Source organism: Leptosomus discolor, chromosome 19 (assembly GCF_034619465.1).
Source record: "Leptosomus discolor isolate bLepDis1 chromosome 19, bLepDis1.hap2, whole genome shotgun sequence".
Lineage (NCBI taxonomy): Eukaryota > Metazoa > Chordata > Aves > Leptosomiformes > Leptosomidae > Leptosomus > Leptosomus discolor.
In genome coordinates, this window is record NC_141409.1 from 14,284,634 (window position 1) to 14,356,327 (window position 71,694).

The 71,694-nt window shown below is 43.4% G+C and overlaps 2 protein-coding genes across 3 annotated transcripts; both read left to right on the forward strand.

The window, feature by feature from the left end:
- Positions 1–32,074: 32,074 nt before the first annotated feature.
- On the forward strand, positions 32,075–38,836 carry ZBTB43 (zinc finger and BTB domain containing 43). Its single transcript, XM_086475718.1, has one exon. The coding sequence runs from the start codon at positions 32,108–32,110 to the stop codon at positions 33,500–33,502; it is 1,395 nt and encodes a 464-aa protein (XP_086331844.1). The 5' UTR covers positions 32,075–32,107; the 3' UTR covers positions 33,503–38,836.
- Positions 38,837–40,507: 1,671 nt separating this feature from the next.
- Positions 40,508–53,283, forward strand: ZBTB34 (zinc finger and BTB domain containing 34). Of its 2 annotated transcripts, none has more exons than XM_086475721.1 (2): positions 40,508–40,576; positions 50,851–53,283. In XM_086475721.1, the coding sequence occupies exon 2, from the start codon at positions 50,873–50,875 to the stop codon at positions 52,370–52,372; it is 1,500 nt and encodes a 499-aa protein (XP_086331847.1). In that variant the 5' UTR covers positions 40,508–40,576; positions 50,851–50,872; the 3' UTR covers positions 52,373–53,283. The 2 variants fall into 2 exon arrangements, with proteins under 2 accessions (XP_086331847.1, XP_009944296.1); XM_009945994.2 differs by lacking the exon at positions 40,508–40,576 and adding an exon at positions 49,503–49,547.
- The last annotated feature ends 18,411 nt before the right edge of the window (positions 53,284–71,694 follow it).

Consider the following 71,694-nt stretch of genomic DNA (forward strand, 5'->3'; position numbering starts at 1 on the left):
CAGGGCCGGGAGGGTCTGCGTGCCCATGGCGCTAGGAGATGGTTGTTACAAAATTAAGCTAAGCTGGCTCCTCATAAAATCCCTTCAGTGGAAAAGGACCCTTTACACACCTAAGACTGTGAGAAGACATAAATAATTCCCTGTCCTGTATCTTTCTTACTGCAGAAAAGATTTCAGGTAATACTGATGTTATAAGAAGATAAACCCAGAGATATACATCCACCATCCACATTTTTCTCCTCATAAGGATGAAGAGTATGTTAAGTGACCTTCCTTTCCAATGGGATAAGAAATCTAATGCCAGCTTAAGAAACTTAAAAGTTGTTAGCAGTTATATATTACTGGCAACATATTTTACACTAGGCAGCTATGAAAAAAAGTCATAAAAAATGCGATTAAATGTCTGAACTGTTGCTATTTTGGAAATTAAAACAACACAGGGTATTCTTGCTGCAGCTTGTATTACTTACTTATGACTTGTGCACAGTTATTTTCACCAGTTTAACCATGCTTCTTTTCCATAAAATTCTGCTGTTAACAGGTCCTTTGGGAACCCAGAAAATAACAAGATCTATAATAAAAAAATTAATAACACTGAGAGAAAACTCAAGTTAGAAAGGCTTTTTAGAGCACATTAAAAGTTCTATTTAAAAAAAAAAAAAAAGAAAGAAATATTTGCAGAGAAACCCACCCAGTGCTCTGTAGCAGGTAAATCTGAGCTACCATTGCTGAGAAGTAAAAGAAGGGAAGTCCAGTCTTCAAGAGAACGTCGTGACTTCACTATGCGCATGTGGTTTCAAAAGATGATGCTTTGCTCTTCCCTGTTGGTCAGAACTTGTCACCTATTTGTCTAATTGGGACACTTGGGGGGGGGGGGGCAGGCAGGCAGTGTGTATTGCAGGACTACAAAGAGTTCTGAAGAGTTTACTATTTCCAACTGAAATGGTAAACTGTCTGATAAGTCAGAAAAGCAGTGTTCAGCATATATTTCTATCCCAAGTGGGAGAAAAATTCACCAAAAATGGTTACATTGGTGGAAGGTGATGAAACAAATTTCATCAGATTGAGTCTGAAGGTTAGTAAAGAGCAATAAATAAAGTCAGAAAGTTTTAAATCAGCAAATCCAAATCATTTGCATCCAAGCATTCAAGAAGAAATAAGTAAAGATTGACTTGAATTTTCAGTGCTAACTCTTTTAAGAGGCCTTTGAACATTTGGCAGTCTGAAAGAAAATTATTTTTTATTTAGAAAGAGTATATGAAGTGGTCCAAGGGTTTGTAAGCCAGTAAAACCAGTCTTCAGTTTCACCATTATTTTGACAACGGTTGAAAGGTTCTAGATTCTAGGTTCCAGACCTAGAATCAGTGCCAGGGAAGTTAAATTTATGGAGAATAATTCTGAGACTAAATCCATCTTGTTTCCACACAAATTGCTAAGATTGATATACATTACTGAAAGAGGCTTCGCTACAATAACTGACTTGTTGTAAGAGAAAATTTTAATTTAGAAACAAAAAAACCCTTGAAACAAAAGAGCACACAACATGCAAAGTGGATTGAAAATGTCAAAGGAGCCCAAAACATTCACACAATGGTGGTGTCAAAATACCAGCTTCTGAGAACAAACCTGCACATTGCAGCTTCCCCACCATGGAGTGTGCCTGAGAGGATTTTCACATGCTCTCACTCACGGTCCACCTTTGCTGTGTCCTCACTTGTACCAGTATAATTGTCTGTGAGACTGCACTGCAACTGACTCTTCAGAGTGACCTGGGTTAAAAATAACCCTCTTCAAAAAACATGTATTAAACAAATTCATTATCAGTAAATAGAGCTAAATTAAGATTGCAATTGAATTGGGTAATTCCAACTTGGGTAACTCTCAGGGGCTACCCAAAAGCTGCAGTGTTACTTCCACCCCTTTCATGCTGACACAAACCTCTCCCAGCACCAGGGTTAGCTAAGGAGCAGCAACCTAACAATCGCTGCGTTTGGGAAGACAGAGGTGAACAGTTTTCTGTTTCACACCACTAACTGTCTTGGCTGGCATTTCTCTGGGAGACTGTGGTAGCTCTGTGATATTAACAATGACTTTCCCACATACCATCAATTGCTGGATCACAAATCCTTATCTGCATAGTGTATGCAGGAGAAAATAGAGCAATCCCTGGTGGGTCTTCTAGTGGTGGACTTCATGGCTATTCCTGCTGCAGGTACTGTTGCTGCTTTCTCAGGGTAGAAAACGTGAGCAGGATATGAGACAGGAGCGAAGCTGGGAAGTATCAGTCAGTAGGTCTCTCAGTATGCCCAGAGGAACCAGGAAGGGAATAAGATGCACTTAGAGAAGTGCTGGAAGCAAAATTCACCTCAGGAATAAATCAGTGGCCATTACAAAATGAATAATAGTCTAACTGCTTTCCCATCTCTCAACTGTTGTGGGAAACATGAGGCAGCTGTGGATGCATTACATGTATTTCTTGTATTTGAAGATTATGATGATTTGTTACCACATCCTCCATTAGCCACTGAAGCTAACAGCGCTGAAAGGGTGCAGGGAAACCCATGCTTGTGGTGGACTGATGAAGGTGCAGAGCTGTAAAAACACTCCTGTCTCACACAGGGGTGTGTGAGCCCTCTTTGTCCAGCCATCCTGGGGGAAAGGATCCCTCAGACCCTTGAAAAACATGAAAAACCCACTGTAGAAAGGATGGTGTAACCTGTTTGGAAGCAGGTGACCTTCAGTGGCTGGGTGGTGAGAGGAACTCTGCAGGGCATGTGCCTCCTCCGCTTCCCCAAAACGCCAAGTGCCCATCCTGTCTCTTTTTTGAAGCCAGAAGCATGCCGAGGGAAAAATCACATTTTTGCTGGATTGTTTGGCTGCAGCCTGTGGCCAGGGTTTTGAAGCCTAGACAGACTCGTATGTTTTATCATTCCTTTTTTTTCTTTTTTTTTTTTTTTCAGTCCTAGCCATTCTTTTTAATCCAACATAACTACTCAAGTGATTAAAAATAATTACGTGAACTGATCTCACCCAAAAGAGGTCACCATCAGAAGCTAGTTTTGTTTATTCTTGTTTCATACAGACTTTGTAATGTAAAACAATAATAGAAGAGCATTTTCATAAAAGCACATGCAAACTCCTTGATGTGATGGAAACAACTCTGAAGACAAGTTGTAAAAGCCCAGATGTGCAAGAAGTCTTACTCTGCAGCCTTTTAAACTGCAGACTTTGGTGTGAGATGTATTTTAATAACTAAAACATCCTCTGCAAAGATGAACAAGGACTAAGAGACTACGGCATACTATATTGCCATTGCAGCTGCTGTTTTTACTGTTCATTATCCCAGCACCCAAAATGTGTCAGGCAACAAACAAATACGAAAGAAAATATTAACATACAGGTTACCCGAGGGAGAAAGTTTAAGGATTGCTGTACTAATCCTGTTAAGCAAGAAACTTTATATGATTTGAACTTTAAGACAGTAGGTGATCAGAAGTGCTTACTAAATACTGATTGCACAGGAGGTGGCCAAACATGTAGGTTCGTAGCTTTATAACCAAACTTTCCTAGCAACATTTATACAGTTCCATAGCAATGGCATCCAAGACCTAAATCTTTGACAGCTGGCGTCAGCTTCTACAGACTCAGAGCAAAACGCTGGTACCGACAAAATTAAAAGATGAAATGATAATGTGTTATTGAAGCTTTCTCTTGCTTTCTGTCTCTAAAGAACACTTTGTGTAGCTGAGAACTGCCTTGCTACACAGAGAAGCAAAATGGTTAACTAGTGAACTGACACCTGGTGCTCCAAAAGAGCCAAGAATGTTACTGCAGAGGTCACAAGGTGAGTTGTGTAGTCCCCGAATAAAATGAACCAGGAGGTTTCATGTACGGAGTATCATGTTTCTGAGCATATTCTTGACATCTTGTCATATACACATCACCACTGTTATAAATGGATCATAATAGCCGTTCCCTTTGAATGCAATGCTTAAACATACAGTATTCTTCCAAGAAATTCCCTGGTTTTGAACAGATTTGAAAGCCATACATTTTTAAAGCAATATGCTCAATATGAATGCAAAACTAGTCCCTGCAAGGTGTAGACAACGACTAGCCAACGGAGACAAAGACATTTGTACAATTTCTCCCACCTTCTTATTTAATTCTTCTATTCTTCTACACGTCTACCTGGCAAAACTGGCAGCAAGAGAGAAGCATTATCTATGGAAACTTTTTGAAATTATGAGGATGTAAATCGCTCTTTGAGCTCTTAATGCTGTTTAAATGGGAGAAATACACTCCATGTGCTGCAGAGCAAAACCATCACGTTGCAGCAAGCCAAGAGAGAACAGACATGGCTTGGTGTGAAGGCCTTGGCTGGGAAGCACAGCTGGCAGCGATGGTCACCCACCGTCTGCCACCCCTTTGCCCGCCTTGCGCCGCCCAGTGCTCCACAGGTGTCTCAGTCTGTCCAACAGCAACGGCTGTGCCCCCATTAATGCCCCAGGTACTGAAGCGAAACCAGCAGTAACACCACAAACACAAGGTGAAACACATTAGTTTTTTGTCGGGGGAAAATTTAAAGTCATATATTTGTGTTTGCATTTGCGATGTGCTGACTGCAGAGAGTTAGATGTGCTAGTTCTGCTGATATACAGCAATTACCTAAACTGTGATAATGTAATCATGTGACTGAGCAGTATGTCTTACTTAAAACGGGTGTATAAATACTAGGCTGTTTATAACCTAGCTGCTGGAGACAGCCCTCAAGTATCATCTGATTTCACCTTCCCTTTTCTGACTAATTGCTGTGCAGTCACAGCTGGCATTCATGAAGAAATGCCAAGAGTGTAAAAGCCCCTTTCTACCCTGCTGATGAGGTGGCTGAAAAAACTTTCCTTGGGTGGTAAGGAGGATGAGAAGAGAGCACACTTCCCTGGACAGAATAGCGAAAGCAAAGCCAAAACTTGCAGTGCAAGATTGTATTTTTTTTTATATCAGCTGATACAACAGGATCAGACAAGCTCTGGGTGCACAGGCCTGCTTCATGTCTGAAATAGCAGCATCTGAGAGACAACAGAAGAAATAAATTCAAATTGGAGAGGCAAGGGGAGGTGAAACCTCCTCCATATGATTCTGACAGTAGGGTGCTCCTTGTGTCTCATCTGACTTTCCTTTGCAATGCCACTTTCTTCCTCAACACACTGCTTAGTGCTTGTCCTACCAGAAGCAACAGTTTTTATATCTCCAAAGACCCAAAAGAAACCATGGATGTTATTATTTCTTTCACAGTTTAAAATCTGCTAAGCACCTGCTAAGCATCCTGTGAATTCCACAGGATGACCACGGAGAAAAGCCACTCCTGTCCTCAGCTGCATTTGTTCTTACATTATGAAAAAGGATAAATGTGAGAGCACGATTTTCTGTGGACTTTTTTGACTTCTCATTTTTACATTCTCTCTTTTTCACCTTTTCTCTCAACAAAACTGTTATTGTAAGTAAAATTGAACCCTTTTTGTTGCCTGCCTCTGGACGCACTGAGCTTTGTATTGTATCATTTTAAGAATGAGGAGAGAAGTGGACAGAGTAGCCCTAAAGCTTGGATCTGAGTAAGGTGATTATAACAGTTTTTAGTTTGTTTGCCTAATTTTTATTTACCACTTTTCTTTGACCAAGGCCTGCTCTTTCTCTCCCTCCCAAACCATCTGCTCTCCCTCTTACCAGCAGCCAAAACATGTTCTCACTCCTCTGTAAGTCTGTGGGCACCCGGGCATCCTACATCCTCGCTACCTGCACTTCCAGAGATTTTACTTTGCGCTGACTCTGAAGACTAACTTGAATGTCACTAGGACCTGGTGAGCACTCCAAGAGTGCCATCCTGGTCTAAACAACAGCATCTCTCTGTTGTGCTTTTGCATCTATTTCCTTCGCTGCAAGCCTTCTGTCACCAGCAGCAACAGCGCCAAAGGCACCTTATCACCAAAGTAAAGTTAGATTTTCTTAAAAATGTATATCTGTAGAATACTTGAAAGCCACATTTATTATAAAACTCATACTTGATCCCAGATATTGTCCCTTAGGAAGTTCATGTGTATTTGTTCCACATTGTCTCTTTAGCTCAGTTGCTTTGTAACGTTTTCTCTGGCAATCTGACAACATCTACTGACCAGCAGTGACACTACAAATCCAACAAGTTATTGATGGGTTTATGAGTTGTAGCTAAGAGGCATCAATTCAGCTGAGGTGCAAATAGCCTTCATGGGCCTCATAAAGTCACCTCTAACATCTGCTCTGCTTAATGCAAAAGGCTAAGGAGAAGCATCGCAGTTCCAAGCCTCTGTCACAGAAACAGGACGGGGTACTAGCTGGTGATGACTGCAATATGATAGATACCCATTTGCCTATGCCAACAACTACCCTGAGTGCTGAATAAATGCTGGAAGACATGACAGGGCCATTCCAGCAGAATGCCAGGGATCAGCTATAAATGTAACATGACTACTTTCCAGGCTTATGATAAGGGAGACCAGCTAGAATTTTACTCTGCTAAACATGCCTTTCTTCCCCATGATACCAACAATGAACCACTGAAGTTCAACTGCCCAGGGCCATCTCCTTAAAACAGGTCTGAGGCAAGAGTGACCAAGACCCCACATTTTGTGAGCAAGCAATGAGGATTACAGATTGGACTCTTTCACAGTGCATCCATCCACCATCCATAACCAACGTTTAGCAAAGCCACTTTTTTTCAAGCTTACTAGCTGTTTCATTCTTGCAAAGATATTTCCAACTCAGTAACAGTCTACACAGAGAAAAATCTGCTATACGGTTAAAACAAGAGCCATGTGGGAAAAGCTGTTTTTCTAGCTGCAGTGTGGCAGAAGTCCTGTTGGTCATGTCTGTAGTTTTACCCAAGGTGAAATGATTGGTTAAGGAGGTTGTGTGCCTGTTTTTTCCACCACAGTACAGTCCATTTCCAATTCACGCTGTGCTAAGATCTGAGGGTGCAGATCCCTCCCAGTGTTTTGGGTTCATACTGGGAGCTGGTTCTTCATCACCACTGATTTTTGGATATCTATTGTCAAGGCTGACAAATGTGCAAGTCTGCCTTCAAACAAGAACTGGAAATATTACCGGGATTATCTTGCATGTCAATGTCACTATCCAGTCACTTAACAATCACTCAAAGAAATGATATAAAATATCACTTTTTTACATAGATGAATAATAGAGTGTTTGTCAGTCACTTCTAGGCTGACTGAGCCCCTTTAACTCTCTGAAACTAGAGTCCTTTTTTTTTCCTAAACCTCCCGAGAAAATGTTGACAAAACAGGCAATTTTCTGTAATTTCTCTGCGAGCTTCTGTCAGCACGAGAAGCAGTCAGAGCCCACTCATTTCAGATAACACCACGGGGTAACCTTTGACATCCACCCCCTCACTGCTTTCGGAGGCTCCTCTAAGTGCAACAGTTGTGTCTTTCAGGTTGCGGGATGCAGGCCCACAATTTGGGCTCTTGTTCGCTGAAGGCAGCCTTTGTTTCCCAGCTGACTAAGAAGCTCTTATAAAAGGGATAAGAAATGTAGTTAATAGCTTGAGAGTGGCCTAATCATCGGCTGCTATTACCCCTCCAATATTAGGGAGGATGACAGACCTATCAATAACAGAGCCCCAGGTGAGGTACGGGAGCTGATAATGTGAACTTTGGCTTGATCTTTGCTCTGCAGAGCACAGCACTTATTTGAAAGGGAAGCCAGCATCTACTTTTTTCTTCATATTGTGCCAAAAATCATTCAGCTGAGCAGCTTTTGTTGTGTTTTTCTACCTTAAACAACAGTGATTTGATCAATTTCATTTGTAAGCAGAGATGAAAACTTAAGAACTCTCCTATCGGACCACGTAAGCTGGAGATACACACCTGTGTGCCTGTGTTCACTTAGGCGATAGTAAAATGAGGTGAAATGAGAAAGCAGTGTGCTACTAGTCTTTATCTACATGTGAGTGCAGTCACATATGTACACAGATTTGCACACGCATGCATCACACACATACTGTTTTCCAAGCAGCTAGTGCTTCCTTGTGCGAGCAACATACAAAAGCCAAACGTACAGCAAATGCATCATAATACCATCTTAGGGTCATGACAAACTAAAACACAAGCAAAAGCTACAGACTAGTGCAACTGGATATACTCTCGCTTGAAAACAAGGCTCGGACACACTGTATGAGGATCTCTTTTAGTGCCACACAATCTCAGAAGTTATTAGCCTGGATCCCATCTCCATACATCCCCGTGGCCAGCACCACCTGTTTTGGAGGAAGTGCAGAAGCTCTGCATTGAGAGACGGGAGAGACATCATATCTTTCTCAATCCTTATTAAATCACATGCTACCCACTATTTAAAGTGTTCTGGTTTCGCTGGTCCAGAATCGCAGCCTAGCCACGCTGGGCAGGCAGTTAGCAGTTTCGAGTCAGCCAGGGCAGCTGCCCTGAGTTAGCTACAGGGGTAGCTCATACCATAATGTCATGCTCATTATAAAGGGGGAAGGTTTGCTGAGGAAGAGGAGTTCCTGTGGGGTTCTTGCTGGACTTCTGGCTGGGGTCACACTGGGCTTCTCCTTCCTCTTGGCTTCTCCCTGCTCCTGAGGACTGCTTTCCTGTTGATTGTGACTGCTGCATGTTCATCTGGCTGAGTATAACTTTGTGTACCTTTGTTGGTACTACTGCTGTTTCATTAAATCTGTTTTCACTTCAACCCACAGGTCTCCTCTCCTTTTCCTGATTCCCCTCCCTGGCTGGTGAGGTGTCACAGGGTGACAGAGCAACTGTTATAGTTTAGCCCTGGATATGGGCTAAAGATAGACATAAAGGTGTGTCTTCATTAACAATATACATACAGCTCTTGTTAAAACCTGGATATGAAAGGCTTCCCATGTTGCTGAGCTCCACACCCCTGTGTGTGTTCAGTCACAATGAAAGTCTTCCTGGTCTGGTGATACAAGACAAGAAAGCCATGTCCCCATCCAGATCTTTGTCTCAGCTCCATGTTCTCATCTCATTCTTGGAAAGCATAGACCACAGTGCTGGACTATCAGTAAATAACCCTCAAAAATAACTCTTTCTAGTGCTCAGGATACACTACTCCAAGGCTGGAAACAGGACCTCTACCCTAGCATCAGTGGGGAAGGTACCTTTCAGAGTACCCTTTCTGTGCTGCCTGGAGAAAGCACCTTTATTGTACTGTTCTTCCACTGACTGTTTTTCATATAAAGGAGATTATGAAGAGCTGTCACCTCTGGGAACTCCACTTCCTTTGTGGCTGAAAAAGGAAGAACACCTTTGTTTCTGTGACCCCAGGCTAGGAAAAGAGAGAGGGAATCTGATTTTAGCCCTGGCTGGGGCACCTCCCTAAGAGAGAGGGGACTGGGAGCAGTGGGAGGGGGGAGCTGAAGGTCTGGGCTGATCAGAGGATACGTGAGCCAGGGCAGAATGGTGGACGTGGTGATTTACTGACTGCTTTCCTGTGTATGTTCTCTGCCTCTAGTCTAGAGGGGAAATTAGGATAGGGTCTTATCACCACAGGCTTAGTTCCAGCCCTGCGGAAATCAGCGGGAGATCTTCCACTGGCTGCAGTGTGCCCGGGGTCAGGGGCTGTAAGCAACTGTTGCTCAAGTAGCTCGTTCTAGGACTAATTCACCTTTCGTCATGACACTGAGCAACCCAGAATGCAAACCACAGAGTCCTTAGCAGGCAGCTGCATCCTCCCATTACGTTGCACTGAACGAAGCTTAGTATTTAGAAGGGATCATAGCTAAGTAGGTTTTCTTCATTGTCAAACTATGTTTAGTTTGGTTTGCCTTTTTTTTTGAAAAAAAAAAAAATCTGTTTAATTTTCTTTTTCTTTTCTTTTGAAATAAGGGAACTTTTAGTATAGCCAAAGTGGATCCTGTTTTTAAACAGATCCAGTCTTTTCACTGTTTTCATCAGGTATTTAACTGGAGTTTTGTTACTAATGCTGGACTTAGGGTAGCTAAAGCCAATATAATACTTTCCCGAAATATTGCTCAGAACTGCTTAGGCTAATATTTCCAAAGCCAGAATTCTTCAAAAAGCTGAAGGCACAATCTCAAATGGCTCAGAGCCACATACCACAAAGTCTGATGCTAAAACTTTTTTTCAGTCTAGGCAAGTTCTGTGTTCTTAAACTGTTGTGGCAATTCTTGCATCAACTTCTGCTACAGCAGCCTTTTCCTAAGCATTGGCCATGGCAGTCTGAAAAGCATAAGAATTTATAATCCTAACGCTCATGAGAGGATGCAGTGAACAGATTGGGATCTAAACCCACGGAAATGTGAGCCCAGGAAGGAATAATCCCTTTGAACACCAGCAGCAAGCAAAGGTGAAGGAACCACCCCAGCTGCACTCTGGGGCCCTCTGTGCCTTCCTGGCTCCACGGATTAAGCAGCTCTCTGCAGGGGCTGCTTCACCCAGCTATGGCTGCCTTGCTCGAGGAGCACGGAGGAGAGCGATTTCGATTCGAAAGGTGCGGCGGTTCTGGAGGTGAAGCCTTGCCAGCAGTCAGGCCTGGGCATGGCGGCCCTGCCTCAGGCCGCTGCACCCGGCCTCAGCAGCTGCTGAAGGTGTGTGCCTGCAGCGGCGCCCACTGCACCGGCAGCCTGGGCGTCCCAGTCCTTGATGTGCTTGAGGACGATGGCAGGCCTGCAGCCTTGCCATGTATACAGCACAGCAATATGCAAACACGGTCTGGAGAAAGGCGCTGGTTCTCCAGAACCAAGGGCGAGCAAGATGGTGACTGATTTGGCTGTGCTTTTCACGTGCCGTTCAATCAACACGTGTCCTGGCAGCTGCCGCATCTTGTCCAGCCTAGGATGTGCATTTGGAACACCCTCCTTTGTCTGCTAAACTCAGCCTGTTTTCTGTGAGTGAGGCAGGATTGATGTTTCCATCGTGCTGCAGCAATGCCATTAGTTATATTAACTACCCTCCACCCAGAAATGACAACCCAGCATATCTCCAAATTAGCCTTTTTATTGAAATCAATAAAGGAGAAAACACATGACACTAAACTATTTGGTGGCAGCTTTGTTATAAACTCATTACTGGAAAAACAACAATTGGACAGACCTTTAACCACTGTCATTGATTCCAGCACAGCAAGAGTGATCTATTGAGTTAATCAGTGAAGTTACTGCAGTTAGCAGTGTCTGTATAGCTACCCTGCTTAGGACTCAGCCAGATGTCTACACAACCTCCCTATATGCAGGATGGTTGTAGGCCAGGTATAAGTCTCACAAAAGCAAAAATTCACTCCCCAAACAGACTGGTTTTAAAGGCAGTATTTCACATTCTAGAAAAACTAAAAAAATTAAAATTGCAATTCCAGTGCCTGGATGGCTGGCAACACTCACTGTGGCTTCTGTAGCTGTTCAGCCTCGCAGATGACCTGCTTGTGTGTTTCCTCAACACTACGTCTGCGATGTTGCAGGAGTCAGCCCCACTCACCCTCGTGCTCAGGCGTTCAGCCGATGCCTTTGTACAGCCCATCGGGTCCGGGAAAACACAGATATGAAGAGCAGGTCCTGCATAAGCAGCCCCCAGCATACTCCACAGTTTATGCAATTCAGCAGAGAAGTGCTTCTAAGAATCGAGCAGAAGTTTCAACGGATACATTCATAAAGGTGACTTTTGCAGGACTGACCCTTTCTGACCCTCGCGGCCTGTGCCATGCCAAAAGTTCCAGCCCCTTGAACATCGGTATCTCTCAGGGCTGTGTATCTACGGAAAGGTTAACATAGCTGCTTTTTTCTCCAGTGACTAGTTCCATTTGTATCCCCCGGAATTCCTTTTTCATAGCGGTTGCTGAAAGAAAAGAGACGGCATCAGCATTAATACAATGCTCTGTGTCTCGCTCCTGGCCTGATGATGGAATTTAGACAGTGAAACACTTAAAATAAGTTTTGTTTGACAAGAAAGAATTAATTGAATTTTTGCAGGTATCCAGTATCTAAGAGCTTTAAAGAGCCAGCATTTGATATCAAATTATTCTTTCAGGACACTACTATCAGTTTATTCCTAAATACTATTTGCTTGCAGGCATTTGGCATCAAGCTACTTCTTGAAAATACCAGGAAACAGCATGTGATGCCAAATAATTTTTCAACGTTCCTTTTGTCCATGGTGCCCCCAGATAAGTATCTTCTCGCAAGGGCCTGTGCACTTAAAAGAAAACAACAAAAGAAATGCAGACAGAAAGCAAACCCGTTCTGTAAAGAACAAACATCTCAGAATAAGGCACATTTTTTGAGACATGTTGACAGGGAATTTTCTCTTTCTCCCTCAGAAAATTTCTGTGGTTAATAACCACAATTTGGAAGTGAATTTCAAAGTGCTTGCAGTCACATTTGCAGTTTACATGCAGCTGCCTTTTGCTTGCTGCTGCAACAGGGTGGGAGAGGAGAGCCTGTGTCCCCTCAGCTCCTCAGCATGCCCTTTGGCAACCCACAGGCTTGCACAGTGGTTGCAGCTGCTGCCTGCCCAAGATAGGAGTTCTGTCCATCACCAGTGACAGGCAGGGCAATGATTTATTTGCCAAAGACCCCATCTCAACAACAAAGATGCACGCTCCCCGCCCCAACTGCTGCATTAACATGAGCCAAAATGTTTTTCTGCTTTATAGGATTTTTTTATGGATTTCTCCACACAGACACTAACTTCTTTTTACAGAATTTTGTGAAGATACTCAAATTCACCCTAGGGAGAATTTATTTTATTTATTCAAATTAAAAACAACTATTTCCCTTGAGAACCTTCTGTAGGTTTTTCCCTAGGACAAAATTAACTATTTTATATTAAAACATATTTAACTGTTGCCAAAGTTGTGAGGTTTGTTTGTGTTTTACAAAATAACTATTTTACGTGACAGTAATAAATAGCATTTTTTTCCAAGAAAAACAGCAAGCAAATCAAAGCAAATGTGAGAACATATACTTGTAAAATTTTCTAGAGACCAAAAGCACTTCAACTTTCTTAGACAGGAATAAATGCATATAACCTCAGAACACTCCTCTCAGAATGCCAGAGATATGGAAACTAAAACAAGACAATCAGACCAAAATTTTCCAGGAAGATTTAATGTATTTCATGGACTAACAAGGCACAACCCAGCACCAATCATAACAATACCATTTTTTTCTCCCTGTAAAGAAAAAAATAAGTGCAAATAGCCTCCTGGGCAAGACTAAAGGTTTTTCACAGAATTCTAATCACTGCCATACAGTTGAAATTTCTCACCCATTTGAAAACACACTAAACTACATCAGTTGCTTTAGCAAGCCAACACACAAAGTTACAGGTATTCATGCAGCCACACAAAATTGCATCCAAAAAGAGACTAAAATTGATGCTGGTAGAATAGGAAAACATGCAAATCCAGAAGCAACAGCGCAGGGATTTTCAACTTCAATTATTTGAGCTAGTAGAAGTGCATGTGCAAGAGCCCGGCTGTTGAACATAATGAGCATCCTCAGCTCATCAAGCTGCACTGCCACGCTCAGGGAAACCTGATCAGTGCCACAACCAGATGTGCACCTGTGGAAGGTCAGCAGCAATTTCATTTCCACAAAGGCAATGGTCAACAGACTGGCGAGTTGTTCTAGGACCTGTTTCTGGATAGGTTTTGAAGAAGCTCTTTCAGAATAGCCACCATTTATGAGAGGACTTTGTAGGGTCATTCTGTGTGAGCATCTGAGCTGCCTCAGCTTCCCCATCGTAGAAGACTATGGCAGCAGGAGTCCATCATGAAAAATGAGCAATTTTTCAGCTTTCCAGGACTGTTCTTGGAGCCAAACTTTGAGCATTCATTTTAAGAATTCAGTCCAAGGGAGCGAGTGCCATATTCCAAGTGCTCCACTAAAAACCATTCACATATTTTTTCACACCTTTTAGTATAAAATCTATGTATGGACGATGACAGCTCTGCCACAAATTGAAAGAGAGCTGCTCCCTGTTAGCTGCATCTTAGCACTCTCATTCCTGTGCTCCGTGCTAAAAGCGTGCCTGCCAGTCACCAGGAGAGCACCTTAGGCACTGCGGGCGAGAAGTGCCCGGTGCTCCGGCCCCGGGCACTCCTCAGGGCTCTCACTGGGGCCCCAGTGAAGACACAAGCTCTACTGGATCCCATTCCAAAATGCCAAACAAGTCCTGACTTGGTAGTACCTTAAAATCCTGTTTCCCTGATTAAATTAATCTGATCTTTTTTTCATGTTTCAGATTGCAAACATTTGGATTTGCAAGGCTTCTGAGTCTTCTAATCAAACTGAGTAGCATCTTTCTGCCACATAAGATCTGTATGATATTTTTGCTCTACAAAATTCAAAATTTAATGGCCTTTACAAATGTAATTTGGATAAAAAGTTGTGTCAGGATTTTCAGCACTCTAGATAGCAACAAGGACTTTTCAGCTTATGGTACAAGAAAATCTTGCTCCCAGGCCATTCCATACTGTACTGCGACTGAGGCAGAGGTACCGCGGTTCTGGTAGCAACAGCAACAGGTAGACTCTTACTCATATGTCCTGTGCTAAGAAGGTCTTTTTTTTTTTTTTCTCTGCCATCTGTACATTATACTGCTCCTTCTTCAAATTTCCTCCTTTCATATCCCCTGGCATTCAAAACTTTCAGTGGGATTATTGTTTCTTTTCGATTCTCCATCCTGAAATGTTATTAATGTGACAGTTCGATTCTCTACATCCTCAGTTCCCAGTGATCAAAGTTGCAAGAACTTAGGTCCGATCTGCATCGGTCTTTTAAACTGCAAAGTGCTTTGGGATCCTCCAGAATCAGAGCAGATAGACCATATCTGACAGTATCAGCTCCTGAATATCCTTTCCTCATGCAAAGCTACAAAACTTACAATGGAAAAGCCCCTTTTCTTCCTACTTTTTCCTTGAACTGTTAAACTGACCTTGTGGCTGAACATGAGTCTTTAGCAAATAGGAGGTCAAATACTCTTTTCAGAGCTTCATTTCACTCTGATGGGATGTGACAAGCAACTAGTAACATATTGGTCCAGTATTCCCGTGGATATCTGGGAAATTTGGGAAAGACTCAGAGTTCCCAATGGTAGAAACACAGCCAACGGCAGCAGACTGTACATCTTGTTGAAAAGTTCCTATGCTATGCATTTTACTTCAAAATTATATGCCAGTTTTCAAGCTCCAGGATAGTGGCTTCTCTGGAGACAGTTTGGGGGTGTCATGCTTTGACCCCTCATTCAGTTCAGAGGAAAGGAAACAAAAGGCAAGGAAAGGATTTTGTTAAATGGCCAAGTCCCCCTTACTCCCACCATATTGCAGAGTCAACTACATCCCATTTCAAAGTGAAAGAAAGGAGACACTGCTGTAAAGTGCGGAGACTCAAACCCTGATTTAATATTGGAACAGGCTAATGTACTTATCGTGGGACATATATAAATACAAAGCTTAAAATAGTTCATCCAGTGCACTGTAATGTGAAATGTGTTCAGAAATGTTTTGAAAACACCAATGAGGAGAAACATACAGATACTGTGTATTCCAAAACTTCTAAATTTTGGTCATTGCAGGATTTTTTATCATCGATCCCATATCCAGCAAAATTAGATTTACTGTCCTTGCTTCTTATGAAATTACATAGAGGCTGCTGCTTTATTCCTTTCCAGGACAGTAAAAAGCAATAAAATTCTTGCAGATTTCGACAGCAGGCAATTCAATAAAAGGCTATGTATATTTTATAAGTACAATAAAGACAAGTCTATAGCTGAATCATAAATGGGGTTTTGTTGGGTTGGTTTGTTTTCTGTAAGCATCCTTGTCGGAGTCTGTTTTCAACACAGGTTGGTCTTCTCAACACACAGCTTTCCCTTTTTGGGGAAAAGCAGAATGAAATTTATATCTTTATAATGTATTATTTAAGTTTTGCTCAAGGGATTTTGCAATGTGCGTCTGTTTAAAATTTAAAGGTGTTGTGGAACTCAATACTTTCCTGTTCTTGATTAGTGCTATAAAATTTTACATATAATTTTTTGTTACGCTGTAAAGTGTATCTATCTTATCATTGTGGCATTCCCTTCTTTTATGAGCAAACAATAAATATTTGATACATACATAATTATTTTCTAGACTTGCATCAATGCTCAGATTTTTTTTTTTTTTTAATTCTGCAATAAGATAACATGGAGATTAATGGATTGGTGTATTTCTGAACAACAGTGCTACAACAGATTTAGTGACAGTGCCTGCCTGCTGAAATACAAAATTTTATACAAATGTAAAATACAAACTCAACAACGTGCAAATGAACTGTCCTACATAATTACAGATGTGTAAATCTTTTCTTCTCACTTGAAGAAAGAAATTTTAAAACTAAGAAGCTGGACTCACATTAAAGAAAAAATATGCCCCTTATTTCCAGTCTCTAGGACAAGTTCTCCAGCAGTGAAAATCAGTACAAGGTTTATCTGAGTGTGGCATCAAAACCCAGGTTCCCTGGAGAAGGAAACTTTTCTATGCACCTACATAGAATTCACAGGTACTGGAGGTTGCCCTTCTGAGTAGTTTGCTAGTTAAAGTCTGACTCATACATTGTCATCTTTTAGGTTAAATGAGGATACAAACTTTCAGAGTACATGAACACTATGGGATAGACCTAAATACATTTTTTCACCATCATTGTGCAGCTAAAGCCATTGTTGTGCTTACTGTAAGAATTATAAATAACAATGTTTTGTTTACCAACAGAAAGTGATGTGGAATATCTCTGTCTCCAAATCAAAATAAGTACACTCTGGAAAGACACCTATGTCAGCCCACCAAATGCCAAGGAAGAATTCCCTTTCAGCTGACTTATTAGAATATGATATTATCAGAATATAACAGAAAAAGTGTGAAACTCGCAAACTTAAAAATAAATTATTTAAATTAATCACAGCAGGGAGTATAGAAGAGGGAAAATCCACAATATTATAAAAAAAGCATTTAAGGGAGAAAAATTATGATCTCTAAGCTCAGAATTATCAAGATGTGAGTGGGGAAAAAAAAAGGAAAGAATGAGAGCTATGGACTCATCTCAGATTTCTGTTTCCAAATTGCTGGTGATTTGAAACCTGCTCCTAGCTACCATTCCTATCAGACCTAGTACTCAGAGCTTGGCATGTGAGCACTAAACCCTTCCTACAATAATTGCAGCCTTCTGCTTTCTGCCAAAATCTAACGATAAAATTCTCCTTTGGCATTGTCATTTTGCTATTTCAAGATGTGTAATCTGGTGACTCCGCATTTCTACACGTGTGACTTTGGTGGTTAAATGTTAGGGGTTTTTTTATCAGAAGCATTAGACCTAATTGCTTTTCTCCTTTCCAAATAATTTTTATCTATTCAAAGCCGACATACCTCTGAAAAAAACCTGTGTCAGTGGGTCTACCCATGTACTGGCCCTTACACACTGTGCAGGACAGCAGGGATTCAGGCCCAGATCTGGGAGTGCGGTCCTTGCCACACCACCTCACTAGCTTGCCTGAAGTAGCAAATAAAACAGAGCCAACAAACATACCCCTTCATAATGGGAAGACTTTTTACAACTTAATTAAATTTTGAAAGCATAATAACTGATAAAAAGCATTTCGGCCCACAGCTGATGCACCGAGGGAAGAAAAATAGGACCTGGTAAAATAACGGAGAGTGCTTTGGAATTGCTGTCTTAAACACAGCGCTGGGCACTGGAATGTATCACCCACCATCTCCCCAGGGCAGGGGGCTCGGCAGCTTGGTTTCCCCCCAAGGATGGTTCCTCCGCTCTCCTTCCAGAGAGAAGGGGCTGCCTGCGGCCCAGGGACGGGAACGCTACAGAGCAGGCCTGGCTACAGCCGTACACCGTACGCCCTCAAGCACCATTGCAGGCTGTCTTATACGAGATACAAAAGTCCTGCAGACATAAGAGCTCTGTCTTTTCAACTGTGCCAGTGCAAACTCACCTTTCTCAAAGACTTTTCCCACCAGAGGTGTCATGGTATACCAAATACAAGGTGCAGCTGCATGAGAGATAGCTCTTTCTACTCCCTTTTCAGCTACAATTTCCTCCAAAGAGCAAAACTTGATTTTTACTAGAAGACTGGTACAGAACCGTACTCAAAGCTCACAGCCCTTCCCTGAGACCGAGCAGTGGAACAAAGGAGCCTTGTGCAGCATCTGGGGAGCAGGGCATCCAGCTTCCCAAAGCCCTCTGCCCAACCCCTGAAACACTGCTGCCCCCATCAAAGCTCTTGTATGGTGTACAAAAGGTACAGTAAAACATTTCCTTAGCTGTAGTGTTTTCAGCAGAGGATTTTCAGGCCATAGAAACGCCCCATGTAATGCCCGAACCCTGACCTCTTGGAACTGCAACTCCACAAACCTTGCCCAGCCTGCTAGTAAGCACCCAGTAGAGGCATCCTCTGAGCTGGGGAGGGCTGCATGGATCTGCAGCAGTCCTAAAGTTACTCATTTTCACTGGACCAGCTCTTACAATGATTGGTTCAAACCTATTCAGGTTTTTTATAGTGCACATTTCTGATACTCAGACACAGATATGGAAACTCTTTGGTGCTGGCAGTGTTACACTGGATTTCTCCTCCTCATCAAATTTATCTTGGTTGCTGTAGAGTACTCCGCTGCATTAAACAACTTGTATTCAGTACAAACAAAAAGACAGACACAAGAGGAGCAGGTTCTTCCTAATAGCAAGAAAAGGAGGGGAAAATGGGGAAAAAGCAAATAAAAATTCCTTTTCTATTAGTGACCACCAGACCATCAGGAGGTACTGTGTATAAGCCATGAAATTATTTTCTTCAGCGCACTGATGACAATGTGGCAACATAGATCCAGTCTGCCAGCTCAATACACCTGCCCTGATACAAATGAAACCTTCCGTGCCTCTAACAAAGTGCAATAGTACATGCCCTTCCTCTTTGCATTTCATAATTGTACATGAATTGCTTGTCTCCGCTGGAGAAGCAATGGGTCCTACAAGATGAAGAACTGTCCATAAAGACTGACACCTCGCACCAACGGGTACAGCTTCACAGAAGCACATGATTTTTCCCTACCTGGAGTTCAGCCATGGGTCTAAATTCCACTAGTGAAAGATGGAGGTAACAGTGATTTTTAGCACCAGTATTCTCTCTCAGCAGTGCAACTGCATGCCAGGACACGAAGCCCTAACTCGTAACTCACAGAAAGTCCAACTTAGTCCAGCAATCTATGCCAAGCAATGAAGAGTTTCAAATCAGACTTCCCTTCTGAGAAAATTAATTGGGGGGGTGTGTCTCTTTTTCTTTTATTATTATTAGTTTTAAGACACACTTATAAAGTATTTGATTTTGCAATGAGAGAATTTAATGAGTATTTCCTTTAAAGAGTTAAGCAGTTGGCAGTGCTATTACAGAAAAGGAGCATTCCAAGTATTTGGCTTTGGAGATTGCAAGCATCACACTTAAATAATTCCTTTTGTACAGATATGGTGTTTCTATTCTCCAGTAGTAAAAGGAAATGCTTTACATTATTTTTGGACGGTTTAAAAGTAGGCAAAACCAAAAATTTCCAGCTGTTCAATTCAATGTCAAAAGTGGCCAGATGGTCCCATGTGGGAATAAAATAAGGGTCCCCTCAACAGCACAAGCTTCTGGGATGGCGCGACCAAAGCTCTGGGAATGACACCATCTGTGGTTTCCTGCTGACCTCAGTGGGCCCTAGAGACCTATGTGACCATCAGGACTCAGCACATGAGCAGCCACCAGGCAACATCCCCACAGGCTAACGGCGGGAAGAGCCAACAGGCAAACATTCTTTTAAATTAAGTTCATTCTTCTTAAAAAAACATGAAGAGAGAGAAGCTTACGAACCACCTGCAGCCTCCATGCAATTAGTGCCCAAGGAATAACCAGTCTGTAAGTCGGGCCAGTTATTTTATCTCTGCAGAAGATCTTTGGTAAGAGAAAGAGGTCAGCTGAGTTGCCAACCAGCTTTTTAGTCAGCGTTCTACTTCTTGCCTTCTCAGTGCATTCACCTAGTAAGCACCAGAGAAAACAAAACCAGCTACCAAAAACATCCACAACAAAACCAACCTGGGAATCTGACACACTTATCAAATACCCAACCTCTGAAAGATATGAACTGCATTAGCACCGCATCCGCCAAAATTAGGAGAAAGGAGGGAGACCAAATATATGCTGTCAAATATGCAAGCTCCAGTGCCCCTAGCTGTGAGCAAACCTCTTCAGCTGGACTTCTTAACACAAACACCTCACTAACTGAAGCTGCATTTTTGTGTAATACTTTACAATTCTATTATTTCCATTTTAATGCTGGTTATAACAACAACTGGTTATAACAACCACTGGTTATAACAACCACTAGCCTTAGAGCCCTTGTTTGTGCTGCAGTTAAAATGCAAAGTAAACTTGGACATGCTAGTAGTAGACAATAAAATTCCAGCATTTGGTTTGGTATCCACGAAACTTTTATGTTTTTGTGATGGCTGCAGATCCCAAACTGAAGCCTCACTCTTTACAGGTGTCTGGAAACACCAGAAAGTGCCAAAAATGGTAATATACTTGTTTATATTCATTAGTTCAATCCAAACTTTTATAACCTCAGGAAAAAGTGAAACATACAAAAAATAGTTAATGCTGTTTCCATTTGCTTCCTTTGTAAAACAGAAATTTTGATTTAATAAAATAGCCTTGACCCCGCAGCTCTGCTCCTGGAGCCAGCGTGATTACACGGTAACTGCAGAACCGGTCACACGAAGGAAATCCAAAATGCTTTTCAGGCCACGCTCCTGGTTAATCATCACTGGCATTGCAGGCAGATTTTACCTTTAAGAACACGATTTTTTGGTGAAGAAAATGCAGGAGCAGGAAATCAGAAGCAGCTAGCAAAAGTAGCTGTTAATTCTCGAAACCCTGCAAAGTAAATCATTACAGGAGTTCACAGCGCAACATTCTGCTACTAACACAAGAAGTGAGTGCTGTCTGTCTGTTAACTATACAGAATGATTTTGTCTGTATTTCAAATCATAATCATACATTCCTCATGCCACAATGCCCTTCTCCCACTTACTCCATCCACTGAGTGTCCTGCAGCCAGCTGCCATGTCTTGCATCCTTTTTTCAACAAATATTTGGGCAGGAACATCATTTGTTTCGTTACTCGGCACTATAGGATCCCGAATCTCGCAGGGACTGCCAATGCTAATTCAGTGCAAATGCTGAGCCAATATAACATTCCAGATCTTCTGTTGACAGCGTTACGCAAAAGAGCAATGTCATATACATTCCTCAAACTTGAAGAAAATGCAAGACTTCCTGACTGGCAACAAGTCATGTAGGACAGAGGATAATGCGGTTTTTTTGGTTTTAATCACGTTTAAGATTACGTATCACGTAAATGTAGAAATAGAGATTTAAAAAGTCTGTCTAAGGAGAAGTGTTTAGTAGCTTCCAAAATTATGGGGGAGAAAAAGAGGGTTTGATTTGATATTTTTCACCACGATCTCAGAATTCTACTCCTTAGTTCCGAGCTGTATCAGACATGTACCCCATTCCAGCTGGCTTCTATTACACAATGCAGAGCAGAGTCCTTTCCAAGGAAGAGGATGGGGAGGAGCCTGGCAGGTGAATAATCATCAGCACCTGACTAACTTAGCAGGGAAAGTAGCAGGAGCTTTTAAGAATCTCACCGAGGCCCTGGTTTGCAGTATGGACCTGCTGTTTGTCAGGAGATATTCTGACCTGTGAGATTTGCTGGTCTGGGCTTCCTGCTGGGGAACTGTGGTGCTGTTGTAACCAGAGGATGGAGCTTGTTGAGGCAGGTATCAATTGCATTTGTGTTGTTGACTCTTTACAGAAATCTGTCATCTAAAAAGTGGGGTCCATGGTTGTTTTCCTACCAAAATGTTTAGCAAAGCTACCTGGCAGGCCCGACAAGGTGCAGAGCTAATGCAATGGTAGTTGAGAGAGAAATTCCAAAGTACTTGACTCCCATACCAGGAGCAAACTGAATCCTCTCTCCTCTTCTCTGCATGCTGAACATGCAATGAGTACTGCCAGGGTAGCCAAGGAAGCCCCTACTACTGTCTGTGCTACTGAAGGTTGGGCTGAGTTCTTTTCTGTTGTGAGTTTCTTTCACATCTGCTCTATGCATCATTACTCACTTTTTGCAACACTTTGCACTTATAACTGTGGCACCACAGTGTCCTCTACACAGGCCAAAACATAGGCTTCAGTCAGCTGTTTACATTTCATCTCTCAACCACAGTTTGTCATCCAAAAAAAACCCAACCCCCAAACAAAACCTCCAAACACAAAACCCAAAACCTATGGAAGGTGGCATAAACTTACTCTTTAACAAATTAAGTGTTTTCTGCTTATAAATAAGGAAATAAGTCTTTGCTTCTGTTATCTTGACTGAAAGCAAATTGTAACCAAAGAGTTCTTGATGGGTGGTGTGAGTAGCAGAACAGTACCTGACACTGCTTGTTTCAGAAGCACATATAAAGAGACTTTCCAATAAACTACTACTTTTTTTCCCCTCTTTGTCTCAGAGCTGAAAGGGTTGGCCTTTGCAGCCAACATCTGGAATTTGGTCCAGGACAGTTGTTTCACTACCTGTTCTGCAAAACCATTAAGACACGATGTCTTGAGATAATCATCCCCGTTAGTTTGATCAGAAAGAATTTTTGGCCAAGCAAACAGTAGAGCAGGTAACAAAGCCAACTTTCAGAAGAAATTATAAGGAAAGATTGGTGACTTCGATTCAAAGCCATTTAAAATGTTATTGATAGCTTGATAGCCTGTCAAAGGTCGAAGAACCCTTTTCCAATCACACAATGACTCCTTCCTTGATGGGAATTTTCTGACACACAAAATGTTAAGCAAAACCTGTTAACCCGGTCTGTCAAGAGTATGTGCAGCACCGCTCTGCCCCCAGCCCCAAACCTCCCTCCCGCGTCAGCGTGAAGGCTGAGCCCACCAGCCCGGCACCAGCAGCACGGAGCCGCTCGGACCCAGCAATGGCCAGCCGCGTGCTGCAGAAAATCAAAACCAAACCAAAACGCCAGAACCAAGAGACAGGCGTGACGGCAGGCAGACACCCGTGATCGACGCTGGGCGAGCTCGGGCCCGACCGGCCCCGCGCAGCAGCAGCTCGCCCGCCCGCGCTTTAACGCGTCCACTGGCTCCAGCCAGGCCAGAGGGGACCCGCTGGTGCCGCCAGGGGCGCCTCCCGGGGGCACGGGCCCCGGCGGCCGCCGCCTGAGCCGAGGCCCAGCGCGAGCGTCGGGCAGAGCTGCCGCCGCGGGCGCGGGAGGGAGACGCGGCTCCCGCGGGGCGGGGCCCGGCCCGAGCGGACCCGGCGCCGGTTTGGCCCCGTGCGACGCTTCCCGAGGCTGCTGCATCTGGGTGACGAGTCTTCGTGGCTAATTTAAAAACCCAGGGATTATCGTCTGTTTTCTTTTAAAAAGTCCAAATATAGTAAATGTTAATGTTTAGAAGTTCTGAGGGAATTCTCGCAGGACGCAGCCGCGCTGCTCTGAGAGCGGCCGGCGCGGCCTCGAGCGCCACCTGCTGGGCCGGACGGGGCTGGCAGCGGCCCCGGCCCCCGCCTGAGGCCCTCGGGGCGGGGCGGTACCGCCCGAGCGGGAGCCCAGCACCGCCGGCGCGGTTTGGCGGCACCAGCAGACGGGCTCCTAAAAGGCAGCCTTCTGCGGAGGTTCCTGAAGCAACAGCGGCCGTATCCCAAATTCCGGCCGTTCCCCCTTTGAGCTACTGAAACGTCACCACCTGAAAGACACTCGGTAACTGGCAACAGAAATGTCAGCAAATTGAGTCCCCTGACACGCAGCTTTATAGATGCATAAAGCCGCAATTTCCTTCCCTTGAAGACCACTTCGTGAGGAACACCAAGGAGAACACGTGCAGCTAAAACTAAAACCATCGTTCTTCCCAGGTAAACCCAGAGCACCCGAGCAGGACAAGACTGGGAAGCACAGAGGGTCACGGCTTATGCCACGTAGCGCTAAGACTGAAAATGATTTTGCTGGGTTTTTGCTTGCGAAGAAGACTCATGTTTTCTTTCTATACAGTTGAACGGAATGAGAAACTTCTGAAAAAAAACACAGCAGCAGTACCCCTGCTGCGCTCACCGGTTCCTCACACGGAGGTGACACAGGTCTTTTGCTGCATCCCTAAAGATGGCAAGAAGATGCCATACCCCCCAGCACAAACAGAGGCTAGACTTGAACTCCCTCTCTTAATAGCAAGAGTCATAACATTTCAGTAGTTTACTTTCCCCGAAATGCTTAGTACTCAGTTGCCTCTCTTACTGTCTTAAGATACTGTCCAAAACTGTGTTAACCTTTCGTTTTGAGGCTTCATTCCTGATAGAAATAGGACAACTAGCTGTAGAGTCACAAATTCCCTTAACATGCTGGCACAATAACACTATCATGATGGCCACAGGCTTGCTTGGAGAGTTCAAAGTAAGTCTTTGACCTGTTTTCATCCTTTAAATCGCTCTTGTGGAATCTCACCTTACTTTTGAATAGTTCACCTACGTGCTCATTGCGAGGCCAGTGAGTGGTCCGACTGCAGAACCATTCCTGCCCTGTGGCAGATCTGGGGTCTGCCCTTGGCGTGTGAAGAACGGGGGAGCACAGCCAGGGCCCCGCTAGCACAGCGGGATCGGATGCTGCTCTTGGGCGGTCGCCTCCTCGGGGGGCCACAGCAGTGCTGAAAACTGCGATGGAGAGCATCGGTGGAACAAAGGAAAAGGGCTCTTCAGGGAAATTTCATGGCAACAACTTTGTTCTCACTGACTGCTTATATTAGAAAATAAATCAACTCCCAAATTAAACTGTAGAAAGAGGTATCTTTAAAGCAATTATGCATTATCACAATCCGTGAGTGGCAAATGCATCTCTTCAGTATACTACATGTGATGTTGGTGACTTTCCTGCTACTTCTTTATTTTCCTGTGCTCGATTTTGCATTAAATTTGCTTTCTGAAGTAAGCGCAGCAGGAACTGAACTGCAGAAACTGAGCCCCCTGACCAGTGTCATTAAGGCCAGTTTTCAAGCGGGATTAAATTCAGTAGACACGCTCTGGGTAATCTGAGACGTTATACACAGTACAAGGCACAGGTATTCTTTAAATTCTGGCTTACCACATTCTGTCTTTTCATCACTAAATCAGCCTTTCAGCTCTGACAATACAGACAGAACAACGCAATGCTTATCTAACTGTATACAATATACCTTAATACCCAGACAAACACGGCAGAACATTTGCTGAAACTGATGGCAGAAGATACCTTCTTGACCAGTCTATCGCTTTCACTCACTGTTTCCCCCAATACAGCACTTAGTTACACACCCAATATTGGTTCAACCCCAAATGTCCTCAAGATGCAAAACCAATTGCATCTTTAAACCAACGTCACCAATAAGAGCAGTGACAGCTTGTTCCGAGAACGCTGTCCCTGGACAACACAGGCACCTATAAAGCTAATGCACACAAAACATGCCATCACTCTTCTCATTTTGGCTTGTCCCCTACACGCCCCCTATCTTGTCTTCTAACTCACAAACACTTTCTCCCTTTCTCTTCTTAATCTACCTACTGGGCCAAAACATCGACGTCCAAAATAACGCTGGGGCGCCTGGTAGCTTTGCCCGCACGAGGACTCAGACTGAGCAGAGCAGCTCCCTCTCCATCACCCCCCGAGACCAATTTCTCAGCTTCCACCTGCCTTGATAGAGACTTGGAGTGGGACTCAGCTCTAAGACTTTGTTCTCATGGCCAGGATGGCAACAACGCACAGTACTTCGGGAGCAGCTCCTCAACCATCTGTTTCCCCAATTCAACTATTTCACCATTAAAAGAATTCTACAAATAATATTGGTCTAAACCTCGCACTGGAATAGTTTAGAAGGGAAGGAAAAGCTTACAAAAGGATGCACTTTACCAGGACGGATGACATCTGTCCATCCTCACATACCTCACATACGCCAGTAGAGTGAGGACAGGCCAAAAAACGTATTTTTCCTCTGCCAGTATGTAAATGGCACCCCCAGCATACGTACGGTAACATCACTCTCCTTTACACAACAGTTTATTGTAGTGATTTGCTGTACATTCATCTTGTGCTGCATTTCTACACGTGGAGTTCTTGCTGAATGATTCTCGGTTCTAGATCATCAGGAAATCAAAGGCGAATGCCACAATAATCCAAAGAAATGGACTTGAAGAATGTGAAAAGCACGCACTTCGAAGGCAGGGAGAAGGCATTATGGGATTCAGTGCCTCCTTGTATACACACATTAACTCCCACTCGGAAAATTACAGGAAGCACTTCAAGAGTTGTAAGAAGTCCTAACTTTAAATTAAAGGCATGCATTTTAATAAATAGAAAAATAATGCCTCAGGGCATACTAAGACAACACACAATGTGGTAAAAGTAAATATAAAATGTTCCTGTGGATAAATTCCTACAAAGTTGCGTATTATCATTTGTTACCCTTTTCCGCAACGCACATTAACTTGCCAAGGAAAAAAAAGGGGAGGGGGGAAGCTGGACTGGGGAAGATTATTGTTCTGCTCCAAAATGTATCTGCTTTGCTCATTTTCAAGGCATTAGGTTGTATTTGTTCTGCAAAATGTGTAAAGTAACCTGCTCTTGATGGCTTGTTGGATTGTGCCTCTTTCCTTATGTAACACAACTCGGTTTAGAGGTCTGGTGCTCATTAAAGAGTTAATGCTTTCCATGCTGTTCATAAGAAATTATAGCGCACACATTAGTCCCAGCCTTGTAACAACACTTTTCAGCAACTGAAAAATTTCGATGAAACGATAAAGCTCTCTTCAGCCGCTCCCCCCTAACGTTAGTCTAAGATTTAGTTTTGGGAGACCAGCTCACTCCACCGTTCCGGCCGGCGGGGCAGAGCGGCTGCCCGGTGCCACACCGCCAGCGGCGGGTCCGCTCCGCGTGCGGCCGGGGGCGATCGACAGCACCCGCCGCGCCGAGGCCAGCCGCAGACCGGCCCTCGGTACGCAACGCCGCCTGTTCCTGCGGGAGCGTTCCGTTCCCCCCGGACTCCTCGGCAGCGCTCACACGCCAAGGCCTGCTCCTCCTCCCCTCTTCACCGCCGCTTCAGCCGCACCCGGCCCTGCCCCTTGGCCGTTACCGTCCGGCTCCCTCGCGCGTCGCCATGGCGACCCGGAAGCCCCGCGATTCGGGGATCCGTCCGTGCAGGCCCGAGGTGTCCCCCCGGCCGGGGAGCGCAACGGCCGTCCCCGCGCCCAAAGGCCGCGAAGACCCGGCGAGGGGAGGGCCCGCGGGGACTCTCCGGGCAGAGAGGCCCCTCGTCCGGCACGGCCGTGGGAGAAAGGCGCGGACGCGGTAGCGAGGGGCCGCGCGGGGCCTCGCCAGGCCCTGTCCCGCGGCGGGAGCGCCCCCCGCCTCGCGGCGGCTCCAGACGGCGCCGCTGACGGGGGCTCCGCCAGCAGGGGGCGCCGCCGCTGCCCCGTGTGAGAGCGGGTCGGGGGGCGGGGCCCGGGGCGGGGCGTCTCCTCGCGGCCCCGCCCGCCGCACCACCTCGCAGGCAGGAAGCAGCAGGGCTGACCCGCGGCGTCATGTGACCGGGATGCGGAAGCTCCGTATAGGAAGGGGGGGGCTGCTTCCGGCGTCGGCCGGGCTGGGGTGCGGGGCTCTGCCGGCCGCACCGACCGCTGGCGCCGGGGTCGCGGTCGCATCCCGCTATGCGAGAGACTCAGGGGCCCGCAGGTGAGACGCCGCCCGCGCGTGGCCCGCGGGAGGCCGCGCTGCCGCTGGGGCTGCTTCCGCGGGCCCGCTCCGGGGTGGGGCGGCGAGTGAGGCCTTTGCTCTCACCGCCGCGCCGGAGGGGTCCCGCGGCGCCTCCCGGCCGGGGCGGCTCTCCCCGACGGGCCGAGGAGCTGCGGGAGGTGGGTGCTGGACCCGCCCCGCTCGGGGCAGAGCCGATTGGCGGGTCCGCCCGCCGCTCGGCCGCGGGGGGCGCCGGGGCCTGGCCGGGCCTGCGGCCGCGGTCTATAACGCCTTCCGGACGGGGCCCCGCCGGGGCGGCCGCGGCAGCTGGCGCTGTGGCGTCCTGAGGTGCTGCCACGGCAGACAGAAGAGATTAATTTCTTCAGAAGCTCGACGTACGGAGAGCTGAAGTAACTGTAGCACTTCTTAAAGTAATTCCTGTGCCTTGTGTGTTTCACTCAATGTTGCAGCTTTTTATTAATTAAAATAGAAAGACTTTGTTCTTTATGAGTTGGGAAAAGAAAATGCAGAAACGGGACACGTCGTAAATGGAGGAAGTGAAACCTCTTCGGAAAAACAAATTTTTCTTAATGTGTATGGCTTTAGTAATAGAAAATATGTTACTTACACTTTGATGGCTTTGGTTTCCGTGAGAACTTAAAATGTGTGAAAGTCTGCTCCCGCCAGGAGCCGTTGCTGCGGCGGCATGCTGAGTCCTAGCTGGTTTAGGCTAGCAGTAATTAAATAAGGTCTATAGACATGAGTCTCTTAACTTCAGTTGAATGTATCCTGAAGGCTTATCTTTTTTTGTAGGTGAGTATTGAAAAAGAGTCTTAAATCTGAGACTATTCTGAAAGGAGGTAAAGAACTCAGTTTGCATTTAAAAAAATGTGATTGATTAAAAAAGTGATTTTTATAATGTACACTAGGTATAAGTGTTTGAAATACTTAATGACATCAAGTTGTTTTAAGCGAAGTAGTATGAAAAATTAACAATTGAGCATGGTATTCTATACTCTCTGGAAAAACATTGGTAGCTGATTTGGTCTCCTGAAGTGGATGGTTGTATGAGTACACAGCAGGGCTGGTGCTTTCGGGAAAAAAACTGAGGGGTGCTGAAGACAGTACATTTAAAAGTCGTCTTCTGCTATTATGTAGGGAACGACTTAAAGAAGCTCAGGTGAACTGCAAGCTTTTCAGAGCTTCCTTTTCCAAGGAAGCAGTTGAAAAATCTGCTGTTTCTAGTATTCTGTTTAATTTACTAAATTAAGAACCATTCCGACTACTAAACAGTTTGTATTGACAGTCACACAGATTGTTGTTGGACTGGCTAAAAGTGGTTATACGACAGCTGGGTTATAGATGTAGTAGTATTCAATCCAAATACCACATTTACACTTGAGATATGACAGTTTGTGGTAATTCACTTCTGGTGAGTTGATGACTGTCCCTAGACGTTTTATTGTGCTTGAAAGGTGAGGAAATGGTGCGATTTTGAGCAACCCGATCCAGTGGAAAGTGTCCCTGCCCATGGTGGAGGGGTTGGAATTAAGGTGCTTTCCATCCCAAACCGTTCAATGATTCTATTTTCTGGTTTACACTTTCATGTGAAATTTCTGTATGCTTTTGGGCTCGTTGAAAGATATGCATAATCATTTCTAGCTTGTCAAAAAGCAAGCTGCGAGGGCGCTCTGGGGAGGAACGCTTTGTGATGCAAAGGGCTTTCCTCCTTCATAACGCTTGGTCAAAGCACCCGGAAGTAGCGGTGTGCTGGATTTGCAAGTTTCAACTGTTTCCTCAGTCAGTTCATCCTGGTTACTGTCTCAGCAGAATGTAACTGCTCACCCATGATGTAGGTGAGGCAGCAGTTTTAGGAAAACTGCCTCATGCCACCAAGTGTTTAAAAAAATTTAGAATTATGGCTGATTCTCATCTTAAATCTGAGAATCCCCAGGTAGCTGGTAACACCCCTTAAATTAAACAATTGTTTCATCCAGTGAAACAGGAATGTTTTATGAAAATGTACAACAAATTATAGTGCTCAATTACTAAATTTTTGTCGTTTGACTGTCCTCAAATGGGACCTTTATTCAGTCCTTTCAGTTCTGCCCGCTGCCCAGCATTGGAAATTAGTGTAAGATTTGAAGAAGGAAACTGTGGTCAAAAAAGGTACCTTTTTTCTTTTGACTGTGTTGCTGTGATTATTTATGGTTATAAATGGGTTTCATAAGGAACAGGTTATTCTTCCCAGTCTGTTTTCATCTGAGACCTTCATAAGAGAGTTGGATTGATAACGTGCTTCTAGTGAAAAATTAAAAGGAAATTTAACAGCATAATCTTCACAGTTCTGCAGAAGATGCCAGTTTCATTGTTCGCAAGGAGTTTGGGCCTGTATTGAAAAGTCTTGATGGCTTTCTGACTCCCATGCTTTTTTCTGTGGAAACCCTTTTCACCTTTATGTCAGATAACAGAGAATAGTCTGTGTTCAGCTCTGCTCCGTATGCTTGTCATCCTTTTCTAGCTCTGAAACTTTGGAGATGGAACACGGAGTTTTTTGGGGAGTGGGGGAGAGTTGTCAAGAATGTGAGTTGGAAGGCAGATCAGAATGGTAAGGAAGGGATTGTGTAACCATGAGCTTTGGATTACATATGGAGTGATTTACATAACCACTCCCATGTAGTTTGCATTTTGTAAGCAAACGCTGCTGCTTTTGTCTGTGCTTGTCAGTCATGCAGATGTGCCAGCGTTTTAACACCATGCACCAGATGAACAGCTTTCTATTGATGGTAACACAACTGTGTGGGAAGTACTACAGTTATTGTAGCAGGGATTCATATTCGTATTTTCTTGGTCCTGTATTCCATAGATGTAATTTCATTTCGGAGTCCTCCGACTGTTTGTAATGAAAATCCTATTTTTGCACCCTATTAACAAAGTGCTTTAAATTCTGTACGTATACACCATCTGCTAATTTACTAAGTACTCTGTCTCAGGTGTGCAGCCCCATTTGTTAAAGCTTTGACACTTTCCCACTTACGAGAAATTGTGGGACTTGACAGGGGAAAAGTGCTTGCTACTCGATGGCTCTTCTGGAATTACATTGAATTCAATTTATGCATTATCATTATCAAATTGAAAAATAAGTTTAACTTATTCAGGCAGTTAATGTTGGTCTTCTGTAGTGGCATTTAAATTTCTGTCATTGTTTCTAATGATAATAACATTCAAATTTATCTAAAATTTAATATAAAATTTAAAGTAGACATTTTAAAGAAATGTGTTGCTGCTTAAAAGACTGTGTTAACTTTGTAATAAGACATCTGGATCATGTGGGAATACAAGCATTAAAATCTGTGAGCTCTTAGCTGAGCTTCTAGCGTATAATTGTTGCGTTGTCACAAATACACAAGGTACGTGCAGAAAAAATTCTGTTCAGCAGAGGTATCGCTTTCCTGACTAACATTTTAAGTTCTCTAAGGTTTTTCTTAAAGTAAGGAATGTTACAATAACATGTGAAAAACTCAGAACTAAAAGATTGGATTATAGCCCTGCAGCTGTACCAGGTGTTGCTATTCCACCTTTCAGTTAATAAAACTACAGGGAAATACCACTTGAAGAGCCACAAGCTTCATTCTCACTAGGGTTCTATCTGTGCTGCCTTTGTTGTCGTATGAATCGGTATATTGGCTTTTGAAAACTTTGATTTAAAGTGAAATATTTCATAACGGTACAATCAGTCTTTATTGGGGATCAGTGAGATGATTTTGTTGGCAGTTGAAATGCAGAATCTTTCATATGCTGTTATGAACTCTGGGACATCCTGGCGTTAGAACTCTACTGCTATACTTTAATCAAATAACTGTTTTTGTTATCATAAAGTCATGCTTGAAATGCTTCATCTATCTCTACTGGTTAACATGCTGTTTGTAGCTCTTGCTATAGTCGATAAGTCCTCGCGGGTAGAAGAAACACACCAAAATGTGCTGGCATAGCAGTTTGTGGCCTCTGTGCAGCCTTCAGAAAAGAGAGAAATGAGGTGGGGTGGGAGAAGTACAAGTACAGCAGTGTCATAAGTTCCAGAAAATGTTGGGTTGAGTTCCTTATGAGTCTGCTTAAGTGTTATTTGTTAAAGAAAAAAGAAAAAGTGTAGAAGGAAGTGGAAGACTGATACTTTACTAAGCAGAATTTCTGATTTTTTTTTTTCTTGCAGCACAACACTAAATTTGTAATGAAATGGAGTCTGGGTCAAGCTCTTTTCGAGTGGAATTTCCAGATTTTTCTAGCACCATTTTGCAGAAGTTAAACCAGCAGCGCCAGCAAGGACAATTATGTGATGTGTCCATTGTAGTTCAGGGCCATCTCTTCAGAGCCCACAAAGCTGTTCTTGCAGCTAGTTCACCTTACTTCTGTGATCAGGTTCTCCTGAAAAACAGCAGGCGAATAGTCCTGCCTGATGTGATGAATCCAAGAGTATTTGAAAACATTCTTCTGTCTACCTATACAGGTCGGCTGGTAATGCCTGCTCCAGAAATTGTTAGTTACTTGACAGCAGCAAGTTTCCTTCAGATGTGGCATGTAGTGGATAAATGCACTGAAGTGTTAGAGGGAAACCCAACAGTGCTCTGTCAGAAGATGAATCATGGCAGCGATCATCAGTCCCCGAGCAGCAGTAGTTACAATGGCCTTGTTGAAACCTTTGAACTCGGCTCTGGAGGACAGACGGAATTCCATAAAGTGCAGGAACTAAGGGATGGTGAAAATGAAGAAGAGAGCTCTAAAGATGAACTGTCATGTCAACTGACAGAACATGAGTACCTTCCCAGTAATTCTTCAACAGAACATGATAGACTTAGCACTGGAATGACAAGTCAGGATGGTGAAGAAGGAACTAGTGATAGTGCAGAGTATCAGTACACCAGACCTATGTATAGCAAACCCAGCATCATGTCTCACAAGCGGTGGATCCACGTGAAACCAGAAAGATTTGAACAAGACTGTGAAGGTGTTGATAATCCTTATGATGAACACCAAGTTTCTGAATCCATGAATACTGTTCAGGCGGATCATTCAATCCAGTCTTCAGGTGTTGAAGACTTTCATATAGGTGACAAAAAGATGGAAGCAGAATTTGATGAACAGGCAGATGAAAGTAATTATGATGAACAAGTTGACTTCTATGGCTCTTCTATGGAAGAATTTTCTGGTGAAAGGGCAGATGGAAATTTAAGTGCTCACAGACAGGATCTTATGATAGCAGCAGGCTACGGTGAAGGGATTGAAATGGCTACAGGAATTAAAGAAGAAACGTCCCTCACTGGATTCTCACATGCTGATAAGCTGTATCCTTGTCAGTGTGGAAAAAGCTTTACACACAAAAGTCAGAGAGATCGGCATATGAGTATGCACCTTGGCCTTCGACCTTATGGCTGTGGTGTCTGTGGTAAGAAATTCAAAATGAAACACCATCTTGTAGGCCATATGAAAATTCATACAGGCATAAAACCGTATGAGTGTAACATCTGTGGGAAAAGATTTATGTGGCGGGACAGTTTTCATCGGCATGTGACCTCTTGTACCAAGTCATATCAAGCTTCTAAAGCTGAGCAGAGTACTACTGAGATGAACTAAGACGTTAGTGCTTACATTTGTTTAGTAGAGTAAGCAAAATAAACTAATTATGCAAATAATGTCTGGTACTTGCTATTGTAAATTCTCAAAAAAACCCAAGTTTTAATTATTATGCTGGTACAAACAGACCAAACTTTTATTTTGCTTTCCCCAGTATTATTCCAGGTGGTTGATGTGTGAAGTGCAAATAGTTACTCTGAAAGGTGCTTGCAGAATGAGGTCTGTAAGGTCTTTGTGACATTGATTGTAATGACGGCCCGTATTTAGAAGCCCTGTTGTTCTTCTGAGTCTTCTAAATTCACAGTAAAACCCAGCTCTAAATTGATCCAAATCCTGCAAACACTTAGATGAAGCAGAATTCAAGTAGCCCTACTTAATGAAAGAGAACTACGATGACCAAAACAGGTTATATGATTCACATTTTAATGGGAAAAAAAAAAAAAAAAAGGGAATTTCACCTCAAACTGGAGGCTGCCAACATACTTAACATGCTTTGGTAGACAGTCTACATCATTAAATAGCCTTTGCTGTATTGCTTAATGAAAGGCTGTTTTAAAGATGCTTTGGCTTTTCTTTATCTGTCTTCCATTATTTATCCGTCTTCAGTAAAACAAATGTTCTCTAATTTTGTGCTAGTTTCTATTTAGAGCCTGTAAAGCACTTACAGTTGAGCACTATATAAACTTCAGTCTGTATTAAGTATAATTTGTCTTTGCTCCTCTAGGAACTAATGCTGTAGACTCTTGGCTTGACTTCATTTTGATTGCTACACTGAGAGCTTCTCGAAGTGTGTGTAATAAGTATGTCTTGTCAAAAAAAAAAAAGCGACATTTGAAACTTATGCAAAATAATCAAACCTTTAAATGGTAGTTTTCTGTTCAGATTTTTGTGGTTTACTACAGTAGCAAGTACCAAACTCTGGATTCACGAATTGACTTTTTATTGGTACAAAAACTTCTTTGAGAACTTCTATCTAGTCTTAGAAACCTGCTTTAGGAAAACTATTTAGTCATTGATAGGTATTTATACTTTTAATTCTTTATTCTTTGAATAGTAAGAACTATAGTACAGATTCTTGGTACTGAACTACTGTGACTGGTTACATGTGATCACAAGCAGCCAGAGTTCTTTACCTCTTCAAATGAAGTTGCTTGTGGAAAAAAGTAGGAAGTATGGTATTTGGATCTGCCAGTGGTACTGCAGAACATGGTACCATGCTCATGTCCGAAGTCTGGATTTTTGCTGGGAAAGCGGCACTTCTGCTTCGTTAGGGTGAAGATCTATATGCTGGGGGCTCATTCTTGTAGATAGCTGGAGGAGTGTTTGTGGTTCTGAGAGATGCTGCCAGCTCTGCAGGTAGAGTGAATGCATCAGTTGTAAAGGTGGCAACAGGATTTTGGGGTTGAAAGCTTAATGCAGTCCTATGCAAAAGCAATTAACCCTTCTTTGTAGTTTACTGAAACACATTATAGAAAGGAAGGAGCCTTCAGAGCATACATAGACTGTAATAGAAAGAGGTGATGTCCAAGTACAGTGCTGGTAACATGGGGGAAAATGTTAACCGGCATCAAAGACCTAAGCCTATCTGGCCCCAATTTATGTATTAGATACTGCAATATGCAGGATAACGTACTTCAACAGATGACCCTGTATGGTGAAGCAAAACCACACAAAGATAATTACTATTTAGATGTGGTTTTGACCTCCCAGTTACAAATTGTCTTATACAACCGAACTGTATCCTGAATGTGAATGTCTGGTACAAGCTGGGGGTTTGCTACTCAGTGGGCTGTAATTACTGTAACTTCTTTTCTGGCATTCTACTTACAAACTTTAATTTTTTTAAGAGGCTCTTAATTCTTAATCTTCTAATGCTTCAGATATTTTTTCATATGGAATTTTGTTAAAACAGATATTCCCAAATATGATGAACCCATTGCTGGCAATGGGCACAAATGGTCGGCACCACAGAGTTTGTATTCTTAGCACTTAATTGAACTCTACAATATACCATGGCGGCCATATATAACCCTTGTAATCAAGGTACCTAAACAGGGATTTGCTGACTAACACTGTAACCTGCTTAATGTATAGAAGCACTTTGTATTTAAAAATAAAAAAAAAATAAACAAAAACAAACCATATAACTTTATAAGTATGTTTTTTAAACTTAGAAATTATATTCCCTTTATGGTTTGTTTCCACACTGCTAACACTGTCTTTTTTAATATTAAAAAAATACTATAATGCTTGCCTGTTTACATGAGTGTAGAGGAAAGGGTTCTTGCACTCAGTGGCCCTATTTTTCCATTCTCCAAGGCCTTACTACATACAGGGTGTCATTTCTGCAAGTACCATCATCACATTTGAGGGAAGGTATTCTCATACTCATTTCCAGAATGATCTTGTATATTACATTAGTTCTCAACCCCTTTCAAATTGTCACTTCAGTGTTGCATGAAAAGGTTAAGGGTGCCTCTTCCCATTTAACCATGAAAAAGGCTGGTCAGAAACACCAGGCTGAAAACCATGGTCAAGCAAAAAATTATTTCTGTTAAACCCAGACCATCCTACAGAGCTGCCAGCAAAACTGTTTCTTTTACCAGCTTGGAATGACTTATATGGGACATTTCAAAGTTAAACATTACTCCTATTTGCTGTTACATTACTTTGAAGTAAAGCTTTAAAATAAAATGTACTGCGAGAGACACTTTAACGGTTTTATAACAGGTCCAGTAGATCATATTATAGAACCATGTCCTTTTTTAATGACTTAGCATGAATAGTAACTTTTTAATATTTGCCTATTACTGATTTACCCCATATTATAACATTGCCTTGAAAGGCCAACAAATGTTGCTCCACTGATTTTGTAGCACTTGGACTTTCTGATGGTAATTTACATGACACAATTGATTGCAGGAAAATACTGATATGAGTGTCATGAGAACTACTTGAGAGGATTGATGGTTTAAGGGAAGCTTAGATACATGTCTAAAATCCTTACTTTTGCTTATCACAGGTGAAACAGTTGACTTGTGGTATTTTTCCTGTATTTAGTTTATTGCCCTTTGACAAACTTCTAATCACTGATTCAGGTATTGGGGGGGGAAAAGATAACAAAAAAATTGCTTAAACTCTTAAGGAAACATCTTTCCTCCCCCTTCCTCAGGCTCAAGTCTAACCTGCCTTTGTAGTCTCAGTTTCCCTTGTTTTCACTGGGAGTTGCACTCAGCCCGTGCCAATTCTTTTAGTGAGGTGACAGGTGACACAGGAGGTTGGGCTTGTATGCGTACTCGCTTGTCTTAGTAGGTGTCCTCTGCTGCTCTGGGCTGGCTGGTGTCACTGTGGTGGCACCGGGCTACAGTCCCTTATGGACGTGCCTGTTCCAGCTTGGCTCTCCTATGGGCCTTAGTTACTTCAGAGGTCTGCCTGCTGTGGCACGGCTTAGCTGTAGGCCAGAAGTGAATCTCCTCAGGCATGGAGCATGTCCTTCTGTGAATGTGTCTCTCTATATGTCCTCAGCACCATCTCCATGTGTTTTCCCAAGAGCAGCTCTTCAGTTTCTCCACGGGTTTCCAAATGTGTTTCCCCAGGACTATCTTCTCCTTACATGTCTCCCTGCACCTCTTGCTAGCAGCTGCCTCTCCTTCGTAAATGTGTGTAAGCAGAGGCACCGTGTGCGCCTCTGGTGGAAGTTTTGGCATGCAGTGGATTGTTGACATCCATTTCTATGCAGGCTAGAACCTGTTTTGACTAGCACGGGGCAGTTTGCAGCCTCTTGCCACATCTTGCCCTTGCAGCCCCCTGCTCCTGAAACCCTACAACTTGGGGTCAGTGCACGCATATGTAGTAAACCACGATACGCAGATGCAGCATCTGTCAAGCTCTTGGTCTTTGCTGATGGAGGAGTCTGTTCAAGACACGAGAAATTGCTTCTCGTTTGTGGGGAGGAGGGAAGTGATCCATACATATATATATATAATATGAATGCATATGTATATGATGAATTTAGTTCATCTTCCCTTAAGCTTCATCACCTTTAATGACACAGCTTAGAAACATCTGTGCATTTTTATATTGCTCACTGTTGGCTGTAGTAAAGTGAATGTCTTCTCAAAACCAGAATCATTGTCCACACAGGAGGCTTTCAGAATTTCCTGCTACTGTGAAGCCATTCATTGTCCCATCAGTGCTAAGAACACCTGATGATACTACAGCTAAGTTCCTTTTCATTCCGTGACTAAGATGTTAATTACCATGGAATCTGAGTGACTGCCATTCTGAAAAATTTAGCTATTAGCAGGGTTAAGATCTCTGCTTTGGTGGGTATCTGACCGTTTTGAGGGAGGAGGTTCATATTTCACACACCACTGTTGGAGTTTGGTTTTGGTTTTTAAACATTGTTTGTTTTATGGGTGAGCAGGTAGACTCTAGAAGGTACTGTCAGTACACTGTTTTGTCTTGGCTTTTTTTCAGCTGAGGTGTTTCTGGGGTTGAGAAACTTTGTCCTGTATCGAAAGCAAGGCAGAGGATCAAAGGCTGATGTATTGGCTTTGTCATTATAAAAAGAATACTTGATGTCCCTGTATTGTTGAGCCTGAAAGAATGGAGGCACGACAGGTCTTGTAATCTCAATATTTTTGTGACCTGTCTCGGAATTATGAGAGCCTATAGCAGTATATTGAGTATTTTGCTTTAGCAGAATTAGGAACCTTTTTCAAAACAACAAAGTTAAGTTGTTGTTTGCCATTTAAATGCTTCATTGGATAGCTAGGCTTCTTTAGCTATAAGCTGTAAACTGTCAGTGCCCTAGGGGAAGATGCTGGAAAACAAAATGGTATATTTTTATTGTGATTAAATTGTAAGTTCCGATTTTTGCTTGAAGCCTGTGTCTGTCGATTGCTGCTCCTTTTTTTTTTATTATTCATGGGATTCCATATTTCTTCCAGAAATGTAACTGTTTATGCAAGTCAAGTGAATCTTCCTTAATGAGCTATAAGTTTTTATTCTAAACAAGTCATTTATAATAGTAAATTTGCATATCTTGATATTTTGTGAGATGTTATGCCTGTATTGCAGAGGTTGGATAGTTTTGTCTATAAATATTGCTGTCCTAATTGTACAGCATGGTTTTAATTTAATGTTACTGTTCAATATTTTCTTCTTATAGAAGAGTCCCATGCCCCTTTTTTGTATAACATGTTTTAATAAATGTTATCTGTCAAGTTTGTAAATGTTTTCTTAAGCTTGAATGAAAGGAATGCATGTCTAGTACTAGTATTTAATATTTCACTTTTGCCAAAACGATAAGTGCTCAAACAAAAGTCCAAATCCAAAAGTTGTTGATATATATAACTTTATTAAATACATAAAGAAAAAGTGTATCTAGTAATGCGTCTTCTTGAAATACTGAGAACATGCCAGCCTAGCCTAAGAAAACACTAAACTGAAAACTGGTTTTTATAACACAGTGGGTTAGTGAATCTGTGGAATCGGGCCCGTCTCTTTGGTGCTCAGGTAGGTAGTTCCCATGTTAGTCCAAATTTATCAAACAGCTTTTATTGTAACTTTTTTGCAGAGTGGTGAGCTCTAAAGTTACAGGCTGACAGGAAAATTCCAGATCACGGACTTCATAGTAACAGCAACTAAACGTCCAAAAAGCCTGCAGATAAATTTGAAGTAGGTATGGATAACGTGTGGGGTTTTTTTCTTGTCCAAGTATGAAAGAAATTTCATACTGTGAAGAAGTATTAAAGTTTCTATTATCTTCCTGTGAGGATTCCTCCTCATCCTGACTAGATTTAGGTACCCTTACTGAACACTTTACTTTTCCCAGCCTCCATCTACTTGGTCCTCATGGAACCATCATAGCTGATGCTTCTTACTCAGCAGCTGAGTGCTTGCTATCGAAACCAAAAAACGGGCTCGCTCTCATTTAAAGCGCATTCAGCCAATTCCTGGAGATCAGTATTTGCATACCACACTCCTTCATCTTCAGCAGCTTTAAATGGAATATGGTAGAAGCAAATTCATTTCCTGTTGCTGTTGGTTACGCTTACTGAATGCATGTAAGAACAAGCCCAAAGTATTCTGTCTGTTGGGCACCAGTCGTTTGATTTCCGTTGATGTGAGTGAACAAACACCATTTGTGTGTCTGTTACTGAACTTGGGTTACTTATGCCCCGGTCAGGACGCTCCCCCAGGCTGCTGCTTTCTCCGGTCACCACTGAGCCCCGATTCCTGAAGACTCTTCCACGTGCTCTACCGGGAGAGACAGCCCTGCCTCCGGCAGGCGTGCGAGCTGGCCCAAGCGGCTGGTGTAAGTGACCAGGGCAGCGTCACACCAGTGACGTCTGCAGCTGCTCGCCCACGCGGCTCGACCGAGGGGGCGGCTGGCAGCGGGCGGGGGTCTGACCTCTCCCAGAACCTTACCGCGTCTCTGCGCGCCCCGACGGATGGCCCGGAGTGTGCCCAAGACTCCGGGACAAGGATTTGGTCTCTCAAAACGCGGGAGATCGTGCCATCCCAGAAATCAGGACTTCTGTCGTAATGCTAAGCTGTTCGTAGGGTCTCCCAACGCTTTTCCTGCCGGTTTCTGAAAGTCCCCGCGGCCGGCGCGTGCCTGAAAGCGCGTTATGCTGGAGGCCGAACGCCGGGAGCCCCCGAGGAGCGTACGTGCCCGTGCGCCCCGGGGCAGCCGCGCTGCAGGGCCGGCGGCGCGAGGAGTGGCCGCGGGAGCGCGCCTGGCCCTGCGCAACTCCCGCCGCGCGGACCCCGCCCGGCGCGGCTCGGGCGCACGCGCCGTCAGGCTGCTGAGCCGCGCGGCGGGGCGAGGGCCCGGCTCTGCCGCCGCTCCCGGTGCTGGCGGAGCGCCCCCGCCCCTCGGCCCGGGCGGCCGCGGCGGCTCCACCCGCTGCCGGTGCGCGTCCCCGGGAAGCGGAAGAGCTGCCGGGGAATCAGTTCCGGGTGCGAGTAGCTGCGGGAGCGGGCGGGAAGCGGCGGTGGGAGCGGGCAGGAGACGGGCCGGGCCGGGCCGGTGACCCGCCATGTGAGAGACCCTGACAGCGCCAGGTGAGCGGCGGGCGGGCCGGCGGCCGCGGCGAGGGCCTGGCCCGAGGGCCGCCGCGGCGCTGCCGTGCGGGAGGGAGGCCGCTCTCGGGGAAGGGGGTCCTGGCGCCCTGACAGGCCCCGCAGGGGCGGCGGCCGCGGGCCGGGCGACCGGGACGCCGCGCAGGGCTCGGCCGCGGGCCCGTGCCAGCGGGCGAGGGCTCGGCCCCGCGGACCGTCGGCTGCCGCGGGGGCGAGCCGCGACGCGGGCCGCTAACGGCGGCGGCTCTGCTGCCGCGACCGAGCCCGGCTCCGCCGGGGCTACGCGGCTGCCAGCTTCGTCTCGCCAGAAGCCGTCGTGGCGTGACCCGAGCCCGAGCCTCTGGGGTGACTCTGGCCGTCGGGAGGGCGAACGCGCCTGGCCGGATCCGCTGTAGCCCGCAGGAGGCACAAAGTCACTGGCGCAGGGGGTTCGGCCGGCCGGGGCGGGCTGAGACCGGCACCGTTCACAGTGCTGCCGCTACAAGTCGGTGCAGCCTTCGGCTCCTGCTGTGCCGTCACCGAGGCTGGGAGTTCCAGCGAAGCCCCGGTCTCTGTCATTGCAGAGGCCCTTCAGAGCCCTGCAGGTGTGCATGGCATACAGAGTTGGATTTATTTTAGAATAAACCGAAGTCGAGAGTGCGTTTGGAACAAGCCTGAACAGTCTCAGAAAGACTAATACTGGAGAGCCTGGTTGCCAGGGAAAAAAACGTGGCATAGAACTCGCTGTGATACAGCTGTGACATGTTACAGAGTTCTCAACGTCTGGTATCGGGCTGTGCCCGTGCTTTGTTGCCCTTTCAGTGGGAGCTGCAAAACATTCGGCCTGTCAGAAGTAACGGGCTGGGAAAATGCTGTGAAAAGGTGTTCCTCAGAGCTGCTTTAAATCTACCACAAAAAAAAAAATTACTGATATCTAGAGAATATAGCTACTTCATTGCTTAAAAGAAACACTGAAGCCAAAAAGTTATGATTTGATGAAGAGTGACTGAGATTTAAAAAAAAAAAAAAAAGTAGGTACATTAAAATGCATAATACTAACCAAGTATTATCTTGGTGGCAAATCATTTATTATTGTAGTAGCAGAAGGCAGAACAGGCTTCTGCCCTTCCTGTCCCTCCCTGCTTCTTAAAGTTCTGGGTGTATATATATTGCAAGTCTCATGCCATTTGGGTTTTTTTAATACTGATACTGGCTTCTCAAAGTTGTCAGAGATTCAGAAAATGTTGACAGTAGCTACTTAGGATTATATAACGGGTACGTTATGAAATTTGTGCACAAGATAAAAGTTTGTGATGGTTACTTGCAAGATCTTGCTGATTTGAAGCGTATGGATCATAAATGTGCCCCTTTGTTTTGTTTATCTGACAAAATACTTTTTGCCAGTCGCCAGTGTGCCTTCTAGTAACTTTTTTTTTGTGTATTCAGAAATAGGTACTGTAAAACTGCTTTTGTAGTAACTTGACTTCTAGAGCCAAAATGTAGAGATTATTTGTGTTGAGGTTTCTGATCGTTGGGTGAAACTTTATTTATGCATTAATAGTTGTTTCATTTTTATTCTTTTAATCACTTCCATACAGGCAAGCAATTGTGAGGAAGACAATTTGAGAATAAGGGACAAAGGTGGCCCTTGGACTTCAGTTTCACAACTGCTTCCTTTGGATCTTTGCTCAAATAAGAGGCTGCTCTTTTTTTTTTTTTTTTTTTCTGTGAAATGCTAAATATGCAGTTCCAATAATTTCCCTGGTGCACCATACTAAGCATTGAGGATAGGTTTGTAGTGTCATCGATATTAGCTTGTGTGTATGTACGTGTGTATATATGTATACATACATGTGAATTAATTGTTTTTCTTTTTCATGTTAAAATCATCAACTCCTTCAAGTGGTTTTCTATTCATCATGTTGTGAATGTTGGTGAAGTAAAAATAAGTCCTTTTCAATTTTTGTTAGACAAAAGTCTGAATTAGTAAAAAATTTTCTGCAAAAAGTGTAGGGGTTTAATGTATTGCTCACCCATGCAAATGATGGGATTGTGTTCTGCGACACTGTAGGAGTGCTTGCCTGAGAGGCATGAGTTTTACTCTTGATTTCACTGTGGGTGTTTAGTGCTCTCAGTAGAGGGTTGCCTCTGTCTGCAGAGGAGGAATAATGACACTGACTTTCACAGTAGTGTTCTGATATCTGCTGATGAAAGTGTGCAAGAATTAAGTTTTCTAGAAACTACATTTCAGCCTGTACTGACTGGCTTCAGTTTCTGAGGAAACTGGGATCTTGCTGCGCTTTTATGAGGCAATGTAATGAAGTTTTAAATTGTGGCGTATTCTCAACTACTACAACAGATTCTGTATTTTAGTCTAAAATAGAAGTGAAGCAGACTCATTTTCAGAGTTGTTTTCTGATGAACAATAAGACACGTGCACCTTTTAGCATATGCTTTACTACAGATAATTCACTCTTTCGAGTTTTGGCCAAACTGTCTATATTTCCTTTGATTCCAGTGGGCACTTTTTTTAGGTTGGTTCAAACTTTCCCAAAACTTAACGTACCTTGTGAGTTAAATCTATAGAGTGATTTGTGAGTGGTTAACATTTGGGGGAATGAGGATTTGAAATCCTGTCGTGTTAAGAAAGGAACTAATTACTTCAGTAGCCGTTTATTTTTGGGAGACATGGTTGTTTCCATAACTTGTGCATTACTCTGTTGTTAGACTGCTAGAAAGGTAGCTTAGTTCTCATTTAGGGTTTTCTTTTTTGGGTGGCTTTTGAATCAGGAATCGACTATACTGTAGGCTGTTCAAAATGATGCTGAGCCTCATGGAAGTGTGGGCAGGGAGTTTACATGTAAACATAGCCTTGCGCTAGCTGTTTTTAATCATACTGACAGTTTTATTTACCTGTTAGAGGCGAATCTAGCAGAGTGATGTGTTGAACTGAGCTGGAAAGGGTTTTGAGGTGACTGTAGATGTAAAGGTGCCATAAATAGAGTGCATTTCATCCTGTTGGTGAAGCTGCAGACAAAATGAAACTTCATGCTGTAACAGAAATATTAACAGAATTTTCTGTTGTGCCGTAGCATCACTTAGGATCTACGTATCAACTCTTTGTTAAACTTCCATCTGAGTCCATGACAGTCACTTATTTATTCTGAGATACCAAAATTTCGTGTTTATATGCAGTAATCTCTCTAGTTGTACTCTCCAGTGTGTCTACATTTAAATATTTTTGAGTGAGTTTAAAAACAAAGAATCAACCTACGCAAAGATTGTTGTTTGATTTGTTCTTCTATGGGTAATAATGCTTCTAGAATTCAGCTCTGTAATTCTCTGGAAACCAAGAGTTCACAGAAGAGTATGAATAAGAGTGATTTAGGAAATTATCTTGTTTGACATGACAAATACTTGAGCAGTAGGTCCATACTTGTTTAATGTTCCATTCAAAGGAAGTTTGAAAGAAAATGGATGAAACCATCACTTTATATGGTCAAGCAGATACTTGCCATTTTACTGCCAATCTTAAAGCCTATTGCTTTGTGTCATTAGTTTCTTTGGCTTTAGTTAACAGCCACGTGCTTGTGAATTACTGCTACAAGATAACATCTAGGTGACCAAATTCAGAAAGAGTAGAGTTTTCAACAGTTTTTTGCTGTTATGTACATGATAAATGTTATGTTAAAGAGCTTTCGAATGTTAGTTCTATGTAGTGCAGTCAAAGTACAGAAAAATCCAGTTAGTACACGAGGCTGTATTTTATATATCCCTTCCATTAAGCTCCCAGCGTTCCCTTAAGTTTCAAGTGGAAAATTCCCCTAATCATCCTTTCTGTGGTTTAGAGCAGTTGTGATGAAATTTATACATCCATGTGTGTCTGTGATTTTAGTGCATCAATTACACAGAGAAATGTGTCACTAGGCATATTTTCTGTCACCAGGAGGATGCCTCTGGTGGTGTTTTGTATAGACCACAAAATGGACTGCATAGAGGAGCTGAAAATACACAAGGCCCTATTTTTATTATTTATCATATGTGTTACTGGAAAAACCTTTACTGGAATTGATTTTTAAATTTGTAAAAAACCCAGTAGTATCTGATTATCTCACTTGAGATAAATATAAAATAATTTAGTCTCCTTCATGATTTTAAAGGCTGTTGAGTTCTTAAGAAAACGGCTGCTTGGATTAGGAAGAATCGATGCAAAACCCAGTGATAGATATTTACACAGTACTGCTTATATTATTGTAAGTGTGTTGCAGTTCTGCACAAAATTTACCTCAGTTGTTGGGAAAAGTAGCTTTTTTCTTCTTCTTTTGTTTTTATGGTGGAGTTTTTTTGTTTTTTCTCAAATGACTGCAATATTAAAATCTGTTTCCTAGCCGTAGGGCAGCTTACCTTACTTCAGGGGCCAGGTTTTCAGTGAAGCAGCAGTGCTGTGTCACACTACGTAAGGCCGTCCAGTGGCGCCATATGTTGACTTTCGAAAGACAATGTAATACTTTGCTGTTAGGAGAGGTGTAAACTGGTAAAAAATTATATGATCGGTTGTTGAAAGAGAATGGCCTTAGAAATGCCCCTAGTCTGGGATGTAGCTGATGGCAGTTTTCCTTTGGTACAGCTAGTGTTAATTGTAATCTGCAGATTAAGGCAAATGCAGACTGAAAGGGGTGAGAGTGATGAAGACTTTTGCCCTAAAACTTCCGTGATCACAGGTGATAGGGTTACATTCCTGGGTTAAAATTCTCTTGAATGGTACGTTTTTGCAATGATGTCTGAAGTTCTCACAGGTGGTGTACTAGATACCAAATCCTATAAAGCAGAAGGGAGGAGTGCACTGATTTGTGCAAATACCCGTTTCTTTTCTTGCCTTTTCTCCGCATTCTGAGCGATGATGGATGGAGTATCCATTCTTGGTGTCACGGAGCACTTTTTTTGTTTTAGTCTTAACTTCTGTTATGATCGTCCTAACTTTTCTATGTATTTCTGTTTTCAGACACATGCTACAACAGGGATGATTTGTAATGTGTGTTTTTTCCGAAGGAACCTGTGTTGCTGAGCTAACTAAAGAAAATGCAAGGGATCTTTTCTCGCACCTTTGTGTGAGTTAAAACGGGCATAATTTGTGTCACTCACCTGTCTGAGAACGGCGAATCGTACATCAGTGAGTGAATGAAATTAAACAGGTGCAGACTTAGAAGCAGAAACTAATACAGCGTTGGCAGACACACAGCTTCATGTTGTAGTTATATGATGCTTCCCTGCTGCTACTGCATGATGTCAGTAAAATCAAGTACCAAATGTGTTTTGTCACTGTCTATTCTTGGTTTTTTAAGGGAAATAAGAGCTTTCATAGAACATAATTTTTAAAGTATGTTTCCTTTGGAATCTAATGAGAAGTGTTAAATGCATATCCCTCTCATGTTCACAGGTTGCTTCAATGAACACTTTTCTTTGAAGACATAGGGCATCGATCCACTACTAGTAAATTCGTGCTATGGTCTACGTTTGCTGTGTAAGACCCTGAGGAATAGCTGTAATGCAGACGCAAAGCGAGTGCGAGGGGATCGTCTCTACAGAAATAGGCAGGAGGCTCAACACAGCCCTGCTAAGACTGAGTGAACTTAGTGTCCAGTTCTGGCCTGCGCTTTAAAACTCGAACGCCCTCAGGCAATTTCTTGGGTACATAATATCCGTGGAAGGCTTAAACAAGTTGATCTACTTACGTGGGAAGGTTAAGAGAGGACCTTTTCATAGACAGGTGCCCAGAGGTGGGCTTAAATTTCGCAGGGCTTTAACCTAATGTTACACTATCCCCGAGTCAGGGATGGAAGCGAAAGCAAAACAAGAGGCATTACTTTTTAACAGTGACAATACCTAACATTGCTATGAGTTTTCTTAGTTCTCGCTATGCCCCAAATGCTTGAGTTTGTATGATACAAATAAAATTGTCATTATTCTGAACTACTATACAATAGTCTTGGACCTAAAAAGCACAGATTACCTCCGTGTGTGCTGAAATATCGCAGAAGGTGCTGGACGTGACTTCTGGCTATGCATCAATTTTTTTTTAATTCACCTCTGTCAATTCTGTAAAGAATAATCAAAGTACTTCCATTCTCATTGCTTTGGGAAGCAAAGCTTCCTTGTGACTATCTAGTTAACTGTAGAGATAATTTTTTTCTCTAGAGCACACAGTGGATGTGTCCAAAGTTAATTTGCAGTTTATCATACCTTTCTGCTTCAGTTTAATGCTACTCACTTCAGCCCAAAAGAGAGGAGGTTAGGGAGACATGTCAATGTGGAGGAAGCTGTAAAAAAGTGGGGGTTTCTCATGAGCCTTTTCAAACTGTAGTGATCTTGCAGGACTGTTTCAGAAATACTTCAGCCATAAATCATTGACTTGAAAGAGCTACTGGCCTGCCAGCACTGATGAATAATTGAGTATTGTTATGGTATAGTACCCTGCTGAACAATATTTTGGTTACCTCTACTGGAATTTGATTATGGAACTGCTAACTTGATTCTGTATAGAAATAAAATAAAACGTTCTTGTGTATGGGAATATAATCTAAAGATTACTTTTATTTTCTAGATAGTGATGTTGGGGGGTTATGTGAATAAATAACATAGTTCTTCTAACCATTATTCATCAATAAAACATTGCTAGTAGTGCCTGCTTCTCTGATGTGTGTAATGCCCAGGTTTTTCCCCGGGTCTTGCCTTCCCAAATTGATGCAAGAAATTTGGGGTGCCCTGGTACTGACCCCAGCAGAATTACTGCAGTCTCAGTGCTGTTCCTGCTACAGTCCTGCCTACTCCTGAATGTGGTGTTCGCTGGCAACCCTGTCAGTTCCAGGACCTTTTCAACTAGAGATTTCAGAGTTTGGCTGAAAGCAAAAGAACGGTTCCTTTTTGTCGAGTGCTGCTGCTGTTCAAAATTCTTGTTATTTAACCCCAGCTTTCTACAGCTGTTTCCAAGATCACAGGAAGCACGCGTCTTCAAAGGAGGAAGCTAAGGTGGAAAAGTAGTCACAAGTGCGTGCTGTAGCTTGTTTACTTTCTATTTTAAGAGCAGATGGGTATAGAAACTCATTGTCCACTGCTTTTTGGGCTGTGTTTTTTGTACTTGATCTGTTTGTTTGCTTTCAAAGCAATACTGTATGTTCCCTTGATGCCTATTTCTGGTTTTTACTGCTTACCTGCTACACTGACAGCCCAACATATAGACCTTTAACTCCATCATCCTCTCCACCAGGATTTGTGCTCTTTACTCCTAACATTTTAAGTAAAATAAGCTGCTTTGTTTCCCAAAAGAAAGACGAAACAACTCTGAGAACAAGGATGTAGAATTGCTTATAGATATAGATATGCCTGGGGATAAGTACATGTTCTAACAGAGTTGTGATGTGCAAGGATCATTGAGGATCCCTTTCCTCTTGGTGTCTCTCCCTGGTTCTCATGCTTCCTCTGCCATGTCTTCACAGTCCATTTCCAAGGTGTCACGATGTCACAGGTGTGAACTCATCTAGAGACGCTAAGATGCCGTGATCAAAAGAGCATCATTTTTTTTGTCCATAAGGTCTAAAATGTCCATCGTCTTTCTACTTGGGTGCCTATCCTTAATTCATTCCTGCTGTCTGGGCTAGTGCCAGTGGTGACAATTTGTATTTTAGTAATTTGTCTGGGACTAAGTTGTTCTCCATTTCGCAGAGTAAGAGCCCTTGGGGAAGTATGGGGCAAGGAGGAAGGCTGCTTTTTATATGTGACAAACTTTCTGTATGTTCTAGACAGAAAAAGGAGTAATTTCTGATGGGATTTCAGTGAGGCTTGACCAAGATCTGGTTCCTTAGCTCAAGGATCCGAAATTATGCCAGAATGACAGATTATTGCTGCTGGGGACTTGTCTTGTGGTTTGTGTACAGTCCTCAACCTCGGTAACTTGGCCGTTGTGTCACTTCAGGTCAAAAAAAGCCATTCCTCCGCTTAGCAAGGAGAAGATTAGTCAGGAGCATCCTGCTGTTGCAGCTCATAAACCCCACAAATTAAAGGTAGCGGCCTCCGCTGGGTTTGTAAGGAAGCTGCTGCCTGGTCAAGTGAGAGGGAAGTTGGCAAACGTGCATCCTTACTGCTGAGGCTTTTGTCTTCCCCGTGGAGTGGACGCATCCGCTAGGGGCGTGAACAGGGTTCTTTGCACAGCGGGTGCTCAGGGCTGCTCAGGAGAGCGAAATGGATTGTGCCGTCTCGCTGCACCCCTGTTAGATTGGGGTTTGGTGTGATGTTTGTTTTCTGACCTACGTCTGATTTGCATCAGCTCACAAGCTCTAAATCGTTTGGTAGTTTTGTTCGCTGAATAGAAGAACTGTCCTGCCGCAGCTCCCTTTGTACAGATAGCTGCGACCGTATCGCTCCTGATAATCACCTTCCAGTCCTTGTTCCCTCAGCAGATATAAGAGCATATAGAACATCTCTCCCCCTGCTTTTGCATGACAACTGTGAAAATGCAGATGAAGTCTGGTTTACCCGTTTTAATGTATGACACATTGGTACCTTAGAGAATTGTTTAGCAACCCTGATAACCTAATTTGGAATGCTCGGTGAGAGTTTTTGACGATTTTCTAAATCAGGCATGATTTTAGCCAAGTCAGGGAGCTGCCTGTCTTGTTTCCCTGCTGAAAAGAAGTTCCATTTGTGAGACTCTGAATGTTAGTTTTAATGACAGTCAGCTGATACAGCTTCAGTTCTTCCTTGTAGGCTCTTTATTGTATTCCTACCCGTTGATCTTGTTTTTAGAGTGCCTAAATTTTCATAATTTGATTTAAATTATTCATATGTCCCATTACAGCATGTAACATAAGACATAAATAGAAAAAAAAATCCACTAGTATGTTGTGATACATTGGACGTGCTTCCTGCATCAGAAGTCAATGGATGATGTTGAGATCTGTTTGGTCAATTGGAAAAGCAGGTACAGTGGCAAAATTATACGTTTAGACTTCTGCATTAATAGATACAAGAATAGCAATAAAAGTCTGAAGGTTCTTGGGCACTTGGTTAGGGGCCCAGTCTTGGAAATGCAAGGTGATGTCTGCTGCAGGTAGACTCTCCCAAGGGGACAAGTGTGTGTGCGCGTTTTATGATAATACTCTATGAAAAATTGGTAAAGTGCTTTTCTTTAGATCTTGTTTTGAAATGTATATATTTTTCTAAAGCCTCTTGGAACATCCTTTCCCAGTGGATCAGGCAAGTTTGAGAACCCACGGCTTTTGAGTTAGGTTAGAATTTAAATATCATGTCGTTCTAGCTAGGAGATCACTGCTGTTCGGATGAGTTTCGAAATTCACATCATGGCTTTATTAAAAAAATAATTAGAATCGCAAAAAGAAATTTTAAAAAATTGAAAGTCTATGGGCGGCTCAAACCCTTTTCCTTCAAATGCTGCCTCGCATATTGACACAAATTCATTATTATCTGGGAACCTCTGACACACCAGGTAAAGAGTTTGGAATTGAGCCCACACTTAAATGTTTCCTTTCACTGGGATTTCCTTATTTCATGATATGAATATCAGAAGATTGTTTTTTCCTTTTTTTTTAAATAATTATTGAGAATATTTTCTAAGGAGGTAAACATTTAAACAGAAATGTCACTGGTGTAGTATATTCATCTCCTCTGAAATAAATTTGACGTATCTAGACCTAAGGAATGTTTTTTAAAAATATTTTGTGTGCATGTATGTGTATGCACACTCACACGTACGAACCTGTGGCTTCTCTTTAGCAGGTTTTTCAAACTTCATGAATTATCTTCCAAAAAACATTCTTGGGCAATTTCACAATGCAGTTCCCTGCAATTATCGATGTAGTATCTGGCTTGAAGACCTCCTAAAGGTTCTGAAGTTTTTAACTTGCCTAGTTGACTATAAAATTGATTTTGGGAGGGTGGGGGTGTTGTTCCGCAGTTCTTACCAGGGAGTGAAATTGCAAAGTTCATTTTGGGACATAGACTGTCCCAGCAAGGCTGTGGTGTATTATGAGCAACTGAGTTGTGAAAGTTGCAGAGGGATAATTCAAACTATGGAAATGCAAGAAATGAGTAGATTAAGACTCTGCTTTTTGTATTATATCAAGTGTTTATACCAACTGTTTTGTTGTAACACAGCTTAAACAGACCAGTGTGGTGATTTAACGTCAACATGCACAAGCATTTGTTTTTGAAATGGAAAACTCTGTATTGATTCTCAGTTGTAAATCTTCTCATTTCTCTTTCAGATTACTCTTTACATCAGTAGAAATGGACAGCAGCAGTTTCATTCAGTTTGATGTGCCTGAGTACAGCAACACTGTTCTGAGCCAGTTAAACGAACTCCGCTTGCAAGGAAAGCTATGTGACATAATTGTGCATATTCAGGGTCAGCCATTTCGAGCCCATAAAGCTGTCTTAGCTGCCAGTTCTCCATATTTCCGTGACCATTCAGCATTAAGCACCATGAGTGGCTTATCAATATCAGTTATTAAAAATCCCAATGTTTTTGAACAGTTGCTTTCTTTTTGTTACACTGGAAGGATGTCCTTGCAGCTGAAGGATGTTGTTAGCTTCCTAACTGCAGCTAGCTTTCTACAGATGCAGTGCGTCATTGATAAATGCACACAGATACTGGAGAGTATTCATTCAAAGATCAGTGTTGGTGATGTTGACTCTGTCACTGTTGGTGCTGAAGAAAATTCAGAAAATCGCAATGGGGTTAAAGACAGCAGCTACTTTGCCAATCCTATTGAGATCTCTCCCCCCTATTGCTCTCAGGTGCGACAGTCAACAGCAGGCAGCGACCTTAGGATGGAAACTGCTCCAGGCAAAACTCTACGTAGTCGGCTGCAAGAAGAAGGGCATTCAGACCGAGGAAGCAGTGGGAGTATCTCTGAATATGAGATTCAGATTGAAGGTGATCACGAGCAAGGAGACCTGATAGTACGGGAAAGTCAGATTGCAGAGGTGAAGGTTAAAATGGAGAAGTCTGACAGGCCGAGCTGCTCTGACAGCTCTTCCCTCGGTGATGACGGCTATCACACTGAAATGGTGGATGGAGAGCAGGTGGTGGCCGTAAATGTCGGTTCCTATGGGTCTGTCTTACAACATGTTTATTCATTTACCCATGCCTCATCACAGGCTACAGGGGTGTCGGAAGCCTTCGGAAGCCTGAGCAATACGAGTCCTTCCAGGTCAATGCTGAGCTGTTTTAGAGGGGGTCGTGCTCGCCAAAAACGGGTATCCGCTGGTCACTTGCATAGTGATGTTCAGGGCTTGGTGCAAGGGGCCGACAGTGAATCCATGGTGACTAACCCAGGATACGAAAGTAGTCCACGGGAAAGAAATACGAGGGGTCATTGGTATCCGTACAACGAGAGGCTCATTTGTATTTACTGTGGGAAGTCTTTCAACCAGAAAGGGAGCCTTGATCGACACATGCGATTGCACATGGGAATAACTCCCTTCGTGTGCAAGTTTTGTGGGAAGAAGTACACCCGCAAGGACCAACTTGAGTATCATATTCGTGGTCACACAGATGACAAGCCCTTTCGCTGTGAGATCTGTGGAAAATGTTTTCCTTTCCAGGGTACACTAAACCAGCATTTGCGAAAAAACCACCCTGGGGTAACGGAAGTGAGAAACAGGGTAGAGTCTCCAGACAGAACAGAAGCGTTTGTGGAACAGAAAGTAGATAATGATGCTTCGGCTTCTGAAGCGATGGATTCTAGAATGGAAATTCATGCAATGTCTAATGCATCTGATTAAAATATTACATTACAAGTGCAACACAAACAAGCACATTACTAATGTATTTTTTAAATCTTTTACTCTTTTAGTAATCTTCAGTATAACAGCCTTTTAATTTTCCTGACCTTCTGGAAATCAGTTTGAAATGGTTTCTGGAGAAGACTACATAAGTATTCTTTGTTTTTGAAGGAGGCTGCGTTGTTTGTGGGTTTTTCTTTTGGTTTTTTTTTTTCACTTTTGAAGATGCTCAAAATATAAGAGACAGTGTGCTGGGGAAAGGATAGAAAGAGTCTGCTAAAGTGTCCCTACTAGTTGATCTGGCATGACACAAATTCCAGTGGAGAAAGAGAATAAGATTGGCAGCTCTGCTGGATACACCAAGAAGCTGTAATCTCCCTTACTTTATTGCTTAAATCCTGTTGCTAGTAACGAGTTACACAGCAGTGGGGAGAGAGAATATTATAGCTTTGATTGCTTCCGTGTGTCACGATGAAAACCATTTGCTTTTACTAACTTTTTGGTAGTTAGTCTGTTTATATATATAAATTTGCTTTATATATATAAAATGCTTTCACTTTTTCTATTCTGGTTGAGGTGAATGTAAGAGTATGTCAAGGTTGATAACATGTACCACTCTTTCGACTGCTAGCTCTCCTCTCTGCTTAGGATTTAGGACTTTGGACTTTGGGAGGATGGTTTTGGTTTTAAAAGAATGTTGTTTGGTTTTCGTTTTATTCAACTATTACTTTGTGTGCAAAAGTGAGCAAAGTGAATTACCTTGTTTTAATAGCTTTGCTTTATAACATATGTAAACCAAATGCCATAAATCTATTAAATTATGGTTAAATTGTTGAGGGGTTTTGTTAGTTGTCTAGAACGTGAGCTGGACAACCCGTGGTGCTGACCTTTTTATATATATAGAGATAGATATATCTATATATATATTTAAAAAAAAATTAGCTAAACTAAAAGTAGCATTGTGGTTTTAAATGTGTTTTTACTGGCCTCAGAATCTACCTTCATATCGTACTGTAGAACCATACCAGGTAATGAAATTTAACTGCATCGCTCTTCATGGTTGGCTAAAACCTGAGAGAGATGTGGTAGTTTAAACTACAGTATTTCCGAGCAGTGTTTTAATGGGTCTCTTCACAGAGAGCTGTTTTCAGGTGCACATTGACTTCCTACTTAAAGCTCCAAGTGATGTCAGCACTTGGAATTTGTACTTTTTTTTGTATAAAAAAACAAATACTCTATGGGAATTTCGAGCAATATGTCTGTTATTTCATGTCTGAGTATTACAGAGTTGCTATGGCTTCCCTACTATTTTCAGTGGTTGTTTTCTGTATAAAGGAACTACCAACAACTTTAAAAATACTCTAAATCTTTTTGTTTCACCAAATGTTCTTTTAATATGGTGCTAACTTCATCATTTAGGTCAGTATAATATATAAAATGTGAAATACAATGGTAACAGTTAAGCAAAAGGAAAAAAAACACAACAAAAAAACCCAACAAAACCAACAAAAAACCTCCACCCCAAACAAACAAACCACAACAAAAAAAACAATAGCTTAAGAGACCTCAAAAGCATGAACTGGCAAACACTAGTGTATAAAATTCTACCTGATGAAGAGAATTAAATTAATCACATGCTTCTTTAAGATACAGGTTTTATACAATTGGGCCTTATGTTTGTTTGAAAATACAGCTGTGAACATGCTGTTGTGACTCCTGAAATATAGAAAATAAAGGCTCATTCCTAAATTACAGGAAAGCAAAAAGGTAGGTTTGCTATCTTGTAAAGCTTTTTTGGCTCCTGTGAAGTTGGGGCATATTTGTGCAGTAGCTTTATTAAATACACTAGTTCTAAATATTGTGACAGTCTGCAATAAGACTGAATTTCACTAAATGCAGATTTACATTATAAACCCCACCGGCTCCATTGGAGCAGTGTCAGTTAAATTGAGTACATAATTTGCCTCTTTGTCCTAAAACTGCTTAATAAAAAGGCAGAGGGTGGGGAGATGCTTCTCTCCTTGAAGCAACAATAGGACTTTTGTTTCCAGGAAGCAAAAGAACGCGTCTGTGTCTAGGGAAGGTAGTCTATGTTTACCCACTTAAAAATACGTTGGTGTTTCTGATACTGTTTTTTCCCTAAATGGTTGTTTAAAGTACTTAAATGCAAAAAAAAAAAAAAAAAAGTGTTTTGATAAATTAAGTTCGAGACATGCGAAATCCAAGAAATATAGTTCTTCTTAACCCTTTATCTTGGGCCTGTGCTGTGGTGCCTTTGGTGTGACTTTTTCGATGGAAGTGCGAGTTGAGGATAGCAGGATACGGGGACTAGTTTTATCTTTCTTGAATTTCTGTGTGTCGCAATCTAAGCATTATTTAAATCTAGTTCTTTGTATTTGTAAATGTATTAAAATGGTTTGAGTTTACCAAAGAGTGACTTATCCAAAATTGTCTCTGACAAAAGCAAACAAAAAACCAACATCACTTTGATTGTACAGGTTCAGGTTCAAAACGTTGTGACAGGACTGTTACGGGGCAGGAAACAATTGCTTTTTCTACAAAGTCACGGTTTAGCAGTTCGCAAGTTCCACTTGCTCCTAGTCGTGTCGATGCGCCATTTACCCTTTCCACTGCTAGCAGTGATACTAATGATCAAGCCATAACACAGTACTGTAAAGTGCAGCAGTGCTTCAGAGGATGCGTACGTAGGTGAGCCTAAAACATCGTTACGCTGACGCTTAACGAAGCGTGTGACTCTGGTAACCAGACCACGAGCTTCAGACCTGGCCACAGCAATTGCATTGTGCCTTGTCACATACCGGTATGCCAGGCTTAACGGTGCCGTGAGGCGGGAGGCGTGGTCAGCTCGGAGTTCATGTCGCAGGCCACCAGGCAGAGCGTGCCGTGTCATCCTGAGCAAACTGGGGAAGCACTGTGCAGTGTCTTGCGTCTGTACAGTTGTAAGTTAGCACAGAGCTGTTACACATTTCATTTAATAAATGCAGAAGTCGATAAAATATGTGAAGAAATATTTGACAGCAAAGTGAATCATGAAATTCTATAGGCTGGTTCATAATTGAGTCTCTTCTTAATCTACCTTTTTAATTATAGACAAATGTGAAAACAGTGACAGTGTCCTTTCCTCTCGATGTTTAACTATTATGACAAACTGTGAAAATAAAGGATTTTATACCTTTGCTAATGTTTGTGGTTTTAAACAGTTATTTTAGTTTTCTTAATCAGCTATCTTCCATATTATTTCTTTCAAACTTGTAAATACATTTAGAAAATAGCTTTGTAAATACTTACAGTATATTAAAGTTCGGTTTTGTCAATAAGGCCTCGAGATTGGCACTGCTTTTTTAGTGTGAAATCTTTCAATAGCGAAAGGATACTGTCAGTTCACTGTTCAGCAGAATATACTGTAGGCCTAAATTGGTAGTTCTTGATGCAGTCTTCCCCAGCATAAACTCCTGTTTTACGCTGAAGCCTTTGGTTTATTTTAGACAAAACAATGAGGCCTCTTAATATGTTTAGGCTGAATTACGGGAAGAACAGCAGGAATAAAATCAAGGGCTGGGAAAATATTGAATGAGCTTTACCTTTAAAAAAAAAAAAATATATATATATATAATTTGAATTTTTGTATTAGTTTACTGTGATTCTTTTATTGTCATTTTTCTAAACAGGTTTCACATGAAACCGCTGAAAGGGACTCAAATATGCAACACCTAATCTATTTTGCAAGGGAATTTTACCCTTGAATGGTGCTTTTTGACTGGTCAGGGTTATTTATTAAATTTTATATTTGAAAGTATTTGGGGAATTATGTAAATTCTTTATATGAATCTGTTTATTTCATGAATTGTAAATTTCATAATACTCAGTGATTGAATCGGAAGTTTAGTAAAGTCATTCAAAATGTTCAAAGTTTATAATCTGTGTGCATTTTACCTATATTTTAACAAGTGCCAGAATAGTTGTATTTAATATTGTAGATTTAATACTACTTGCACATCCCTGTGACAGCATTAACTTCAGTTACACGAGTTTACATTTGAAAAAAATCCCTAAACAAACAAGTAAGCGTGGGACGCGTGTTCCTGTGTTTCTTCAGGGGATGCGAAGCGAAGTGTTGGTGACTGAGCAGGTTTGCGTCCAGTTGTGTAACTCCTGCTCTGGCAGATACAACAAGCTGCTGTCTCTCCCACTTAGGTGTGCCATGAAGGCAGTCTTCGAGCTTGTACCGCACGCCTCTGGTTGTGTATCTGATTAGAGGTAGAGCTCTTGCACGATTTTAACAGTGTTTGTTTCTGAATGAAAAATTGTATTTTTAAATAACTTTTGTTTGTATGGTTGTTTTTCATGATAATTGAACAGTTTGAATGACTTGAGTTGGTGTCATTATCTTGCAATATAAACCGGTAACCTCACAACTCCACACTTCATCACCACATGAAGTAAATGAAGCTAGCTAAGCTGATGCTGTAACGATTAATAACTTGCCATTAAGGATTATTTTATAGCATGAATTTTAAAATATTTATTCAAATGATATTTTACTCTTGTATTCACTTTGTTTTTAGATTTGTGACATGAATATTTCAGTGCTGCTTTATTTTGTTTTGATGAATTTGTTTTTTGCTTGTAAATTGCTTTTTTTATGGTATAAAGTCAATGGGAATTGCTGTTTGTAAATTAAAATGCTTCTAGAGCAAATCTATGGTGTCAGTGTCTACATTTAGTAGATATTTAATTACTAAGGGACTTGCATTTTGGATGCTTTTCCTGAAGTGTTATAAAAAGTTGCAGTTTAATACTCATGTACCAACTAGGAATCAAAAATCTTTAGAGGCTAATGGCTCTTGCGGTTCCCCTGTCCTGCCGGCACTGCGTGTTTAGTTCTTAGCAGGTGGCCGTCGGAGTGCTGCGCTCCAAAGCCTTGTCCAGCTCTAAGAGGACCTGGCTGGGCGGTGGCAGTGTCTGCACCGAGCCAGAGAGGAGGCCGTTGGGTCGGGGGGCAACGTTTCATTTCCACGGCAGCAGTTGCGTTTTACATTACACCACGTGCGACAGCAGAGCTCGTGCTGCTCTTGGCAAGCGCGGGATGCAGCTCCTCCTCGCCCACAAGCTCCAGTCTTAACACGAGCAGCCAGCAACTGCTGAGCCCCTTCCAGCTGCCAGCAGAGCCTTAACTCCTCCGTGGCAGCTGGCTGCTGGCAGCCCGCTAAGTGCCTTTGTACAAGTCGCTTCCTGGAGGAGCTGGTGCATCCTCGGCCAAGTCGCGTGCTGTCACTGATTCGCTGGGACAGACTTGCCCTTCCTGGGGCACTGGAATCTTGCAGAAAGAATTTGTGCTTTATATTCGTGAAAACACAGCTGATGCTATTAAATCGGTTTAAAATTTACCGACATTTTTGCCGTTTTTTTGTTGTGTACAAGATGTGTGCCAGCAGAGACTTCTGTTCTACAATAAAGCTGAATTAAATTTAAATGAGTTTCAAACCCACATGGCAGCAAAGGGTGTGTTTATATAACACTAATACAGCTGAAGGGTATAGTTATCTTGACCGGCTCCGGGGTCTGGCATTCGGGGGGTGGGTTGCTTGGTCGGTCCCCTGAGACCCTATGGGCAGATTCAGAAGGACGAGCTGTTTTAGCAACCCCCTTGCTCGCAAGGTCTGAAAACTCAAGTAAAGCAGAACGGCGTAAGCGAGACAGGACTGTTAGGGGTAAAGTAACGTTGCTTTTACCTGGAGAGCAGAGGCAGAACACAGCACACCTGACATCCCCTGCCCTGCCCACCCCTTTAGTTCCGCTTGAGTTGGCAGAATGGTTTCATTTTGTAGGCAGCCATCGAGGTTAGAAACAAGATGCAGCAAGGTTGTGCCCATGGAACTTTTAGAGCCAAGGTGATCACCAGTTCCTTCAGGGAATACTTGCTATGTTCCCTTCATCGCACGTCTCGACCCACAGACCAGTAAAACAAGCAGCTCAAGCTGTTTCTGTGCGGGCTTGTGAGCTGGGGTGAGGGTGAGCTCAGGCGATGCTCAACAACTGCATTGTAAACCTCCGAGATGTGCTCGCAGCTGACAGCCTTGCACTGGGTGCTGGCGCAGATGTCACACGACTGGGCACCTGGGGAAACTGCTTCTACTGTGGAAGGTTGCAGAAGGGGCTTCACCGCAGCCTCCATCGCAGGCCCCAGGATCACTTTGCTGTGCCTGTTTGAAGGCAAGTGGGAAGTCTCCTCCTTGGCACAGCTGGCTGCTCTTCACGGCTTTAGCCAAGCAAAGCAAACACGTTGCATGTTGTGTCCCAGGCTATGCCAGCACAATCCCAGTTACGGAGTTCTAGATAAACGTACCCTTTAGAACAGAAGCTGTTCCTAAGGGCACCAAACCTTTTTGGGAGCAATGAGGGAAGTAACCAGGAACTTCGTTCACGTGGAAGTGGTACCTGTCTGGTGCTTCTGGAAATGTGGTTTTCAGTAAGAACGGGGTGTCTGTCTTTGCACCATCACAGCAACATACGTGCATGTGTGCAACAGCATCCGGATAGTGTGCGCTATGGCACGAGTGCTGCTGCGAATTGTAAAAGGAACTTACACTGTTAATGAAATAAAATGTTCTTTCCTTTAAATGACATTTTTCAGTACGTTTTAAAATTTGAAAAGCACAAAATTGTAGCACTAGTGAAATGCAAATACGCCACTATGGGCAGCAGTAAACTACTGGTCCTGGTCACCTGTCCCTGAATGTAGTGGAGTTTGGTCAAGGGCATTAGAGGAAAGTTGTACTTTTATGAAGGCTCACACTTTGACGTCCACCATGCAAACTCAGCTTTTTTTCTAGTTACGTAAGAACTATGTGTATAGGAGCTAATGGCACTGAGTGGGCACAAGAGAGCTCCCTTTCTGCCAAACATCTCAAGTTCCGGCATCAGAAGAAAAGGGTAGAATAGCATCAGGGGGAGATCTTCGGTACGGCAGAGTGTAACGGAAGGCTTACAAAGGCAGTACAGAGTTCTGAAAAAGCGTCCGTCTGTACTGCGTGGCGCTACAAATCAGGGTCACGTTTAAGAAAGACGTGTTCCTGTATGACTTCCCAATGTCTTGTACTGCGTAGAGCAAGAGACCACAGACATAGACAGAAGAGGAAAAGACAAACGCGCTTTGGTCAGAGGGGCAACTTGCAGTCACCCACAGTGGACTTTTTCTGGCATTGAAACGAAGGAGGGTTTTGAAGGATGATTTGAGGCAGTTTTGCAAGGCTGATGGAGAATTCATCAGTACGAGGCGGTACCAGAGAAAGTACAAAGGTGCGTGTTTGAAAACATAGTAAGCAGGCAAAGGACAGTGACCCTGGCTAGATAGAAGTGAAATTTGATGATAAGCAAATAGATCTGTTGAGGATTAATGGAAAAGCCCTTAAAAGTGAAGATACCCAATTGCTTTTGGAAGAGAAAACTTGGGAAAACACTGAAGGGACATGACCAAAGCAACAAAAAACTGTCTTTGTAGGTTTAATGAGTCAAAGCTTGTAATGCTAGTCAAATAAAGCTGAAATGATGGTGTTTCAATCAAATTTTCATACCATGTAAAACACAGTGTCTGTCACTTCAAGAGCCATTTGTAATACATCAGAGGCTTCACAGTATCTGTGTATCTTTCCCAAGACTGGTTTATCTCCTTTTATAGAGAGGAAAAATCTGACACGAAGACGAGGAGTTCCGCCGTGCTCAGAGATGAGGTGACATAGGCCAATTGCCTGGGTGCTGGTAGCTTCAGAGGACCCTTCTTTATTTTGTCCACATGAAGATGTGGAAATAAGAGGAATTATGGTAGCGTGTATCAGATTACTTTAAGAATTAAAAAGATGTCTCTGGACTATCAGAATAGTTCTGATATTCTTCGCACTTAACATTTAGAAATCACTCAGGTTTTTCTTTAACTCCCTTTTTTCTAGCTAACCTTACACTGCATTTTTGCTGCATATGATTCCAGCTTCATCTAGTTCTGTCTAGGGATACACCATTGACCTTGGGTAGTTCAGCCCTGTTTAAAGTTGCAATCCGTGGCAATAATTACCGTGTCATAGTACAGTATGTGTGGTTAAACTTCAACTTCTCTGCTTGTTCAGAGTTTGCCCCTAATAACTTGGAAAATACTTTAGACCATTTCAGCAGAGATAGCCAATAAAAGAATTGTATTGCATAAACTACAGTGACTTATTTCCAAAGCACTACTTTGTTAAAGCCCGAAAAAGGTTTTCTCTAAGTCAGTTTGAAGCAATGCTGACAGACAAATGCAGACACAAAAAACATTGTTATTGAAACTACTTAATAGTTCATCATTTTAAGTAACAAACAGAACTTGATCGAAGATAGCACTAAGCCTGAACTGCTTATCAGAACTACTTTTGTTTGGTTCATTTTTCCTGCTTCCATGCGTGGTGTAACTTGCTCCCCTAAACTGTGCCTGTAATTTCAGTAGAATAAATATTAAAAGCAATAATTGGTTCTTTTGTTTTATGGCTACCCACCATTCTAAATCTACTCCAGCTATTGTGTACAGATGTTCTTGTAATACAAAGATTGACAGGGTGTTGCTGCATCTCTCCTTTGCCGGGAATTGCCATTTATGTAGCAGAGTCAGCGGAAGGAAAGATGTGGCTGTTCCCATGCAAAGCCTTAGGTGGAGATGGGGCAAATAGCAGAGGACAGTAGAATTAAAAAGCAACAGTAGAAATTTTGACAGAGTTTATCTCAAAACCCTTTAAGAGATGCAAAGTTCTGTTACTCTGAATGGAATATTAATTCTGAATTTAATTACTGACAATTTCAGTGTCAAGTTGTACTTACTGGATCAGTGCTAGTATGTCTTTGATGCATTTTGATGGTTTGCTATTTACAATAATCTTTAATCCCCCAGTACAAATACAGGCTGGGCAATGAAAGGATTGAGAGCAGCCCTGTGGAGAAGGACTTGCAGGTACTGGTGGATGAAAAGCTGGACGTGAGCCGGCAATGTGCACTCACAGCCCAGAAGGCCAACCGCATCCTGGGCTGCATCCAGAGCAGTGTGGCCAGCAGGTTGAGGGAGGGGCTTCTGTCCCTCTGCTCCGCTCTGGTGAGATCCCACCTGGAGCACCGCGTCCAGCTCTGGCAATCTCAGCAGCACAGGAAAGACATGAACCTGTTGGAGCGGGTCCAGAGGAAGGCCACAAAAATGGTCAGAGGGATGGAGCACCTCTCTTGTGAGGAAAGGCTGTGAGAGAGTTGGGGTTGTTCAGCCTGGAAAGAGGCTTCCAGGAGACCTTATTGCAGCCTTCCGGTGCTGAAAGGGGGCTTATAAGAAAGATGAGGACAGACTTTTTAGTGGGGCCTGTAGTGACAGAACAAAGGGTAACGGCTTCAAACCGAAAGAGTGGAGATTAGATGAGGTATTAGGAAGAAATTTTTTACAATGAGGGTGGTGAGACACTGGCACAGGTTGCCCAGAGCAGCTGTGGCTGCCCCCTCCCTGGCAGTGCTCAAGGCCAGGCTGGATGGGGCTGGGAGCAGCCTGCTCTGGTGGGAGGTGTCCCTGCCCAGGGCAGGGGGGTGGAAATACACAGTCTTTAAGGTCCTTTCCAACCCAAACTGTTCTGATTCTGTGATTCTACGAATGCTCTGAAATACCTCATCTTTGCTGGCACATCTGAATTCAGCATCAAGGGAATAACGAGCTCTGAGACTGAACACTTGTTAAAAAGGTGCTATAAAACATCACTTTTAGCAAAGCAGGATATAAAAGACAAAGATTTTGTAAAGATGTTCTATTCACAGTTCTCTTCATCTGATCTTTGTGTCCATGCAGACGCACTCCACATTGTTTTTCATGATGCAAACTTCTTGAAAACAGCTCGAGGGGAAGCTAGAATACTCAGTGAACACGACGTGATAGAATTTATTTTCTTTCAGCAATAATCATGCAGGAAAAATGGAGCCTGATCCCATGGATGCTACATTTCATCAACTGTATGAAATAGTATCTTACAATTGTATTGTGCTTGGGCTGAGAAGAAATTTAAACTGAATATTCAATGAAATGTCAGTTGAACTATAGACGGAAACATTTCATTAAAACTTTTGGAAATTATATGGCTAATGGCATGGTCTAAAGTGACATTTTTTGGCTATGTGTCTTGCCAACATTTTCAAGTGACTTGGTACAGTACAACCCTAAATCTTGTCTATGCATTTTTTTCCACCAGAGGGTGCTGGCTAATTTTTAAAAATATAAGTTACCTAGAGATAATTTAAGGTGCTGCACATAGCAGAAACCTGAAACAGGAACTAAAAAAGAAGTTTCCAATCTGTATCTATTATGAAACCCTCAACAGGAGCAGCTGCTGCTTACTTCTGTTCTTAGCAGGGCCGTGCTTGTACCCAGATTTCAGAGGGTGCCCTGCTGCAATGCACAAGACCTGTTTTGGCAGTGGGCATTATCACTGCGCAGTGCTTTAAGCATCAGTTTGGAAACTCTGACCTGGAATTTCCTAATTATTAGGGTAAGAGGTAACTAGCTTTCAGTTTGTTTTTATTAAATCCTTGTAGAAATACTAGTAGATATGTATATATCTATCTCTTTTAATTTTTTTTTAAAGAGGACTGTAGCCCATGAGCTGCTGCTTTAATGTCCTGGCATAGCAATATAGGACAGAGTGGAAAATATTTTGCCAGAGAATCCTGTACCCTTGCTCTAGCGGGAGCTGATGCCAGCAGTTTTAGAGTGAAGTGTGTGTAGCTTAGCAGTATCAATACGATAAACTCTAATAAGTAAAGAATAGTCTATGCCTATGGAATGATTGGAGTTCCCAGTGAAATTAATTTTAACTCTTCAGCTGTTGAGGGTGGGGGGGGGAATATAGGGAAAATACCTTTCCATAGTGTGCACTTGGCTTTGATGCGGATATTGGAGTTACGAGGATCAGTATTCACAAGCAGATCCCAAATCTATGTTTAAAGTTATTTTTATATTTTATTCTTAAACTGAATCTTTCTGCTTTGGAAGGAAAGGTCGTATGTGTTTAATCGGGATGTCCAAAGATGTTTAAACTCTGGATTTGATAGTCATTGAAGACCGTTAGTCACCAGGGGGTTGGAAAGACAACTTCTAAACTTGTTCTGGACATCCCCCAGTCTCCCAGGCCTCCCGTGAGTGACCTCACCAGGCTTCGCTCCTCTCACCTACACAACTTCAGCCTGACGGACCGAAGAGCGGTCTCGCCCGCCGCTGCCAACCCACAGGGCATGCGCCTTCCCTGCAGCAGTGCTTGCGGACCCCCCGCCGGACGAGCGCAGCCTTAGCGAAGCCGCAGTTCGGAGACAGCCGCACCCTCCCCTGGCCGTGTCGCTCCGAGCACCGGGGGGCACCGACCCCTCCCGAGGAGCCGACGCGCGCAGCGCGGGAAGCCCGACGGCAGCGGCCTGGCGGAGGCGCCTCGGCAGCCCACCAGGGGACCGGGCGCGAGCACGTCAGCCCGAGCCCGGCTCGGCTCGAGACGCTCCGGGGCACTCCGCGGAAGGTGAGCTCGAGCCCGCGCTGCAGCAGAGGGCCAGGGGACAAAAGACAACCGATCGTCCGTCCCGGCGCGCAGGCTCGGCCGCGCCTCCTCGGGGTCACCTGAACTCGCCGCTCGGCGGCAGGCCCGAGATCGGGAGGGAGCGCGGGCGCGCTGCTCCGCGGGGCCGATGCTGTCCTTCCCGGGAGCCCGGGCTGCGGCCCGCTGGGCCCGTCCTGCTCGGGGGGCCGCCCCAGGGCCCTCGCCCTGGGGCCCTCACCCCGCGGCCCGGCTTGCCGCAGGGAGCCGCCTCCCCGGGCCGCCAGCGCGCGGCACGGACGGTGCAGCCCAGCTGCGGGCCGCGGCCGCGGCTCCTGCGCAGTGCCTGCGCGCCCGCACGCTCCCGCCCCGCGCCCGCGCCGATTGGCGAGCGCTCCCCTGCGGAGTAGCGGTTGGCCGGCGGGCCGGCCAATCCGGCGCGCCCCGTCTCCTCCCCTCGATCCCCATCAGCCTGCCTGGGCCTCATCCTCGGCAGCTGCGGCGGGCTCGGCCCAGTGGGTGGGTGGCCGGCCGGCCTGTGGCGCTGAGGGTGCCCCCCCCCCCCCAGTGCCGGTGGGGTCCCCGCGCCCAGAGGGCTCGTGGGCGACGCTGGGGGCAGCCGTTCCCGGACAGGTGAGACGTGGACGAGTCCTGCGTGCCTGGCGGGACAGGTGGGTCCCGGTCGCCGCCGCCCCCGGCCGCCTCCGCTGGCAACGGGCGGCGGCTGCGTTCGTTCTGCCCCGCCCCGCCGGGCCCGTCCGCCGCACCCCCCCGCCCGCCTGTCCACCGCCGTCCCCGCTTCGGCCGTGTGCTGCGGGCGGAGCTCTGCGGCGACGGGCCCGGCCGGGAGCCCACCCTCAGGGGGCGCGCCGCTTGCGGGCAGCCAGTGGCGCCCGGCCCTCCGGAGGGCCGGCGGGCGCGGCGCGGGCTCCGGCGCGGCGCGCGGGCAGGTGCGCGGCCGGGGGCGCTGTGCCGCTCACTGCGGCCTTCGGCGCGAGGCCGCTCTCTGGCTGGGGGCGGGCGGCTGGTGCTCGCCCTGCCGCCGCGCGACCTTCCGGCGGTGGGACCTGGGCCGCGGCCCCGCGGGAGCCGCCGTTGCTCCCGGCGCGCGTGCCGCCGCCCTGCGCGGCCCGTGCGGCTGCGGGAGCCGCCGCTGTCCGAGTGCGCCGCCGGTGCAGGCTCTTCGCGGGCGGCTGGGTTCGGGCTCGAGGGCGCGCGGGAGCGGGCGGTGCCGCGCGGAGAGCGGGGCCGGGCCTCGTGCGGGTGGCGGGTGCAGCCCGTGGGTCTGGCCGCGTCCTCCGCGGGCGCTTGCGGTGAACGAGAGCGGCGCTGCGCGGGCGCGCCCGGGAGCCTGGATCGGCCGAGGGCGTTCTCAAGTGCGTCGAGTGGATTTTTTGGCCCGGCTCCGGCGGGGCCTTGGCGTTGGCGCAGAGGCTGTGGCCGGGCCGCAGCGGGCCGCTTGTCCGAGGGCCGCTGTTCCGAACCCGAGGAGGTGGGACGCGTGCAGCCTCTCGCCTGACTCGCTGTTGAAAAGTTTAGATCTGCGGTGGTCCCTCGTGGGATGTGGAAAGGCGTTCCTTGCCTCAGAGACCTTGTGGTTGAACGTAGCGACCTGTGCCCTTCATGTCCGGCAGATGCTTTTGAACTCGGGTTTGTTTTCACGTTGACGTTCGTGCTGTGCCCAGCAGTGACCCTTCGTGCGAGAGAAGGACAGGGACAGCGCATATAAGGACAGAACTATGCGCGCTTGTTCGTTGATTTTTCTGCAGGTTGTCCATCCTGCATGGCATAGCACCAGTTTGAAGAAAAATATTAGGAAACTCCTATTTTAACCAAGTTATTTTATTCATTTTTCTGTTCATTTACCCTATTTTAGCAAAGGGGCAACATCTGGAAACCAAGATGGGCAGTAGTTACACGCTTTGCTTTTTGTTCCGCATAAACTTCATTTCAGGCTCTTGGCATGTTTTGTAATCAAACCTTGCATCTGGATATGATACTATATTTAAAAGCATTGTTAGCAAGCACCTTAGAAAATGAAAGATACTTTATCATGTATACAAATGTGAAATATCTTTAAACTTACATAAGAAGCACAGCTTTTGTCTGAATATGAGACTGAGAAATTTTTAAAAAATATCTTTACGTGACCATACTTGCTATATTTTATATCTTGTTTGGTGTTTCCTGTGACAAACAATAGTGAAATTGAATTGTGGGGCTTTTTTTAGTTTTTCGGTCTCTTTGGTTAGAGTAATATGTTGTATTGACAGTCACCAAAAGCTCATCTGTATCAACTGCCAAAACCCTATGTTTTTAAAAAATTAAACTTCAATTTTCAACATTTCTCAGCCTAAAACTTTTATTCTGAAAATTTTTGCTCTCATATTTTGTCATACTCGTGGTATTAGCCCATATGGAATAGGGGGCAGGGAATCCAACAGAGATCGTCCCATTTAAAAATCATGCATTCCATTCCAGTGATACTTGGGAAGAGTAATGCTTTTCAGTAGCAGCTCAACCTGACTTAGTTTCAAAATGGAGGTGTTTAGAAGCAAAACCAAATATATAAAACTGGGAGTAGAAGAACTAGGTAGCAATTGTATAAATTGGAATTTTTGAAGCACCATAGATGAAAAAGTAACCAAAGATTTTTGGAGCCAGTTGTACTTCCTAGAGCTCAGGACAGCAAGTAAAACTGGTACCTGTTCTAGAGGGAGCAGGGAGGAAACCTAGCCATATGTTTGTCCATTGCTAGGGAAACTTGGGAAAACCATTAATGTCAGTATAATAATTTTTTTTTTTTTCTTCTGGTGAGGAACAGGGTGTCATATCAGATAAGAACGATGAATTATTTTCTGGTTAATAAAGGTCAGATGGCATCTCTTGAGGATAAACATTTTTCAAGTCTGAGAACCAGATTTCTTCTTAAATTGCTAGATACAAGTTGAGACCTCTGGCCTGTGAGTCCTGACTTTGAAAGCCCAGAGTTCTAGTGTTGAGCTAATGAAAGGCAGGTGCTCCATGAAGCTTATTCTTTAATGTTACCCTGGTTACCCATATCTAACAAAATAATAGGGGGAAATAGGATGGGCTTTATTTAATAATGTGCTGAAGGACAGAAATACTGTGGTAGTTGGGCCACATGGTTCTGTGAGCAGTTTGTCTCACTAACCAAACCTAACTTTGTTCTTTGTGCAGTTGTAGATTGGATCGACTGAGGTAGCTAGGCAAAAACTGTAAATGTGTTTACTTAATCAAGCACTCTAATGCTGTCTGTTACTCAGATTTAAAAAGTAACAGTGTATTATCCTTTTAGCAACAAACGCAATAAACAGATGGTTTACTGTCTATCAGATATATTTGTGCTATCTGCTTATGAAAGAATAATTTTTAAATAAGACTACATCTACAGGGAGTTGCGCTAGGTCTGACAGTACACAGCTTCATCAGTGATTTGGCCACACATTTGGGAATGCCATGGTTAATGTCCGTCAGTAACGTAGCTTGTTAAAAACGTGAGTGGTTCAGATGGTCAATCTGAACAGAGTGCAGTAGACCTCTGGGCATGCTATATGTTTGTGCGAAGGTCAAACATTTTTATGTTGAAGAGGAGGAACTGTAGGCTTGGTTTAAAGTACAAGGGAACGTGTTTTGAGGAGTATCCATTCTGCAGGCAGTCAACATGACACGAACTCTCAGTGCAATGTTACAGGAAAAAAGGATTAATTCTAACTCTAAATAAATAGACAGGGAAGTAGTGAACAGAATTAGGAAGATTTTAAGTCCTGAAGCGTTTGGTGAAAATGATACTGGATTATATTGCACAGTTTTGATATCTTCATTTTAAAAAGGAAGGTAAAAGTTCAGAGTGCCCAAAATCAGCAGTAAAAGTGGTTTAAGAATTTGTGATGAGAGACTTAATGAGCAAGATCAGCCCAATTGATTAAATGCAGGACCAAGGAGGGTCTTGAACACAGAAGAGAAATGCTTGCTGCAGTCAGCCCCTTCAAGATAGGCAAGAGAGATATCTATGGGAATGTCAAAGTGATCAGGAAAGTGTTAGTGGCAGGACTTTATATGAGAAGACCAAAGAACAAGTATACAATGGGTGTTCTTGAACAGCGGGTGGTGTTCTTCCATCCCCATCCTCAAAAGGGTGTGAGAAACTTAGACAATCTACAGAGGGGGGCAGGGGGGCTGAAGTGAAGGATACGGTTCACTTACAGGGAGTAAACTGTAGCTTGCCTAGGAGGCCTCAGCCTAGAAGAGGTGTCTGAGGGTACGGTGTCTTTCTAACACCGTGAATTGTGAAGGTGAACAAGATTGGTTTTTTTACTTGTCATCTTTAATGCAAAAACCAGAGGGCATAAAATAAGACTGACAAAAGACTAGCTCCAGGAGCAGACATCTTTCACAAAACTGTTAATTTTCTGACAAGCTGCAGAGCTTCTCATTAGAGGACATTGTAGTTGCTGCAAGATTCGCAAAAAGAATATTTGCAAAGCAACTGGATAAATTTGTAAGAGGAAAGTCTAGAGGGAGTAATACGTGTGAAGATTTTTATCTGTGACTTAGGAAGTCCCTGAGCTGCGAATCATGATAGACTGGAAATACTATTTTGAGAAAGTAATGCTACATGGTGTCCCTCATCCTCTGGTTTTGGGTACGTTCTACCTATGACCCAGCGTGGAGTTTGGAAGCTGTGTGCTGCGCAGATTATTGGGTTCTCCTGGCACAGGTGCTGTTTTGTTCAGAGTGCAAACAAATGAAACTGAAGCCGAAAACTTTAAATAAGAAATTAGTTTGCAGTTCTGGAGCAAGAAAACAGTAGACTTCCGATCTCTCCATTCTCTTTCAGGAAAAACATCCTGTGTTCATTCTGAGATAAATTTTTGAGGCCAGCACGCAACTGGGTAGAATTTAAAGACCTGTCACTAAAAGCTGAAGATCAGACTAAGTGATTGTAATGATCTCTTACAGCTTAAGAGCAGACCTTCTACCTTACGGTAGAAAGTTAGACATATTTGTGATGTAACATAGAATCATAGAATATCCTGAGTTGGAAGGGACCCACAAGGATCATCAGTCCGACTCCTGACTCTCCACTGGGCAACGTAAAAGTTAAACCATTTAAGCATTATCCAAACCTTCTTGAACAACTGTGCTAAACTTAATCTAAGACATTTGAGTGGGATATGGAACAGTATGCTTAGGTATTTGCAGACTCTAGCTTGGACTGGAATAACGTCATGTGAGGAAAACATGCAGCTTTTAGAACATGGAATTACTCTAATCATAGAGTAATGGAAGTAGGAGGAATCTCCAAAGATAATCTCTGCTCAAAGCAAGGCCAGTTTAGAGCAGGTTGCCCAGTGTCTTCCTGAGTTTGGAATTTTGAGATTCCATAACCTCATGCCTAAGCATTTTCATTGTGGTGTGTGATTGGGATTTACCTTCCTGTGACTTATCTCTGTTGCCTCTTGTCTTTTCATTACCTGCCTTGGAGAAAAGTCTGGTTCCATCTTTGTAATTCCCCATCAGGCAGTTAAAGCCAGCAGCAAGAGCAGTCCTTAGCATAGTCGTTTTAAGATCAGCAAACCCAGGTTTCTCAGCCTATTCTCTTGCATCTGAGCTGTCTTTCTTTTGTTAATGAAAGCCTAACTTTTCAGCTGGCCTTTATCTCGTATATATTCTGCTTCCTGAGCAATATGCTAGATGTAGTATTCAGTCTGGATTTGTTTTCTAAAACTACATGAGGGTGATTTTCTAGAAAATTTCAAGACTAATGTTTGGTTTAATATTACTTTAATATCCTCAGGTTTATCTTATAAAATTCCATCTTCAAGTGAAAGAAAATGTATAGCGGAAAGGTTTAGGTAGGGTTTGTTTTTTTTTATACCAGTTAGTGTTCTCAGATTTTAAATGTGGAATAAACAGTTCTCCAACTGGTATGCAAATATAGACTCCACTTTTGTGTTTTAGCAAAGCATAGCTGATCCTTCACCATTTGGAGAATATTTAGTTACAAAATTCCTAATATGTTGTTTATTATTATGTATTCTTTAGTTCTTTTGAGTTTGGGAATTTGTCAGGTACCAATGAAACTAGACTGGGGAGCTAGCCATGAAAGCTGGGAGGAAGAGCTAGGAGTAAAAATACCTGAGTGCATGTTTCAGGTAAGGAATGCACAGTTTGAGAACTGAGTTATATAATAAATGTCATCATAATCCTGTTTCCTGTTAGTTTACAGGAATGTCATGCTTTTAAACAAGAGAGAAATCTGCTGAATAGCCAGAGCTAGACCCAACAACGGACTGATGGAGGTGTGCAGCAAAATGGGCTGAGCGAGTGCAGAACTACCTTATTCCACTGTAAGTATGCAAATGTAATTAAAGTATTTTCCTATTTTCACTTAAGTTTGATACCAAAGATTACAGAAGTGTCTGTCAGTTCTCTTGTGTTTAAAGAACCTAGAGTTTTCTTAGTCACAACAGTATTATACTGTAATACAGCAGACATGTATTTATTTTCCTGTGACTTTTATTGAGATTACCCTAAAGCATAACTGTCCTAAACATGTATCCTGTCCTTTTAACCTATTCAAGTCAGCAGACTTGTTTGAAGAGTAGTGGCTTTTGAAGGAGGACTTTTGCTGGAGAGAGCACTGCAGCTGTGTCTTGATATGGATCGGGATGGTATTGGGTTCTTAACTTGTGCTTTTTATTATTTGTTCTTTGTTAAGGACAAGTATTGCTGTTGCAGTTACTGTTGTTAACCTAGAAATATTTTTCACTTTGTTCCCTTTTGATATTATGAAGCAGTGCTTTCTCCCTTTTTTCATCATTTTATATAGTAATCTTAGTTTCCTCGAATTTGCAAAGATGGAGTTTATGTTCATGTTCAATTTACATGAAGTCATTGCCAGTTAACACAGGGTAACTATATTTACATGGTTATAAAAGTTGATCATTTTTTTTCCAGGTGCCAACAGGCAGCTTCCATGAGCTGCTTTTCTAAGGGTGACAGTTGCATGTAGTCTGGATTAAGATGAAGTAATGCATCACAGCATTTAAGGGGCAGACTTCTGTAATTCTGGGCTGTGTATTGCTTAGTCTTCGTCTCTGAACCATTCCCACCGTATGCAGTTATTTACATGACTAATTATTCAATCTTTGTATTTAATACCTATTGCAGACTTCATGTCAGGTTGGCTTTGGACTATTCTTATTTTCTTTTTATTTTCTAATTCCCACTGTTTAAGTTTGTGGGTGGGTTTTTTTCACTATTCAGGATTTCCCCCACCCATTTCACTGCCCACCTTTTACTCCTAGTACCATTTTTGAGATGATTTTTCATCTCGATGGGTCTCGAGCAGCATCACTGACTTGTTTCTTTTTGTTTGAGTTGAAAATTCTGGATAGCTTTTGTAAAAATTCTAAACTTCTAGTGCATTTGAACTTTGGCGTTCAGTTCATCCAACCTCCCTGACTTTTCTGCTGAGGCTAATTTCCTTTTCTTACTTTCTGACCATCACATCGTTAAGACAACTCCTTGCTTTATAACAGAGGCAAACCAATTCATCTATTTTTTTTTTTTTTCCATGGGTGTGCTGTCACTTTCTCTGCTTTTTTTACAGGGCCGTATTCTCACATAAGAAATCTTCTTGTTGATTTTTCTGTCCGTCAGGATCTGGTTTGGGCAAGTTTCTACAAATCTTGGGTTTTCAGTATAAAT

Excerpts from the sequence above, each read along its gene's own strand:
- ZBTB43 (XM_086475718.1), top strand. The coding sequence starts at position 32,108 with ATGGAGTCTGGGTCAAGCTCTTTTCGAGTGGAATTTCCAGATTTTTCT.
- ZBTB34 (XM_009945994.2), top strand. The coding sequence starts at position 49,507 with ATGGATGATGTTGAGATCTGTTTGGTCAATTGGAAAAGCAG. Across the intron at positions 49,548-50,850 it reads TTGGTCAATTGGAAAAGCAG|ATTACTCTTTACATCAGTAG; the intron begins GTACAGTGGCAA and ends TTTCTCTTTCAG.